General features: G+C 35.5%; 1 pseudogene across 1 annotated transcript; it reads right to left on the bottom strand.

The window, feature by feature from the left end:
* Nucleotides 1-48,066: 48,066 nt before the first annotated feature.
* On the bottom strand, nt 48,067-59,903 carry LOC149783798 (uncharacterized; annotated as a pseudogene). The gene is made up of 5 exons (XR_016413670.1): nt 59,802-59,903; nt 55,127-55,364; nt 54,005-54,131; nt 53,132-53,324; nt 48,067-51,230 (listed from the first exon to the last, which is right to left on the bottom strand). The product of XR_016413670.1 is annotated as an uncharacterized LOC149783798 (transcript).
* Nucleotides 59,904-66,643: the final 6,740 nt, after the last annotated feature.

Genomic DNA, 66,643 nt, shown 5'->3' on the forward strand with positions numbered 1-66,643 from the left:
GTCTTTCATTAACGTGTAATCATGGTTTCATTATATGATAAAAAGTCAGATGACATTTCTTTATATCATCAAAGGTTAGTATTAAACATTCGATAATTATGGATGGCCTTCAGCCTATATTATTTTAAGCAAATGCACTTTACCCATGCAGTTTTACTATAGTGTCATCATAAGAAAATCAACCAATCAAAACAGCTACCTGAAATCACTGGTTTTGCCATTATGCTATAACAGACAATCAACCAATCAAAGACACTGCCTCAGATTATGTCTTACATTATACCATCACGAGCAATCAGCTAATCAGAACCACTGTCTGATATCACTTGTTTTTCCATTATCCCATCCTGTGAAATCAACCAATCAAACCTGTTGTCTGAAATCTTGTTTTTCTATTATGTTATCATAAGCAATCAAACAATCAGACCCACTGTCTGGAACCACTACAAACTATTATGACACATACATAACTAAATCAAGGACAGAATCTCTTGTGTGGTGATATGTAATATAGACTAATCTTTCTCAGATGAGAGATATAAGTTACATGCTTCAATAAAACAACTACTTCTTACTTCATTCGAATTCAACATGGCACACACATATGAACTACATAATATATCAAAATGTGGCATGAAGTTGCAGCACAAATTAATTTTAACAACACAAAGTATCCACCGAGTACTTGAACCAACATTTTCAAACTCCTTTACGTATTCTGTATAAAGACAGGGCCCTGAGTGGCCAGGTGGTCTAAATAGCTCACCGTTATGGATCACTGACATCTCACCTCTGCCTGTGTGGAACTGAATCTCAGGATCGGCCAGTGTGATATATGTGAGAAAGGTTGCCATAAGCATCATGTGGATCGGTGGTTCTTTTTGGTGGTTTTCCTGGTTCCTCCTCCACCATTTATACTGACCGCCATGTGTAGCCTATATTGTGCTAAATATGGCATTAAACTCTGTACCAACAGCAACTGACTAAAGGCAAAGTTCAACGGTTCACATGATTCATGTCAAAATCTATACCTGTCCACAAGCTTCATGTCAAATGCAGACACATTATCATCATTAAACATATCGTGCACAATAATTGAGCATATATCTCCAAAGATTAGCCTGTTTTTTGAGCCTCAAATTTAACATGTTTAACAAAGTTTAATAAATCATTATGTCATAACTGTACTGTTCTATGATAAGCCCACACAAACTTTTAAAAATCATGTATGTGACTTACCCCTGGGATTTTCTTGGGGGAAATGTTGTCATAAAGTTGTCCTCCAGCTCCCATATAGTCAACATAAATCACACCATACATATTAGTTTATGTAACACACACACAGCATGAATATAGCAAACGTTTATTAACTATCAGAGTATACCCAGGATTAATCAATGGTAATTATATAACCATACAGCAAATCTGTTAATTCATTATGTACTGTCCTTCATCATTGAGCATGGGGCAATATGATTCTTAGTTTCCTGAGAAATGCCGACTTTGAATCAACTGCAAGTAATTGAAATTCAACATGAGTTATTCCAAACATTTTGCTTTGAAGCAAATTTTACCTTACATGATACAATTTCTTGCATGCCTGTTAATATTAATATTTCACTGAATGGGATTGACAAATTTCTTCGACTTCATCTGACTTTCGATTTTTTCCTAACTTTTCGTAAAATTCTATGACATTCCAGTAAAGTTAAAATTCCCTGACTCGCCATAAAAGTGAAAACTGCATGACTCGGCAGACCAAAACTTCATTATATTTTAACAGGTAATTACCACAATCAATTCCACAATATGGAGACTGTCTTTAATTGTGATTGACCTCTTACAGTTTGGAACTTTTACAGAGTCAAAAGCAAAACTGATTGTAATGGTATGTGAGGTATCCATGGGCATATAACAAGTTTAGTAAGAAGCACTTACTTATTTTATCCTGTGCAATAAGACCAGTATTATGTTCATGTCACATGCACATAAATAAGAAAAACGAGAAAGAAAGTCGACTATCAGTCTGCAACGGATGCAAAATATCTAACTAGTCATATAAAATATATGACATACATTGATTTTGTCCTCTAAATAATGTATAGACAGGTACGTATTTATCATTTTAAGTAGTCTGGTGTAATGTTAACCACAAGCAATTATCCGCATGACGTGGTATTCACAGCTACATGCTATTAAATCTTGGTTAGCAATTTAAATTTTTTAAAATTCAATTTTTTCATGTTAAAATCAATGGTAGGGTATTTTCAACAGAAAGATGTTTGTTTTGATACTGATTTCAGTATTTGTTGTCAGGTGTAACATAAGGTAGAATCTACTTTATTTTTTATTCAATACATCTTATGTTAGTCTTGGTGCTTTTTGATCTCCCCAAAGCAAAACCAAAATCTATCAGAATCAGAGTAATGATAATACCTGACAAAGAATAAGCTGTAAGATGACCAATCAAATGTACCACCACTTCTCATGCCAGTAGCTAAGAAACCATCTGAACAATATTGTTGAAAACAGAGAGCGAGTGTTGTATGCACCTCTCTGATTAAGGTCAGTAGAAGTCAAAAGTCTCAAATGGACATGAGATTGGTAATCGCCATCTGAATCTGTCTCATGACTTCAGTACTTCCAGCTGATCATATTCCAGATATGCTGTTAAAAGGCTTCATTTATTCATCAGGGCAGATATGGAGGCTACACGGTTTATCTGAAATTGTAACTTTGAAATGATCATTCATTATTTTTAGTTAGTGTGTAGGAGCTGGCAAAATATCATCATGATTGTGGCATGAGTCAAGAGTGTTTAAAAAGCCATAAGAAAGTAGGACACATCAATACCAGTTTTGGTGTGAGATATAGTTTAATTTTAAGCTTCGCCTTCGATGCAAATTGGTTGCATTAAGTTAAGATCTTTCAATATCAGAACACAGATAACATTTTGAAGCATTGTTAAAAAGAAACCTGGAAAAGAAAAAAAGTAAATTATGAGAATACTTATCCAATCACATAAATATTAAGAAACAACCACCGCTTCATTGGAGCCATCCTTGAATGTTACAAAAAGGTGATACTATCTATACATTGCATATCAGGGGACATAACTCTTACAGGTTATTTCCCCTAATCTACATAAGGTCACCCAAAACACCAAATATTACCCGTTTAAGCTTCAGTGAAACTTAAATAGGATATGAAAATAGATGTGAGAAACTGATGGCAACATGAATCTATGAGAAAAATAATTTAATATCAAATTTCCTTTCTTTTTTGAGTAAATTATCTGATCACAACACCATTACCAGAACTAGCAGAATGAGAAAATGGATCATCCAAACTCATGTCACCATATTGGAGTATAATAACTTTGATTTGGTCAAGATCATGAAACTAAGACAGTGGAAGTCTATTAACTACTTTGAGCAGACAGAGGAGTTGAATAATGTGATCAGATAATGTACACACAGAAGAAAGCAAATATGTTAGTAAATCGTGTTTCTTCGAGAATACTCACCTGATCACATTAATGTTAGAAGTAAATAATCCACTACTTTCCTAAATTTAGCCCTCCTGAAAAGATGAAAATGTTGTCTTTCCCATCTATATATAGACCATTGGAAGAAACTCCTACCCATAACATTGGTCCTGTAACCGTGTGGTCCAAGGCACTCACCTTTATAGATAATTAAAATTTCAACTATGTCTGTATGTGTTTGGATCACAGACTCAGACAATGTGGGCAAATGAGATAGCTTGCCAGCTCTTCATTTGAGTCAGTGGTTTATCCCGAGTTTTTAGGGGTTCTCCATCCATCACACACACTGGCCGCTTTGTATAGCCAACAAGAGCTGGACAAATGCCATTATACCCAAAGTAACAACAACAAAAATATACCAATGTTTCATACAAACATCTTGGTCAGTCATGAAGATAAAAGCTACAAAAAAGTGTGACAGATGGACATATTCCGAAATGATAATCCGACAGACTCCACTTATACACAAGGCACTGTGTTCAGTCCTGAATGCATAAGTGTAACGAAGATATAGCAAACATGCCTCTGGAAATATTAAATAGATAAGAGTGCAACAGATGGATGGGGAGAATCAATTTGTAATGAAACTGGAAATAAAAACTGATCAGACCTATTCCATTTTTTTCAAGACACCATATTTATTCACGATACTGAAGCATGCAAATCTTTTTTATGAAAATAGTGACAGACTGACGAGCTAAATCTGGTCTATGTTCATTTCTTACCAGCCTACAAACTACTTCTCAATTATTGGAAGAAGACTATGTCACTCACATTAAGGGAACTAACAGAACTCTAGAATAGTTTACAATGTAAATTAACCAGAATGTAATCAATAATTACCTTGTGTGCATTACAAATCTGTTCATAGCCTAGTAAGCATGATTACCCATACGAAATTTTCCACATGGAATGGATATGGAATCCATACGTACTTTTACAGAAATATCCATATGGACATTTCTATTCTATAGTTAAAGCACTCTTATGGATTTCAGTGTATCCATATGGAAATGTTATGGACTCCGTATGTACTCCGTATGGAAAATCTTATGGAATATGCTAATTAGTCCATGAGATCTGTAGGTTGTCCGTATGGAATAAAATTAAAATTCCATATGGAATTTGGCAATAATCCATATGGAATTTGGCAATACTCCATATGGAATTTGTGAATAGTCCATATGGAGTTGGCAAATATACCATATGGAATTTGTAAATGTTCCATATGGAATTTGTAAATAGTTCATATGGAATTTGGTAATAGTTCTTCCCGTACAAAAATTTCCAGGCATACTTAAGGCAGATTTCAGACAGGTTTTTTTAAGTACTTTATGTCTAAACCATAAAAAAAATTGGCTTCAGATTTCTATTAGACTGCCTAATGATTCTTAGACATTATTGGGAATCAATGATGAATATTTCACCATAATTTTTAAAATGGATATACATTTTATTTTGACAGACATTATCAAATAAGATTTAGGTTTTTCTTGTCCTCATTTTCTTTCTCGCACACAAAGCCTAATCCATGATGGCATCACTTAAGTCTTTTTGATTTCACTGAAAAGTCTGGTGAGATTTCACAAATATTTAACTAAAACGTTTGTGATATTTCACTACAATTTTGATCATTGTATAGTATTTTACTGAAGTTTCAGAAGTTTTTCATACATGTCAGAAGGTTTCATATTAATAATGAATATGACTTAAACAGGACTTTATTAACCAAGGTGATATTAAGTTTGCATGATTTCTTTTACAGATGTTGCAATTATATGACATCCAAGGCAAGATATATGGGAGTTAATAATAATAATAAAATTAATAATAATAATGACTTTATTTAGAGAAGGTAACTTAACTGCAGAACTAATCTACCTTGAGGCCTATCTGTTATGTACAATATTTATAGTATATACAACATGATGTGAAGAATCGGGCTTGACACTAAATAATTAAGTGATTTTAAAAATCAAAGTATCAAGCCTAGAATATAAGCACAGGCATCTGTGAACACATAAACATACATAAAATATTAATCTGCATTGAAAAATTCAACTGTGAAAATAATGCAAAATAATACAGAAAAGCATCCATTTGAGACATGAAAAGAAATGCTAAAAGCCTGCTATGTCACTTGTACTGCAACTTGATTTTTGATTAATGTACAAACTATGATGCTGTTGTGGTCTCTTGAATTAGTCCTTGTTCAATAAGCAGCGTGACAAACGTTTATCATGATAGAAGTACTCTTATTTTACATTGAATTCCAACACACCTTGAATATTTAGATAATATACACAATAATGCCTCACGATATTGAACGATGATTCTACGTGGGCCAAGAAAATTCTGCAAAGATATGACCATCTTTACATAGACATGGGTATTTTGCAAGAATTCCACCAGTGATCTATACTTTGTCCTCCTTAAATTCATCCTGGAAGTTAATCAGTTTTGAGTTATATAACTTCGAAATCATCTTGGTTCAATTCCTTGTCCGATTTAGCACGTTAGCCGCTACTGTAGATCTGTTATGGCACAGAAAGCGAAATGCTAATCCTGGCGTTCAGTTTTCATACACACTGACCAATTACACTCCCATTGACTTTGATTCAAGCTATTCTCTTTGCCGCACATTTTTCAAATGGTTATTCAAACTCGTAACCCGCTCGAATCGCCATGTTTAGCATTCCCGTCAGTTTCCGTTACGCAACGACTTATTGGGCAAATACAAAATTTTGACCAATCAGAAAGCTCTTTACATTGATCATCCTTTAAATAATAAACGGAACAAATACTTGTTAGAAAGCCCGTTGTGGAATGGGACAGGATAGAGCATTATTTAAAAAAAAGTTTCGGAGACTATATTAAAAAAAGGGTCCATATCTAGGAAAATCAGATTCAGGTCAGGAGAAAAGCGAAATTCTGATTCAAAACAGAAAACAAGAAAACTTGTTTGAGGGCAGTTAAATCCAGTTTAAGTTTAAAAAAATACAACAACAACAATAACAAAATTTGATAAAGAAATATAATACAGAAAGATGTGGAAAGAAGTTATTGTTCCCAAAATAAACAATACAATTACAGCTATTAGAAACAGGGAATATAAATGCTGCTGAAAATCAACCAACTTGTACAAGAAACAAAAATACATTTTATTATATCTTATTTATATTTTTCTAAACTAAAATTTCAGTGATTTTGCAATCACAAAATATCACTATATTTTTTAGAATTTTTGACAAACTCTCAGTGAAATTTCAATATAAAATTCCCACTAATATTTTCAGAAATGTTGGCAGAATCAGTGAAATTTCAATCACAAAATTGCAATGATATTTTCTTAAATTTTGGTAAAATTTCCTAAAATACCATGATTTTAGTGAAAACGGACATTTGAGTGAATGTCAAGAAATGTTCATTGATTTTGCTGAAATTTAAGTCACATTTTCACTGGGGCATGATTTTTGGAAAGCATATTTTAATAGGAAGCCCAAAAAATTACTTTTCAGAATAAACATTAGATCAAGCCCAAAATCCACCTTGCACCAAAGATTCATCTATGCTTGTATTTTAATATAAATTTCGATCATGTTTACATTTTCCCTACTTTTTTGGTCATGTCTTTGTTTTTAAACATCTGTGGAAATAAATTAAAGAAAACTGACATACATGTGTTTCTTAAAATTTATGAGTATATATTCATCCTTCCACATCAGCTACACTGACATATACAGGTACACAAACTCCCACCAACATTTCTATTTTAATCAGATAGTTTAGTTATTAAGTCTTCAGAGAGTATTTTCCATGATGCTATAACACACGAGCCTGAATTCCAATATGGAAAAAAGAGCTTATGGATTAAAGTTGCAACTTTATTCCATATGGAATTTTCACTTGCTGTGAAGTACTTATGCAATTGTATGGAATAAATTGTCTGATTCCATAAGTTTTTCAGTCCATATCTATTCCATACGGATTCCATAAGTATTCCATACAGAATCCATAAGATATTTCTGTACGGGTTGTAAACATTATCCTTCAGAAAATGAATTCAGACTATAGACCTGCCAACTCTAATAAGATCTTCTCAGTAGGTCAGTAAGGCAGTCTATGTATTGCATAAGTTAGGCCTGTTTTCAGAAACGTATAATTAAGTGCCATGTTGGAAAACACATATAAAAAGTGCATAAGTTATATCTGAGACTAATGCAGTGACATTAAACATTGCCTTCAACTGTACAATTTGTAAAGTACATTTATACCATATTTACATCCAGTCCAAACCCTTATGGCTTCTTGCTATCTCTCAACTTGACACGATTATTTGTTGTGTTTTTAAATTTCACATGAAGATAGCAATCATATCTTCCATCCTGAGGTGTACTCAAATCAACACATATCCAATAAACTGAGCTCCTCTTGCTTTTTTCACCAAGACTCTGAGTATTCCTCTTTATTGTTTTGTACTCGCTATTAACACTTTCTAATAGGAATATTGCCCCATTTTATTTTGAAAGTATATCGATTGTTGTAATCCATTTTTACAAAATTCAATAAAATTTTGCTCACAATTATTTATTCTATATGGCATCTACATTACTGAAACTTTCCACTGTGTCCAAATGAAAATACGTCATATCTTAATCTGAAATATGTTAAAAGATCTTGTCGTTGGTCATTAGGCATACAGGGTGGACTGTAAACAAAACAATGTGCATTAGGTCACATATTTGTCTTCTGTATCTGCTTCAATGCCTTATTATTCACCATGCACTGCTACCAAACTAACAAACACAGACAATCACAGCATAATGCTTATATTCTATATAATATGTTGGCTCTCCACACTTTTCTATTCTTTTAATTTTTTAAAGAAACGGAATTTCACCAGTTTTCCTCCATGTTAGTACTGGCTATTTAAAAAGCCCTTGTATGTCATAGGTATTGAAATAAAATATTGAATTCCATTTATTATGGAGTATGTTTGATGACTGATGTTCCAGTAAAACATATATAAAATAGATTGATGAGTATAGCATGGGTTATACAATATTAATTTTACTTTCGATGTGCACCTATCAAAAAACTGCAACCTCTGCTTGATCATTTTCACTTCCTGAAATTCAGCAGTAATATTAAAAATAAGCTGACACCATTTAATAAACTTTATATATTTTGTAATTTATTCATTGCACTTTCAGAACCTCGTATTGTCTAGTCTGGCAAAATTGTTTTTCCCTATTTTAATAACTGCTAAATATAGTGCACCTTCGACTAATTTAGGCCAAGTTTTCGAGCACCTGGAATCAGTCATATTGGTTAGATGTGTATTTAGAACATGTATAATTTCCCCAAAAAACAAGTACAATACCCAAAGAAATTTCAGCTGCAAGGAATTAAAGTAACAAAGAGGTATACCAACATTCTCTCCATTGTGCATCTTGTAAATGCAAACAACTTCACCTTGCACCTGTCACTTTCTCTTAAGTTCATAATATCTGTATAACACCCCCCAGAAAATTAACTTTAAACGAATACCAAGAATACCTAAATGTAACTCCTATACAAGTAATTAAACGTGGAACTGTCATTAATAGGTAGCATATGAAATCTGGCAGCATCTGATGAACACACTAATAAGGGGGAGTAACTAAGGCAGGATTCACCAAGAAGGAAACTTTTTTATACCTGGAAATATTCCACTTAACAAATAAGCCAGATTTCTGACTAACAATACTCTACCAAGTTCCAGTACTGCATCTGTTCAAGTAACCAAAAGAATAGATACAGAATAGTTCTCTCTCATGGCAGTAATGAATCAGACAAATGTGGGGCTCCAGTCAGTTGTGGCTCCAGACTGTAATGGAGCACCCTTGTCTGCAATAAGTCTAAATCAATCATCCAATGCAAGACTGACACTGAAAGAGAAAGAAGTGAATCAGCACAATGGAATACATGTGATCTTTATGACAAAAAAAGTTGAAATATGGAATGATATCCATTGCAAAGGTAATCCAATCAAGGTATGTGAGAGACTGACTTCCAAATTGCTAATGAAAAAGAAATGGGGACATGCTTGGAAGCATACAATTATCGATAAAAGCTGCAGCGTTAAGTTACCAGAGTATATGTCGTATGAGGAGATAAAAGGGAATAATCCTGGACGAAATCCTGCAGCTGTAAATATAATGTTTCAAGCTGCATTATAGGATATAATGAGGGCAACAACTGGGCATGATATCTGCTTGCAGCAACTGAGATTCCTCCACCTATTTTAACATCTTTGGAAGGGACTTTGAACATTGTAAGTAAAGCTACTGTACAGCTAAATAAAATGGATATGGAAGACATGCTGAAACTAGTCAGAGAAGTCAATGTTATGCATGGTGTGCAGGATCAGGAGTAAATATATTTAAAAATTATGCCTACAATGCTATCATCTTTGGAAATTAAAAGATAGCTGATTAAACCTCACCTCAAACTGTTGTAAGTACTGTTAAACTGTTATTTAGAAAGCAATTATTTTGGTAAATTGTGTTGCTTATATAATTATTAACAGATCACATTACATAACATTTTTGTCTGCCTCAAAAAATACAGCCCTCCTTGAAAGACAGAACACAACTTATTTCTATTTCTTATTTGTGTGTGTGTGTGATTAGGATTTTTAATGTAGCTTTACCAATGTTTCAGTCATATCACTATGATGTCTGTTTTGTGGCAGTTTACAGTGATGTCTAGCACTGGGCCATCATGCTGCAGACATGGAGCATAATGTCACACCTAGTCACAGTATCCTAACACCACACTAACCAACAGTCCTAACATTAATCTCTTAATACTGAGTACTGAGTGTGGCAGCTGCTAGTATAATTTGTATAAGTCTTTGGTATCACTCAGCCGGGGTTCAAACCTGTGACCTCCCACATTTGAGGTGGATGCTCTAACCACAAAGCCACTGGAACAGTCTCATAATGGTGGAAAACTGCATCATTGTTATGACCAAGAAGCTGAAACAAAAGCGTAAATATATGTTAAAGAGAACAAAATATTGATCCTTATTAAGACTAATTATTGTTATATTTGCCATTCTTGCCATTTCCTGTAATCTGATACTTCTTTTCTCATATCAATAATGGCTGCAAGTGGCACTTTGATCAATCGTTCCAAAACAGATATCGTTACAAAGAAAAAATCAAAGGGTGGCACTCATAAATAAACTGTCATGGAATAAATATATGCAGCTATGTATAGTGTTAAGTTTTGAATTTCAGTGCATGTATACTGATGATTCAAGATGCAAATGAACTTTTAACAAAACTTATAATGTTTATGAATTATTACACAATTTCATCTTAAGGGCTGCCGAAACCAATACCAAGAGGATATTTTACTCCAGAGTCTAGTTATGGCAGTGCACAAAGAAAAGGTAACTCTTGTTTATTATTTGTCCATGAATCAGCAATTTACAGTTATTCCACAATGTCATTATAAATACTTGCTTTTTAATAGTAAATTTGGGACAAATCTAAAAGTAAGTTCTGAAATATGCTTCCTATAACATTTATCTTTCAAAATATTTATTCATTTGTTTAAGCAACATTATCTGAAATATATGCCTAATTAGTAAAACTATAATCAAACATTATTTTAGTCATGATCTTGTGAGGTCATATCATGTGCTTCTTAAAGACCTTATGAAAAAAATTAATACCTATTAGTGTTCAATATATATATTACTGTTCAAGACATACAGAAAATCGAAAGGCCCTGAGTGGCTGAAAGCGCTCTACGTTATGGATCACTGTCATCGCACCTCTGTGTGGGTTTGAGTCTCGGATTCGGCTAATGTGGGTACGTGAGAAAGCTTGCCAGTAGTTTTCTGTGGGTCGGTGGTTCTTTCCGAGGTTTTTCCAGGTTCTTTCTCCACCATTAATACTAGTCGCCATGTATAGCCTATCGTGTGCTGAGAAATGACGTTAAACTCTACAACAACAACAACAAATAGAAAATCAAATAATAATAATAACAATAATAATAATAATAATAATAATGATAATAATAATAATGAAAAATAGGAGCAAGTTGGAGTAAGAAACCACTAATAGTTTTTCAAGACTTTTTTGCAAGTCATTTGTTGTTTGATTCTCAAAAATATTGTAAAAGCTATGTGTTTTTCAAGGCTTTATACATAAGTTGTTAGTTAGTTATTAATATTAGAGTCACTGAGTTTTTCTCAAAGCTCTGTTTGAAGTTAACCCATAAGTATATAATTAAATGTTAGCAAATGTGTCTAAATATATTGCTAATAAATATAAATCTGAACAATAACAATGATGTGTTTAAGTGTTTATGCAAACTTATATTATAATAAATTTTTAGTTATTTAACCATGTTTCTTCCAATGCCACAGTACCAATATGATATTAAATAAATCCGTTATTAATCAGAAGTTACACACTTGATATTCGAGTTTTGAATTTTATTGCTGCCGTATGATTTTGTGACTGTTAATAAACCACATGAATCATAAATTTAAGTCTGTTTAATAACTAGTCCCATTCTGATAGTAAGGTTTTGCCCACTTTATCTGCGAATCGCATATACCTATTGGAATTTAGGACTAAGTTTAACTTGGCCAGTGTTCTAGGGGGAGTGTATCAACCAAAAAGAGCACAGTGAGCCATTAAATGATCATAGTGAATGGTATATAGACAAAGGGAAGCTGCTTGCACAGGTTCACTCCTCTTTATTCCAGCAAGATAGTTACTTGTATATCCATTTTAAATCTTTTTTTTTTTGCTTGAACAAGACCATATAGGATGCTCGGATTGTAGGGACTGGTGAGATGGAATATCTGTAATTTGACCAGGTAAGAAACAATTTACTAAATTTTTTATTTCTACTGCAAATGCACTATCTGATCACATTACATCAGGAGAATAATATGAGGAAGAAATTCTGAGCATCATACCTGTTTGACCCAGGAGGAGTACTCACAATCTATCAATGAATGAAATTATCCTAATGTTAGTTTAGCACAACCGGAGACCCAAGTTATATACATATGAGCCGAACCCTGTGTGATTCTGCATTCAATTGGTCACACCTTTAACATTTATCCCAAGTTGCCAATCCTTCCTGGGCACAAAGTTGTGCTTACAAAAGTGTGGATTGGTTACTGTTTGTGAAGCTAACACTGGCCCAATGAGGTTCTGTTCTGTCTTCTATGAGGCCATGTTTCAGTACAGATAAAAGTTGGAGAAAGTTGTCTGGTCATGCCATCCAACTAAGTCTAGAACATAAACATTACATTCAAACACAATGTTTATGGAAATTTAAGCATATGAAAAACACATATTAAAACAACTTATAATTTGAGTAAATGCATAAAGAAAGTGTACATGAATTTCCACCAGCGAGATTCTCATGAGATTGACCTGTTTCTGAGAAGCTCGTGTCATGTACGAAATAATTAGGTGGATTCCACCTGGAACTTAAGAAGATTCCAGACGGAATCTGCCTAAAATGTTAAAAGTCTGGTTAATACAAACGCGGGCATGGAAAATTTGAGAAGTCAAAGATGAATCCATCTAGAGTCCGTCTAACTCTAAGATGGACTTTTGTCAAATTCCTGCTATATAATAAATCTTTAGGCATAATTTTGTATTTTGATTTTCCACCCACCATCTAGTTGGAATTAGGAACTTAGTCACTGGCATCTAATATATGAAAGGAGGAATCTGGACTTAGTTTATTTTCTAACCAACATCTAGGTGGAATGAAGAACTTAGTCATTTACATCAGTTAAATAGGGCATAATTAGGACTTGGCTTCTGTGTGTCTGTAAAGTTAAATGACTGAAAATATAGTGATATTTTGTGATTATAATATCACTGACATTTCAATAAAAATATCAATAAGATATAATAACATTTATTTTTTCTTGTACAATTCAAATGATTTTCAGCAGCATTTATATTACCTGTTTCTGATAGCTGTAATTTTACTGTTTATTTTGGGCAAAATTTATAACTTCTTTCCACATCTTTCCTTGTTAAATTTCTTTTTCAAATTTGATGAATACAATGTTGAGGTGGAATAAGGTCCAACATTTCAATGAGTGTTATCTGCCCTAGATTGTGCAAGAGGGTAAGAATGAGTTTCATATCTTGGACGTTATTTCCTTCTGTAGTAAGTTTATATTCACGGGACCACTTTGAGTTTATTTCATGAAGGAGGATATTGAAGGAACTAAAATTATGTCAAGGCCCAATACATGAGATTCTTAGGCATTCCGACAGAACATGGCCACAGCTAGTCTGTCATCCTTGGGAATTGCCTTTACTGTAGCCCTGTTGATGACTGTCCTTTCTTTGGAAGGATCATTGAGAAGGACATTCAGACAAGGGTGTGTGTACTGACAGATGTAGTGGCAACACGTGTTGCATACTTTCTGACCTTCTCAATTCAATCACTGAAAAGAAAGAGCTGAATGGGAGGGTGTGCGAGGCTGCAACATGGTGTGACTGCAGAAGGATGATTACAACAGTGTTTCACATCTAAGTCCATGTTGCAGGAGGCCATCAAAACATTAGTGTCATGATGTAGTGAGAAGCCCTACTTACGATCTTGGCGATACAGCTCAATGAATCCCAGATGTGATCGCATTCAGCCTTCTCATCAAGGGAAAAATCAACAAGGAGACTAAGTTAAGGGGAGGGGTACGTGTTATAATACTCCATGCAGCCCTGAAGACTTGCTGATCCACTTTATAACAAAGTGGTGTAGCAGAGATGCTCCCAGCATTATATCATAAAGGGTGATTTCCACATCCTCACCAAAATAATGGACAGAGTTGACAAAAGGGGTTGGATGGAGAGAAACAAAAATTTTCCTAACAATAAAATATCTGTCTCTTCCTTCCTGTTCCACTCTGTTAGGGCTTTATCAAAGTCAAAATCTTCAAACAATGTCCCCTCCAGTTGTATAAGCATCAATGTATGTATTGCTTCTGAGCTTGATATGTTCCTAAACTGTATGCGTAACCCCCTTTCACAGTCCGCTGTCTGAAGGGGCATATGTATAGCAAGCTTAGCCAGTTTCAACAAGTTGGGAAATTGTTGTACACGATTGTTATTTACTATTTTCCACATCTCAATATTATTATTTCTTTGATACATCATCAAAGAGCTTGACAATATAGCTTATTTATTAGAGTGACCATACATGATTCTGAAACGTGATTACAATTGTCAGCCATTCTAACCGCATTAAGATCTGGCATTGTCTTTTGATTCGTCATGAAGAGATGATACTTCATGTGGAGAGGAGAATTCTCCCAGGACAGTTTAGAGATTCTGAAGTGGATGATGGCACAGTGTAACATGCTGACATGAAATATATGTTGCTCTCTTTTTCTCTTCAGAGCTATTTTCTAACATTTGACCATGTCTGTTCACAATGTGTACACTCTACTAGTGTTTAATTAAGAGCAAATTGTACAGAGCAGAGCAATATCCTCTGCAGCTTGGAATTTTTTGTATTGGTTACATTATGTTGTCATTTTTGTAATGAATATAATAAACAAGCAAGTGCATATAATAACTATATATATATATGTTGCAGTTTCAAGTTCAATGTAATAAAAATGAACTGCATGATAATTTAAAACAAAAATAATTTCACCAGTTTTTATAAAGGTGTTTTATATGACATATACGAAAAATGATTTTTACATACTTGAAGACCTAACACTATCTGAATTGTCTGGAAGATATTCCAAACAATATCTAGTAGTTTGAGTGAAAGTGAAAAATCTGTTTAAAATGGACATACTGGTAGTCACTTATCATGCAGATAGGGGAGCTAACTTGTAAGAGTTGCTTCCCCTTGTTGACATTTTGTTTTTCTTCCTCACATTCATATATATATATATATATATATATATATATATATATATATATATATATATATATATATATATATATATATATATATATATATATATATATATATATATATATATATATCTGTAATCACCTTGTAACCTACTATTCAAACCAGAGTGTAGTACTCGTCAAGATGCAGCCCCATACCAAGATTTATGATCTGAAATAGGACAGGATTATTTATGTTATTAGTATTGTATTGGGAAAATGGGAAAATATTCAGAACCTGCCAACCAGTGCAATAAAAAAATGATGGATTGTGTTTATATGCATAAAAACAACAATTAAGCATATGGAGATTAAATGATTGCCTGCTGCAGTAATATTTGATTTAAGGTAATGTCACACATTCTTGGTGTCTACTTTATGTAAACCCTGCAAGGACACATCCTGACTAAAACACTAACTCATGGGGCACGAAATCAATTCACTTAAGAAAAGCCGGAGAAGTATAATTAGTAGCAGTTTTACTGAATAAAGGTTTTTATTAAATTGTGAAATGTTTGACAGAAATGGCTTATTAAGGAGGGATGACTATGAAATGCATAAAACAAAATCACCATTCCATTCCACTCTATCACCTCATAAAACCATCGTAACAAAATTCTGGTGGCTGTTCACATTCTTTGCATCAGCCTAGGTAATGAAAAAAATAAAAATGAGATCTAATAAAAGCATTTCTTTTTTCAATTTCACTGGCATCATTTATTATTACCATTCATCTTCTTAAACACTTACAATGAATTACGTTAATCCACTTTCAAAAGTCCACAAAATGCTCTCAGACCGCTTCAGTGGCCAAGTGGTTAGAGTGTCTGCCCCAGATGGGTGAGGTCCACAAGCTTGACGTTAACAAATTTCTTGTAGGACTATAAGTTTCACTATTTTAAAATTAATAAAGTAAGTAAAGTTTCAGTTGTCTCCATGCAGCAATTTTGTGGGAACAAGTGAAGATTTTGTAACACTAATACATTATTAAATCTAATAGTCCTTTACTAAAAGGTTAATTATAATGTAATGCTGCTCCTAATGAAAATGGCAGCAAATCATGCATACAGTTTGATGGATATGACAGCCATCTAGTTATAGATATGTCTCCTAAATAGATACAATAGTTGCAGTGACATGGAGTTCATTGTAAAATCAGATTCTAGGGTGAAGTGACTTTTCTGTTCTGCCTACCAAGGGTACCATGGTAGAAAAATAGGTATATGTGAATATTGGTTATTAGATTGGTCATAATTTAGATTTTTGTATTACAGTCACTCCTAACTGCATATAGCGGGTTGTAAATAACAACATTGTCTCCACCACATCCACCTACTGGCAGGCCTGATATTCACAGGAGTGGAGGCAAAATGCCATGATAACACTAGTCTGTTGAATGTAATAAATGAAATAACCAATTAAATCTGAACTACAATACACTACACTCAACAATACCACCAATTTTGCATTTTATCTGTTTTGCAAGATAAATACAGTACGTAGTAACTTACGGTATGTAGTAACTGGTCACATGCAGTGGAATATGCAAAAACATTTCACTTTGTAAGGTAAAATATCAACAAAGATTAATGCAAATTTATTTTTTTTAAAGCACAATTATGTAATAATACTGGAGTTGTAGTCAAACTTGTTCCATGTAGATATGGTAGTTGATCCTTGATTAGTTTAAACAGATTTGCATTATACAGCAGATAACTTCTCTGATTATCTGTCATTTTAGCTCATTATTTGATTAAATTGTGGATGTGTCAATTTCTTGAATATATTGCTGCATGATCCATGAATATTTTTGGATAGTTTTTCAATCAGGGCATTTTCAAGTGCAAAAATGCTTATGGTTGAGTTGTAAATGGAACATGCTTCTGAACTGCTCACTTTCAATACTGCCTTAGCAGTAATTAAAACCCTGCTGAAACTTTTTCTCACCCTTCTGAACAAATTCTATCTATTTTTCTTAAAGAAAAATGTTCGATACCACTTAAATATATATATTTTTTAAAAGAAATTAATTATAACAGTGGTTTAACTTGCACCGTGGTTGTTGAATTAGGAAGGCTACTTTCTGGGCAAGATTGTGTGCTATCAGAACATTATCAAGGCATATTTATGGACCACATCTGACATTTTGTTTTCCCATATCATTATCAAAACAACTTTGAGGACAAGATTTTGTGTTATCAGAGCATCATATTAAATTCTAAGAACACCAGGATAAAAACTGATATTTTCTTTTTACAACAGAACTCTGGTAAATTGACCCAAATTACAAGCAAGATTATATTGATATAAGTTCCAATGGTCACAAATGTACCTAATGGTGCAAGTGATACTAATTTTCATCCGATTAGATGGAAGAACACACATTTAGAAATATTACTCTTTGCTTTTCTTATTACGATGATGTACATACTGCTTTAAATAATCTTCATATTTTCCAAAGTTTATTTTCTTTATATGTTTGAAAAAACACATATAATGGTTTTGTGGTAACCATTTAAAATCATTTTTACTATTACTTCAATTATAATCATCAGTGAAACAAGCATGCAGGGGAGATACATATTGCCAGATCTAGTGATTTTACTACATTTGAGCAGTATCACTTGACACACAAAACTAACATTTAAGGCCAGTAAATTTCTTATATAGATGGAAATCAAAGTCCTTCAAAATCAAGTCATTGGGTATTTAGTAACGTGAATCATATTATAACTTGTTCTTATTAGCCAGGAACTGATATCAACTGACATAATTCAAGACAAGTAGTAATGACAAAATACAATTCAATCAATTAGGGTTCCTAATGCAGCCTTTACAAAATTTAATTCTACGACTTTTCCAAAACCTTTTTACCAATTATAAGATTACCTTAGACCATAAATATACAACTATTAATGCTTACTTACAATGTAAATTTAACACAAAAACTTTTAAACATTTTACTTCGCAAAACCAGTTTCATCATCTGTTGTCATACTTCTATTTTTAGTAAATGCAATGATTTTGAATGGCAGTTTGATACCTGGACATGATTCAATTGAAAAGTTTCAAGGGGACCTACTCTAAGAAATCAATTACGGTATCAAAGTTAGGTAGATTAGTATAATGTTTGTGTCACAAAATGCAACCGGATAACGCACAATAAACAAATTCCATGACTTTTTCCAAAACTTTAAAAGACATATACAAATTTCAAACTTTCCAAGGCCCTTTAAATGAATTCCTGTAATTTACAACTTTTCCAGGATAGCTTGGACCAGGGGAACCCTTAACAATGAGTGAGATTCAGTACCATTCCTATGTTTTAAAAGAAATTTAAGTTTGTAAACCAGAACAAAATGTAAAAAAAGGCATGTCCTACAATTTTTACTGACTTAAAACACAGCTAACAACCAAATATTCCCAATACTTGCAAAGAAGCTGCAATTGTGCAATATGACAAAGGTATCAATAGTCATACACCCCCATTATTGGCACAGTAGAAATGATTGTGTCCTGACAAATATATTCATACAACAAAATATACCAATTACCGGTATAGCAGCAGTGATTATGTCTTATGTGATGACTGAAAATACAACTTTCCACCTTATATCACCATTACCAGAAGTAGTAATTATATATTAAGACAATGGCAATTAGACTGTGTCAGAACTCTAGTGCAGAATTTAACAAACTGGATAGTTTTTACCTTGTAGCAAAACACAACACTTACGCTATGGTACAGAATCATACACATCAAGATGTTAATCTTGCCTTTTTAAATACATCAAACGCCTTAATGACCAAGATTAGTTCAAGGTGCATTTGATTATATGGCTCTATTTAAGTGAGTAATCTCACATTAATAAGGCAATTTAATTTAACACAAGCTATGTACATTTGGAACTTGATGTGATGTGATTTGGATTTTTAACGTAGCTTTAACAATTTTTCAGTCATATCGCTACGATGTCTGCAATGTGGCAGTTTATAGTGATGTCTAGCACTGGGGCATCATGCCACAGACATGTAGCATGATGTCACACCCAGTCACATTATCCTGACACCGCGCCGACCAGTCCTAACATTAACCTCTTAATGCTGAGCGCCAAGCGAGGCAGCTGTTAGTACCATTTTTGTAAGTCTTTGGTATGACTCGGCCGGGGATCGAACCCATGACCTCCCACATCCGAGGTGGATGCTCTAACCACTAGGCCACCGGAGCGGTTCATTTGGAACTTGAAGCAGTAGCATAGCTTATGATGACTGAATGTACCATTATGCTACATGGACATGCCTAAGTCTGCACCATCTTAGCACGCCTTTCTCTAATCAAAGCCATCAGGAGTTTTTCCTCCTGCCAGGAGAGTTGACAGGTATGTTATGAAGCGACTAATACATTTGTGATACCTGAAAATATTTGAGGTATAATGATTTATCTGTGATAAGTATTAGTCATCTATATTAAAGAACAGATACCTACTAGGGAGGCTAGTGATATATTGAAGGGAGTAGGTACCCGTTAGTGAGGTTTGTCATCCATTTTAGCAAACAGCGACCTAATATCGCAATTATTCATCTATGGTAAGGAACAAGTACTTGTTTGTAGTTTTTACGGTAATTGTTGAAAGTTCAGGAAACACTATATTCAACGACATATAAGATCACCAGAATTACTAAACGACACAACTGGTTCTTGTTTTTCAGCAGGTACATTTTCCAAATAGAAAGAAAATTAGTTACTTTTAAAATTATAATGGTTGCTGGAACTTCCGTCTGATTACGGTACATTCAATTTATACATGCAAGTCTGACATACTAACGTTTTGAATGATGCTATTGCAAATTTGACATGATAAGGAGACATTTGAAAGATTGGGAGCGATTGCGGAGATCGTATTTGATGATGGGAGATGATACTTAATAAATGTCATCGAGCCTTATAGAAGATATCTGACTTCTTTTTTACCATCACAGAGTGTAACCTCCGAAGATCGCTGTCATTGCTGTCGATAGCTCACTGAGCATGCGCGAGATAGGTCGAGTATAGTATGCCCGTACCGAGGGCGGTATAAGTCACCAAAATTGCGGTTTAGCAATGGTTTTTGGATAAATTATCAATAAATTATTTTTCCTGGTGATAATTTCAATCAATATATATTTTAGTTGGAAATAATAATTATATTTTGCTCAGATTTAAATCCTCAAGACTGGTTAGGATTTTCCAACCATTTTTCCAACTTCTCCAACAGCCAACACGTTTCCAACTTTCAAGTTTTCCAGTAAATTTCCAACTATATGGTATCTGAGGCCCTGGAAATTTCGAATCGTTAGCCAGAACGCAGGTGCACCAGCAAGGAGGCAAGAGACCATCCGACGAATCCCAAATTCGTTGGTTATGTACAGCAGCACGTAATAGCCAGGTTTGTGAGTCAATATAGCAAGACATGGGTGTATATTTGAATTTATTTTAGTTACTTTTGTAATTTATTTAGTAATTATTTTGCAGTTATTTTTATCACATTAACAATTTCTCTAGTTAAATGATTTTAAGATAAACACTGCTGATGCTGTAATTTCAGTATTTAAAGTAGAACTTCAATATCTCGTATATTTCTAAAATAACGATTTCTTCACTTCTGATATTTAATCCAGGATCCATTTCAGTGAGTTTGAGTTATTTTGTATGTGCCATATAGTTCCTGTTCTTTAAGATTTGTTTGCACGTTCCAGCTGTACAAATGTAAAAGAGTTCGCCTTTATGTGGGGATACGTTGCAGCTATAAAACTGTTTGGGTGATCATAGGTGACCTTTTCTCTATACATATCGTCCATTCCTTATTAATCGTGTATAGCCATTAAATTAGTCCGATTTCTCTTCACCTACCACACTTTTACTAAGATCAATTGTTCATGGTCATTGAATGAGCGTAGTTTCTCTTCACATAACACGCGTTTACTAGTAAAGATTGTGTGATCATTGGATGAACATAACTATCTCCTCATATCACACCTATTCAGTTATATAAATTGACTCATCATAACACCTATTCAAATATATAAACATGTGTGTCACGTTTGCTAAGCCCCAGCTATAAAGTCATGTATAAGCTATAATTTACTGTCTTGGAAAAATGAATGTGGATATGTGTTTGATGTCTTAAGATTGTCGCAGGCTAGTAATAAACTATTATGCAATGTTACCGTGACACGCCAGAGACTGTAAACTTGAGTTGGGAAAGGCGATCGCTCGCATCATTTGACAAAGGCTTACTATATCACACCTATATGTTACAGTTTAATCCTAATATCAGAGGGAAGCCCGTGGGGTGAATGAGGCATGTTCTTATCCGTACCCATGTTGACAGCGAGAGGGACATTGTCTAAGTTTGATTGGATCAGTTCACAGCGATTTCCAATCGGAATGGATATATAAGGTGTGATTACATATCCAGTCCGAATAATAACTTTCAGAACTTGTAAACGAAATGCTAGTATTCGCCTGGGAAGATTGCTGAGCGATAGGGTTACTCTGAGACAGCCACTCGTAATTTGGCGGAAAATTCTAGAGGTCAATTCTAAGGAAAGAAAAAACTTCTAAAAATTCAATAGCTTTTCAGAGAACACAGAACTTCGGGTTCGATTGAGTCCCGAGTCTTTATGAGTTGGATCGAGACGGAAGTGAGAGCAGCTGAAACAATCGAAGTCGACGAAAGTCTAGTCGGTGGAGAGAAGGTGGATGAGGAGGAAAAGTTGTCTGGAGGTGAGAGTGGAGGACGAGGAGGAGTATAGCGAAGTCCAGGAGGATGAGAAGGAATTTGGACAAAGTCGGTGAGGAAGAGGAGACGGAATTGGGAGAAATAGGAGAGAGAAGAATAACACCGATGAGTGGAATACAAGGACAGGTGGAAATCGATCTCACACTGCTAATCAACTGACTCAATATGCTATTAAAGGGTCGATCTGAAGAAATGTAATCGTGAATTTCAATCATTTGATTAGTGAATTGTTATTAAATTGCTATTCATTGAACTTCAACCTTTTTGTATATTTAACCATTTAACCTTCGGCTTTGCTGACTGGGTGATCAGATCTTTACATCTATCTTTCAATAATTTAACTTCCAACCAAAATCGAGCCTGGGTGGGACTTCTATAAAATACTGGGAGCACCCCACCCCAACCATAACAATCCTCACAGTGGCGGCAGCGTCGGGGTTCTGAATTAGACATCAATATTATCTTTACGACCTAAAGTATTAATTATCAGAAAGTATTAGTGAACACTTGTGATATATGTTCCATCTTGTGTATTTTGAATTTTATAATTGTCCAACTTGTCTTTGTTAAGTTTTGATATTTGCATGCTTAGTAGATTAAAGTAATAGTGAAGCAAATATCGGGCAAAATATCTTACCTGAGCGAACTTAGTTATTGTCAATATGTAAGTATTGGTTTAGAAGCTTGTAACATCTGTCAATTGCTTAGTAAGTCGAGACAACGTATCACATACTGTTAGTATTTTCGTAAAATGGCTACAGAAAGACAATTGATCAAAGAGTTTCACGCCATGGGCACTTAAGATCTAGGTTCAATGGATATCGCTTAGTAGCGTTCATAGAGAAGAGAATCAAGGAATCATAGGGCGGAAAAGCAGCCGAAAGAGAGCTAGAACTGGCCGGATATCAGGGTACAGAGAGACACAGAAGGCGAAAGAGAGCTAAAGCTGGCCAGAATAGCAGCGTCCGCGAAAGAGAGCTCGCCCACACTCTCGAAATGGAGAATGTAAGGGTAGAACCTAGGACCGCTAATAGAGACGACTCCAGTACGAGTTCTGGAGGGAACGTACGACCGATTATCGACCACCGAATGGTATAGATAAGTATGCCGCGATTCAACGACAAAAAGACGAGTCCAATGACGATATCCTAGTGCACTTTGACAAACTCGCGTGCGGTCATAAACTTCCCGAGCAACATTGGGCGATTAATGTCTCAGCAGTTTTGCTATGTGCAGTTTGCCATAACTTATCTGCAGAAGAAGCTACAACTACAACGCGATCGAGAAGTCCCTTCTTAGCCATTTTCGGCTGACCTTCGAAACGTACCGCAAATTTTTTCGGGACTCGATGAAAAGACAACAGAAACCCACTCTCAATTTCTACACCCGAGATCGAGGGGATTTTGAGAAGTGGTTAAAGATGGCAGAAGTGAACGATCACATGACGGGTTACGCGAGGTTATACTCAAGGAGCATGTCCTGAGTACTTACCGTACGGAAGTTGACAGTATTCCATTCGGAGACAGAGCATATGACTCTCGAAGAGATCGCTAGCATGGCTGAGAGATACGAGCAGGCACACTCAAAGGGTGGAGTTTCCGGGGGTACAGACCGACCCCGTCTCATTGAGTCGCACCGTGTGGTCGAGAGAGAGCCGGGTGTCCGTTACTGTCAGAAGGGGATACACAGGTGAGAATGCTACCCATAGATCCGGACAGGCCTCACCCACGAAAACAGGCCTTGCAGGACGGCGCGGGATTTCGACGCGCTATAACTGCAAGCACCCGAGGAATTTTGCAAGGGATTGTCCCAAGAGCAGGCAGACCCAGGTGAGTGACGTCTCTAAGACGGAGGAAGCATGTAGACCAGCAAACCTCGCGTCCACAACTGTCAATGGAGAAGGTGCCATCTTCTTGTAAGACACGAATTTAGCGTTCCCGCTTTCGTCGACAAGACATATGTGAAGCATGAGGACTATGCAGAGGAGACAATTGAGGTCCAGTACCGGAACAGCGCTCGTGACTCGTTGCCAGTGGTTGTCATTGACCTCGATTCCCCAACCATAACTATCCTCACAGTGTGTGTGGTCACTGAATGTATGTGCTATGCAAGTGACTGAAACAGATATACCCTTGATCAGCGGCAGTACTCTTCAATCCAATACAGCATGCATCAAATTAAATACGAATTTGATGATTCGATGTGGGAAGTGGAAGTTTTTGATTACGTTTAGTTCGCACTTTCAGACATGCCTTCAAAGCTAGTTATTTCAACCACCTATAAGGGTGATTCCATTGAACAGACAACCGGGGAGAGAAGCAATTAATAAACCAAACTACACTGTCATATATGTTTTCAAAACCTGGCTTACCATGACTGTTTTAAGAGAACAGACTTAAGAAGAATTTCCTGTCCCTTTCTTTTGGCTTATTTGAAAATAAATTATGATCATTTTCTATGGGTTTGTATATTTAGTCATTTTTACTGGGTTAATTTAAGTAGAGTTTACAGTCCGATTATACTAACTTAAATAAGTAGATGAATTATTCTCATTGTAAAACATTGCTTTTATGGTCGAACATACTAGTTTGCTCCATTTGGACCAGAAACCATATTTTGAGACTCAGCATCCATGCAACGCTGTACTGAAGGTTACCTGGTAGAAAGAATCTGGCATGTAAATCATGACAATATAACCAGTCAATATATAACTCAGATGTAAAATAAATATTTTCCTTGTGAGATTTAATTATTTCAATTATTGGAAACAATATTGTAGTATTTGTAAATGATGAATGAGCATTTACTTAAGCAAATACATATACCAACATTACCCGCAGTAGGTTTACTGTGAGATATTTATCTGGTTAAATTGGTGTATTCCTAGATGCTTTCGTCAGTGTCATTGCAGAAATAAACAAAATAGTCACCAAGTATATCTAAATTGCAGGTTTCTTAAGACTATGTGTTCTCCAGATTAAATTATTTTTCATGGGCAGGGCTAACTGAGGCATAACAGGTACATGTACTTGGTTTATCAACTTACTGGATGTTTGTTCTTTAATGATAATTCAAGACATTATTGACTCAAAGATATGGGGGTTGAATTCTTATCTAAAGAACATGCTAAAGCAACCAACCCACAGGTCCCTATAAAACGTAAGGGATTTTTTTATTTCAAACGAGAAACAAGTTTCTCTTTCTCAAGGCATTAACAATAAGGATACAATTCCCACAAGCCAGTGTTATCTTTAATACAGATACATGTGGTTTTGAGTATATAATTTGTTATGGAAGTTAAAATTAGTTTCTTTGCGATAAGTATATTTTTGTGGAGAAAACTTTGGTTCAGTAAGGATTGGAAAAACTTGCGGGTTCAGAAATATATTTAGTTCTTTGGAGTCTGCTCGGTAAAGTAAACATAGCCATGCAGTAGTCAGGCTGTCTATCTGTTATTAGCGTGGATATATTTGTTCTTGCATGTCTTGTGAGATGTGGTAACTATGAAATTGTAATCCAGTTTTCACATGTTTGATTCACACCTGGACAAGTTTGGTTTGGCTTCCTCTATGTGTATTGGTAAACATGATATAACCAATAAATATGCTGATATTGCTATTTTTTTTTTAAATCAACCATTTTTCTATCAACAGTTTAAATTTCCACAAAATAACTTAACCTTGAATAACTGGATCTAGAAAATAACTGGTTGCAATTTTGCAGTTTTATATTTCTAAGATCTCAAGTGAATTGAATTTTAACATATTGGGTCATTGTTTAGAGTAGTTCTGACATAAAGCTGACAGGATTCCTAACTTTGGTTTATTCTGCAAGATAAGTATGCACAGGTTTTTACCAGATTTAGGATTCAGTTTGTATTGCTTAGACCTGGAATGATCTTGAATTCTAACGATTAATTACATTATTTATAGGAGTTATCCACCCAATATCCCGTCTTTCTAACGCAATGACATATGCAACATATCATTATTACTATGCATTGTTGGATTTCAAGTAATGTGTCATGCAGCAGTTTATTAAATTAGAACATTACTGAGTTTGATTTCCAATATTACTTACCAACATTTACAGGAGTTATGGCCCATATACTTTGTTTTCCATGGCAGTACTTTGGCATGTTTTGTCAATTGTCATCCAGGCTTATATTATTAAAGTATTAGAGGAGTTTCATTTTTAAATTCTATTTTCCATGACATCACAAAATCATTAACTAGTAGAGTGGATGCATGGTTACACAAACCTTAAGTAGAGTGGATGCATGGTTACACAATCATTAATTAGTAAACTTATTGAATAGTTAAAGAAACAGTTATTAGTTAAGCGATCGCAAAGTTACATATTTATTTAGTAGCGTAATTGCAAATTTGGAAATACATGAAGCATCATTTCAAGCAAATGCTGTGTGTAGGATAAATAGTTGACATTTTACATGAGTTTCATCACTGACATCTACATCAAGGTGCATCATGGCTAATTGTAAAATCGCAAACAAAAATAACTGCTGCATAACCTTGTTAAGAGATTAAGATGGTGTCCTCTTATAATAGGTCACTGTTCCCTAAATCGATGACTAATCCCAATAAGATATAATTGTTTTGACCAATAGGTACATTATTTCTCTTTCACTATTTGACACAACAATCCCATACACTACTGACACTTTATTTGATAAAGACTCCTTACGCAATAAACTGGATTAAACGTATGACCTAGTCAAACTTCTGTATGCATACTGTACACATTTATCCACGATTCAAATAAATTATACAGAAATAGGCAGAATATTCAGCAATCACCTATACTCACTGAAATAAATCACGGTGGTGGAGATGAAGACTTGATACCAAGTCTGACATTGGGGTATTCTTCTTGTACGATTGACATGTATGCTTGCTTGCAGTCACCAATGTGTAGAGGACAATGTCGCCAACTTCCTAAATCTGTAAAACCTGACACCCAATTAATTTAGTATTGCTTATTGACTATGGTGGGGGTACAATTCAGAAGATTATCCTTTTTCTATAATATAAACTCTTGGGCTGGAAACAACTGTTTTACTTTGATTTCTCGTAGTTAATTTTGACTGGAGTTAATAGGACTGCATAGATCAAGGATGACAACTTGTCATGTGGAAACAGTGGTGTCCCTTAGACGGCGTCCTGAATGACAACTTCTTGAAGTTGGATGCGGGGGATGATTATGTTCGCCCGACGAAGGCATATAAATGAGAAGTCACTTCTACCTAAAATTCAAGTATAGCTTGACCCCTGAATGTGCTGAATGGATGACTGCCCTCTCATTAGCCAACACTGCACCTATGTATAATTTATTTCATTGATGATTTTGGCAACACATTGAAAGATGTGCAACTCAATCGGTTCTTTGTTTTTGGCTAAGACAAATAGGCTTTATTGTAGCTATAATAAAGTTTGATATTAGGCGTATATGTACTACATGGTCTTATTCCCTCCCTCACCCACGCACGCATATGTAAACTTCACACCCCTTCCCCCTTCCTTGTGTACACACAGTACTAAATGGACAGACCCTAACAATGCAAAGTTTAATCCAAAGCTAGCATAAAATTCACACAGAAGCTAACACATATCATCTCACAAAGGGTCTAGTGCACTCGTTATGTATATTAGTTAAGTGAATAAAACTTGCATGTACAGCAGCAGTTATGCAATAGGCCATCTTTATTTTGGAGATTATGAACATGACAAAACAGTGGTGTACTGTCTACAAGTTTAGAACATGACATCTATATAGTCAAAATCTAAACATATCAAGTCAACAATGTTTAATTCAACTTGATTCTGTACTATGGGACTGTTGTGCTTAAATTTTATAGAGAAAATAAGATGGCAGGATACTAAGCAGAAAGCTGTAAAAAGAATCAGCTAGTATAGAAGCTATAACTGACCACCATATTGTTAATAACTTACCTTTTAAGAATGTGAAACTTCAATGAAAAAACACATTTTCACTTAGATCACCTTAAAAGTTACTTTTATTTAGGTATGGATAGCTTTATTGCTATGTATAAATAACTATAAGATTGAGTGAATAATGATCTATCACCCACCTACTCACTGGCTTCAATATAAGTTTCTCATATATATATATATATATATATATATATATATATATATATATATATATATATATATATATATATATATATATATATGTGTGTGTGTGTGTGTGTGTGTGTGTGTGTGTGTGTGTTTTCATTCTCTTATTTGAATTATGCTCTCTGTGTATCGTTATGCATATCTGCATTTCGTTTCGGTTATGAGCAATATTTTATTTTCAAGTAGAAACTTTCCGAATTGTATGTATATTATAAACACATTTTGTACTCGTATAAAAATGAACATATTTATATATGCAGTGTATTTTGGCCACATGACTTATGAGCACTGTAGAAAATATACCTTTTAGTGAATTGTAACTTTTAGGAGTAACTAGATTACAGCATTCTAGTTGCAAGTTAGCAAAAATATTTTACCATCTACCCTTTAATCATATTTTGTTTACTTCATGAAAGTTCACTATAAAATGGCAGTTGAAAATAACTTGTAAACTTGTTTGTAAAAACCCTGTAACATGTACATGAGCAAATGCACAGTTGTCTTCGTACCATTTTGTTCGTCGCAATTTTCTTGTTGCATACAAAACATTACCTTAACTATTCATTGATAATACAATCAAGCATTAAAATCGCTATATGAATGAAGTGAAAACCTTCTTTCCAACCGAAATGAAACAGCCAAACATCGGAGTGCATTTGTTTTTAGAAACGGGATTTCTTGATGTTACCAGTAACACTCTACATTTGTTGCAACAGTCCATTGATAGGATTGCAAATTTATAGTTTTATTATTTCTCTGCTACTTGTAGTGACAACATGCATTGGATAACAGTGTTTGCTTAGCTGGTTTTTTTCCCCTTAATTTAATAAAAAATGAGTGAAAACAGTTTTGACCTTACGCTGCTTCTCGAATTCTAAAACATGGCTTCGTTAATATCACGGGTCCTAATGCTAAACTTGAATAGCCTCTGCTTTTTGAGTTCAGTATTTTCCTTAATAAATTTGCCCAAATGTTTATGAATACAATCTAACAAAGTGGTTATTCCCGGGCACAGCGATGTGATACAATACTCCCCCCCCCCACACACACACTCTGTTGATATTGATGGACGATACTATCACCACGAGGGAGTGGCTGCTTTATCTGCCTAAGCGATGTATACCGTTAAACCCAACTGCCATATTCATTTATGGTTTCAATCTGATTTTATGAAGAAAATGAAGGACACACTGCAATTAAAATCTGCAGGTCAACAATTCTGTTCTTACAACACAAATTGCTATTTGCATGTTTAAGTTTCGAAACAAAACATTGTATGTTTTTATCATCAAAACATAACTTTGCGGAAATCGGTAAGTGATAGTTGCGATACACAGAGACATGAAGAACACATCTCTGCTATAACTTACTTTTGTAGAGGTTAATGGTGAATCAACTATCCAAAACTGCATGCCTGTGAATGTGCAAGAGTTTGTCGGTGCAGCTGAAGTCAACACAAGCTATGTGATGTTTGACGCCTACATACAACATCGGAATTAACTAGCTATGGCGAGGGAGCATCTCAAAACGAACAGTCACTTAATGCACATCTAAAAAATGTCAGGGCGAAGGTATTTTTGTTTTCCCTACAGGACAAGGCGAATATTTCATTTTTTAGGTGATTTAATCGCCCACTTCGCTTGGCAGCATGTCCCCGACATTATCATTCCTCATTCAGTGGGCGCGGTCATGACCATACAAGTTTTTGTAAGAATGGAGAGAGTTGTCCTCCCTTGTATTTTTGTTATAGTACATACATGATAGGTATATTGTAAGCAATGAGAAGACCCCATGTGCCCTTTTTGGGTTTCCTAGATGATGTTTTACAGTCCAAACTGTTGTCTGCACTATTTGCAATGTACAGTTTAATATTTCTAAAAAAGTTGAAGAAATGAAAAGGAGGAATTATTGTATGTATTTGATCAAAGAGATGTAATTCCAATGTACGGAATTAGATCATCAAATACAGTGCAGTGAAAGATCACATCGGTTACATTAAAACAGAGACTCACTCATGCAAATATGTATTAAGGAAACTCACATTTCATATGAAATGCAAAAACAAATTGACAGTGTTTGAAAGGGAAGGGGATTAATCAAAGGCATACATACACACCTGGGACGGGCAAAAAAAGTAAACTATGCAACAGATGGGAGGTGGTCAAAAAGGACTGCATATATACCAAATAGATAGCCTGGAATAATACCATTTATTAGAATAGTAATAATAAATATACAAAATAGTTTCAGCGTCTTTTGGTTTTCTTGTTTAATGAAAATATCGGAATATCTGGATGAAATTCTATTTCTACAACTTATTTTGTTTTAGATAGTAAAACATTGTATTGTCTGAAACTGAATAGGACTTTTGCCCAGTGTTAACAATATAAACTTGATAATGGATAATCTCTTGCAGTTGCTCAATATAAATTAGTTGATTTTCAAGGCGGTCAGAAAGTACGTAATTGCAACTGAGATATTTAGTCAATGGTTGTCTTCACGCTAAGCTGTTATATCCCCTGCATCATATTTAATTGTTACCAGTCTATGATCTTAAAATTGTTGTTGTTGTTGTGGGGTTTAACGCCATTTTTCAGCACGATAGGCTATACATGGCGGCCAGTATTAATGGTGGAGGAAGAACCCGGAAAACCCCGGAAAGAACCACCGACCCACGAGAAGCTACTGGCAAGCTTTCTCACATGCCCACATTGGCTGAATCTTAGACTCGAACCGCCGCAGACAGAGGTGAGATGGCAGTGATCCGTAACGAAGAGCGCTTTAGACCACTCGGCCACTCGGGGCCCCGATCTTAAAATAAGGAACATTAAAGAGTGAAAGAGTGAAAGACAACATGCCTTGCAAATTCAAAAATATTTTTATTTGCAAGAAAACAAAGTGAAAATGAGAAAAAATAACTACGTTATTACGATTTTAAATCCCCAAATAATAATCAAGTCCTAGTAATTTAAGCCCTGTGAGTAGTTAAGTGGGGCACTAGAGCCTCAATGGGAATTAGCATTACAGAGACCCCTGGGCAAATATAGCCTCAATGGAAATTTAACATGGAGAAAAATCGTGGGCAAATATAGCCTCAAGGGGAATTTAACATGGGAAATAGTCTTGGGCCACTATAGCCTCAAGGGGAATTGAATATGGGAAAAAAGTCTTGGGCCACTATAGCCTCAAGGGAATTGAACATGGGATTTTTTTTTTTTTAAATTTTTTTAAATTTAAATTTAAATTTAAAAAAGGGGTAGGCAATTGAAAGGCTATCTCTTTTCGAGAAATATGGCTGGCCCTGAAACGGGCCTTTGGGTTTCTTCTTCTTCTTCTAACTCCTTAACTTCTTCCACCAAGTCCTCACTTTTTCCATTATTCCTTTCTTCTTCTTTTTCTCCTCTGGCATCCAGTCTGGATGGCCCAAGGCTCTAAACTTTTCCTGGACTTTGATCCAATTCTCATTCATCCTCTAAAACTCTATCTGTTTCTTTTTGCTTTCCACATCTTTTCTTTCTTCCCTCCATTTCACTTTAATCTTCTCTACTTCTTCCTCCATTACTTTTCTCATCAGATCTTCCCCTTTCTTCACCTTTTCCAATCCCCATTTTACATTTCTCCACTCTGTCCAGTACAATATTTTTTCTAGGAAGCACCGGACTTGGATGACATAATCCAGTGCTTCCTTCAAACTTCCCACTCTGAAGTAAGGTGGGTTAATGAAGCCTCTTGACTTACTGACTTCTTCTTCAATCATCCCTGCTATGATATCTCTTGCTGTCTTTAGGCCTTGAACTTGACTCGTTACAAAGTCTTTCATATCTCCATGCCTCCATTCCTCTTCTATTCTTCCTAAAACATATTCTACATCCATTATCCAGAAATAGATGTCTCTCAATAAATTGAATAGAACTGATACTTGAGTCATTTTTGTCTCAGTTATTCCTTAGAATGGTTCCAACATCAAACTTTGTGGGTTCTTATAGTGAAAGCGCAGACGTGATGGAAAACATCCCCTAAAAAACATAAAATTGATCTTACCTAGATCATGACCAAACAATGCGCGGACGTGAAGGAAAACATCCCCCTACTTTCTCATTTCATATAATAAAACCAAAACTATACTCTCCACATACGCTAAGAAACAATAAACAAACCCATAATCTACTATTTACACAAACTTACGTGAGCAGTTACAAACACAAACACAAACACACAAAATAAACAATAAAGAAACCCATAATCTACTATTCACACAACCATACCTTAGCTCTTACAAACACCATCACACAAACACATGCCCTCACATTTTTTTCAAAAAGAGTTAGTGTTTATAATCACACTACTCTACCTACACACATTGGCAAATCGATCGTTATTTCTTTTCTAGAGTATTGGGTAGCCCTGAAAAGGGCTGTTTTTTTGGGAACTTCATGGACACCTGGTTAATGGTGGCACCTTCCAGGCCTGGCGCCACATACACATCTTGTCCCCCAGTTACTTTTTACCTTTTTGGGGGAGAGAGCAGAGGCAGGATATGTGGCTTCAGAATCCCAATTTTCGGTTTCTGGGATTCTGAAATTTTTTCTTCTTCTCTCCTTTTCCTCCTCCTCTTCTTTGTATCTTCTCTCCTCCTCTTTGTATCTTCTTTCCTCTTCTTCTTTATATCTTCTCTCCTCTTCTTTATTTCTTCTTTCCTCCTCCTCTCTCATCCTTCCGTCTTCCACAATGGCTTCCGCGGCCAGTTCATTCAACAGGCGCCTGGCATATTCCAGATGCACATGAAATTCCAACAGTTTAGACAGTCTCGTGTTCATTTTTGGTGTTGATCAATCAACAAGGGTAGCTAGACTGCCCAGCGAGTTTCAATTTATAGTGAAAGCGCGGACGTGAAGGAAAACATCCCCCTAAGAAACATAAAATTGATCTTACCTAGATCATGACCAAAAGAAACAACGCGCGGACCTAAAAGAAACACTCACTCACTTTTTTATGCTACCCATCACTATTTTAAAATTTTTTATAAATCACTTCAATAGACTATCCACATACGCAAAGCAATCCAATCTAACCCCAAATTTACACCTCAAACACCAAAAAAAAAGACATCATTTTAATCTACTATCCATACCAACTTACTTAACCACTTACAAACACAAACGCACAAACACATACCCTCACATTTTTTAAAAAAAAAGAGTTAGTGTTTATTTTCACACTACTACTACCTACACACATTGGCAAATGGATTGTTATTTCTTTTGTGGAGTATTGGGTAGCCCTGAAAAGGGCTGTTTTTTTGTTTGCTATGGCATTCCTTTTTAGTTTCTAAGAATGCGATGTCCTCTGAGGATAGACTTTCTGGCGATAGGTCTGCTTCTTCGAAAAGAGAAGAAGAACTCTTTGGTGTCGATACGACAATCGACAAAGCCTCTGTCAGCTTCAGGTTGCTGCTGCTGTTGTTGTTGTTGCTGCTGTTGCTGCTGTCTCTGAAGTCTGTACTTCTCTGTCCATTCTTCTTTTTCCCTGTTCATTTCTTCTCTGAAGAGCTCTTCTATCAGGTCTTCAGTGATTTTTAACATTCTCACATTCTCTATTTTCATCTTTTTAATCCATCCAATTCTGGAGGTAGGTGGTGTTGTTAACTTGCGTACTTTTTCTGGTGGAGTTTGAAACCCTTCTTCTTCTTCTTTTCCTTTTTCTGTCTTGGTCACTGGTACTGGTGGTACTGGTACTGATACTGGTGATGGCGCTGGACGTTTCATCAAGGTCTTAAAATCTTTCAGAGTGGGTAGAGCTGTTTCGTCTAAAGCTTTCTGGTGAAAGAGTTGCAGTCGTTGCAAGAGTTGACCGTACTTTTGCGATTTTTCTGTTTCGGACAAATCTTGGTGATCCATCAAGGACTGCAATTCGTGTTGTAACTGGGACATTTCGCTCAAATGGGGATTGGGAGGTAAATGCGGGGTGCGTTGTTCTTGCCACCGATGGTATTCCATCCATCGTTTGTAAGGCACTAAAGCTAGTTTTCGTCCTTCCATGGGGTTGTCAGGGGTCGATTCTGAGATCTTGGAACTTCCGAGGCCTTTTTATCTTGCTCCCACCAGTCCTCCCAACATGGTTCCCAAGACTCCTTTCAGTATGGGGCCTAACAAGAGAGGTAAAATACCTCCACGTTGCACTAACATCTTCTTTTTTTGACGAATGGGAATTTTCTTTTGAACCATTTGGCGAAGAACGTGACGATGTTTGCCTAAGCATTGTTTCTGGTGTTTGGACAAAGGGATCGTGCCTTTCAAAACGTTCAAACAACATTCGCACACGGTATCGATGACCTCTTTGGAGGCCGTTTGAATGAGTTTTTTTCGTAGGGGTGGAGAAGCTTTGGACAGGACAGATAACATGTCCCCATGTTTGGCTAAACGTGGTGGCAGTCCTTTCCTTTTCTTTCCTTGGGGTTTTCTGGAGGGTGACATCTTTGAGTCTTCAGGAGCACCAAAAAACACTGATACCCGACTTGGTCACATGCCTTTTATATACTGGAACGCGTCGCCACTGATTGTCTTGACGTCGTATTAGTTTGAGGACAGGCATGACACGTCGTGCAGGGGTACGTAACGGACTAAATCGAGCCAGTTCTTGCTTGGACAATTCCAGTAAACTTTGTAACATGCCCGATCTTTCTTGAGCTTTGATTTTGGGAGAAGGTACTTTGTGAGCAGCAGTCACTGCCACTAAATTGGAAGGTCCTGCCACTGGGGAAGTTCTTTTGGGGGTCATCAACGGAGAAGTTCTTGGTGTGATCAACGTCTCCAAGTACTCTTCAGTTCTGGGTGTCATTAACGGAGAAGTGGACAAACGTGAGGCTGCCGGAGACGCAGTCACCGCCGTGGAAGGTCGTGGTTTGCGAGTGTAAGGTTGCGTCCTGGCCGAAGTGCCTCTCTTGCGACTAGTTTTCTGTGGACTTTTCTTTTTCTGGGGACTTTTTCTCTGTTTCTTTTTCTGGGGGCTTCTTTTTTTTCCCGGGGTGGTGGTGTCTGGTCAGAGGAGGGTCCTGCCACTGGAGAAGTTCTCCTTGGGTACCTGGTCTTTTTCTTCTTGGGGCTTCGTTGGACTTTTGTCTTGGGGATAACTTTGGGGGCATTAGGATCCCATCTTAAGAGTGAGCGAATGATGACCCCTCCTAGAGTACCGCTCCCTCCAGGTTTCAAAATGATTTGTTTTTTGGTTTGAGTGTCGATGCGGGGATCGGCCAGTTGGACCAAAGCGACTTTGTTTCGATCAAAAAAGCGTTTGGTTTGATGAGGAATCTGAATGATTCCTTGGAGTAATTGACGTGCCGTCACCGTGAACCATCGTAAGACTTCTTTGAGACTAGCTTCTAAGACACGAGCTCGTGTTTGTGGATCTTTTTCTCGACTGATGCCATACAAGGCACGAAACAATTTGACGGGAAGATGCGACTGAAGGGACGTCATGTTCGCACTGAGAGTGAGACAGACGAAAAAGGGTCTGAGGTTTTTATAGATTTTTTTATGTGGAGTGAAATGAAGTCGAGGACGGAGACGTGTACAGGACAGGCCCTCCGTCTTGGCACCAGTTGTGAAACAAGTGGGTAAGAAATCGCAAATCCTCGGGAGTCGTAGGTTTCAAATCGACGAGTAAATAGGCGTGTGGCGTTTGAGTGGCATCGTCGTACGCCTGAGTCAGCCAAGGCGTTCCTAACTGTTTGGCTAAGACTTGCACTTGCGATTTATCTCGAGGGCTTTTAAACAAGACCACGTAATGCGCATTGAGACTGATGGTGCGATGGGCTTTACTTTGTTGAAACAAATTTTGGGTGATGTAAACGACACTGCCATTACGGTGATGCCCTTTGCGCGTGAACCACAGTTTAATTTCTTCTTCGTCTTCTCCTAACATGTCGTCGAAAATGACCAAATGGGTTTGACGGGAGTCAGAGACGATACCGTCGTCTTCTTTAGGAATGCCTTCCACAAACACGATGGAATCGCCTTGACTTTCTCGCAAGAGGCTGTACGCCGATTGCCACTCTTTGTAACACCACACGATTCGTTGAGGGGGTCGATCGATCAAATGATGTTTATGTTCGATCAAACGTTTGACGAATTCGGTTTTGCCTGAACCGCTAGGTCCAGCAATGAGCATGTTAAAGGGATGGCGAAGATACAAAGCCTCCCAACTGGCACGATCTAAGTGTTCGTCGATGACTTTGACAGTGGAGGAAGAGGGAGCAGAGACAGCAGAGGTAGCCATAGTGTGAGAAATGTCACTTGTGACACGAAAACAAACAAGACAAGAGTTTATATACTGTTTTTCAGAACACGTTTATTGAATGTTTTTTTTCAAACATGAATACGAAAGACAAAAATACATAAAAGCCAAAGGCTTAAGTACAAGAATAAAAGGCACATGATAACCATGAACGTGGAATAAACACAAGTGTCTGTACAACATGTTTTGGGTAAAGTTCTAACCAGTTCTATAGTAGGGGTAAGGTCACACAAGTGTCCTCCCGAAAGGGTCTTTCAGGCCTGTCCACGACAGTCCCGTCCTGGGTGACGGGTTCTTCTGGCACCGTTACTAACACGGGTTGAAAAGTAAATTTTTTCCTTGAATAACTCTCGTGCATACTGGGCCACCTCTTGGGTCCAAGCCCAACCAATCTGGTTTCTTCTTCGTCAACGACATGGTAAGTTACTTCAATGAACAATGAACTATCGATCTTGCTTAGGGTTCCTTTTTATATACAGACCAATACCGACGTGACCGTACGGCAACGTAAAGTGATTGGGAAGTCGCACTCGCTTCTGGTATACAATTTGATAGACTTTTTCGAAGGGTCGACTGACGATGTGGTGAGTGGGTAAACGTACAATCTTGTTCGGTTGATAGGTGGTCACTTTAAAGTTTCCATCCTCTCCCGATTGCAAGGCTTCTTTCAATACCCCAAAGTTGACCACTCGACTGGTACGATGATTCAGAGTCAGTCCTTTCACTTTGCACGTCGTGTGCACTTCTCCTTGTTTGTCACGGTATTCGTAGCCGTAATTTTTGGGACCGCCACTGACGAAACTTAGAATCTTGTCGTCGGGATGCTCGTCTGTCCAGGCTCCTAAACGGTCTCCTTCGATGTCAGGGTGATGTTGACTCGGGTGATGGATGTAAATGCAACTGTCCGTGTCAAAGTACAGGACGCATTCTTCTAACAGTTCTAAAGTTTCGTACAATTTTAAGCGAGCATGAGCTGTCACGTAAGCCGCAATGATGACATTTCCAAAAGGGTCGCCTTGTACAAAGTCCAGATCTTCTTCGTAATTGACCAAGATCAAATCCTCTCGAACGACGTCCACGTGTTTCATGTATTTGGTTTTGTCGTGAATCATCTGGAAGTAGCGGGAAGGTTCTGTCAAATATTCCGTCTTGGGTAAACACGGTCGTTGTGCCATTTTACCCCACAAGCAATTTAACATCACTTTGGCAAACGATCGCCTGCCTTCGTTTTTTTCGATTTGGTCTAAAGAGATGCCTTCTTGTTCGTTGTATTTCTCTTTGAATTGTATTTGGTCTTCGGGAGTGTGACACCAGGAAGGATAGCCGCTGGCTTCTTGTTTCAGTTTCAAAAAGGCATCCACGTAGTCGGCGAAAATGCCTTTCTGAGTAGGGTCACCCTTGTTGTACTGTTGTGTCTTGGGAAAGTGGCAAATTTCGTACACTTCTAACAGTTGGTATCCCATGTCCAGAGCTTTGAACAATTCCACGCTGACCCAGGTTCCCGTCAAGGCACGTTCTTCCTGGCTGTGATGGCAAGGTTGGTCCTGGTTGCACGTTTCGGCACAAGTACGGCACAAGGGAAACATCAGTTTGCCTTGACAATGGTGAGGTAAGACGGGATGGTATAGGTTCGTGGGAGGCAAAACTTTGCACTTGATCAAGCCTTCGTATTGTCGAATGTTTTTCAGGTCGATGTGTTCCGTCAGCAATTGCGGGTGCCCTACGGGAAAGCGACAATATTTGCACACGTAGGGATACAGCGAACACACGTCCAAGTATTTGATTTCTTCTCCGTTCTCTTCGTCGGCTTGGTACAGCAAACAGGTGGCATTGGTCCTTCCTCCGTACAAACTATCCCTAGGGTTCAACGGGTCCATGAACTGGTAACTTTCCACGAGGCGTTTAAACTCGGGATCGGTTTGCATACTGTGATCGTACTCGTGTTCCCACATTTCCACCACTTGGTATCCTTGCTGTTCTAACTTTAGGCGCTGCTGACAAGTGTCCTGGTACAAGTCTTCCATGGTCCGTTGTAAAAACTGATTTTTAGTGTCACGGTCAGGGTAACAGACGGGACATCCGTGAAATAAGCAACCGTTAAACTCGTACACGATCATGGGGTTTTCTAAGTCCCAGCCATCGACCGAATACGTTCCGATGGTCTTTTCGCCTCCTCCGTTGCGGGCATGCTGAATCCATTTGTCTTCCTTGTCGCACAAGTAATGTAACCAACGTAGGGCTTTGACCGAGTATTGACGTTTGACAAAGTTGGTCGTTTGAGGACTGATGACAGCCACGGTCTTTTCAGGCATGAATCGTTGTCGATACACTAAGGAACACACTTTGGCAATGGTGCAAGCTTCTTTCAAAGGATCGACCCCTCCGTGTTCCATGAACAGTTCTCGAAATTTTCCACAGCAACGCCGTAAAATGTCCACAATACTTTAGCATTTCTTCCTGAAAGTCGAAAGGGTCCGAGGCGTGAGCCTGGTACCAAGCGTAGAAAGCTTCTGGTTGTTCGGTACGCATGTTGTCGGGGTCGTAATAGTGAGCCTCAGGCAAATGGGGTAGAACGGCGTGTTGATTGGCTTCCGTATTGAAAAAGTGTAGAAAGTACCCTTTAGCCATTTCTGTCATTCCAAACGTTTTAGGCATTCGACTCAAAGGCATGGCCAAGTAACTCATCGAATCTTTAAACTGCACTTGTCCCACTTGCATGAAAATGATTTTGGCTCCGTTCAAAATCACTTTAGGACGTTCGGTGCCATGTTCCGTATAGTACCTCAAAAGAAACTGTCCATCGTACCCGGAGAAATTGTGAGCCATCACCGTGGCATGACGATGACAATCTCCGTAACGTTCGATGTCCTCTTGGTTCCACGTCTAGTCGATGGGATCTAAGACCCATTGGGCAAAATCGGCTGTCTGGTCCCCGAAAGATTTTTTCACGCCCTCCGGGAATCTTGCTGCAGTGAGGGCAATGACTGAAGATAGGTTCTTGAATGCACTTCTCGCACGCTCGATGAGCCACGCAGAAATTAGGAATGTGAATGCCGGTCTCTTGCATGCATTCGAAATCGAAAAAGATGAAATTGCCTTTCTTCTTGTGACCGTCCTCTTTCTCTGGTGGGGGTTGGTATTTTTGCACGTAGCATTGGTGTTCCAAGTCCACGATGCGGTGACAAATGTGACATTTTTTCTTTCCTCGACATATGTGTGCCTTGGCATTATTGGTAAATATGCCTTGTCCACAGGTAGGGCACAATCTCAGCAGTTGACAAGCACATTTCTTCTGTGAACCTTGTGTTTTCAAATGTTGTTGGTAACAGGTAGGGCTGACAAACGTGCGCAGACAAGTCGAACAAGGCACTGGTCCTTCGCTCAGACAGGGTGGAGAGGCTAAACATCCTGGGCATTTCCATCCACAATGCTTGTGTTGCTCTCGATTATTATGGCCTTAGTCACATTTCTCACAGTAATAACTGTATCCCAGGAATCCGGTGATACTGGTAATGGTATCGAAATGTCCATCGTGATAATAGACATGAATGTATTTTCCGTCCTTAAAGTCTTGGCCTCGAAACAACAGAGGTCCGCGCACTTCTTGAGGGTGCACTTTCACGGTGTAGCGTGGAGCTAGGGCATCTTGCAATTTTTGCATCTCAGGAATGCCACAGGGTGTGTCTTTGGACAGTCCGGCTTGTTGCAACAGGAGTTCTGCTTCGTTTCGTTGTTTGGCTCGGTCCGATTGTCGAATAGTTTTCCAGGCTCTTTTTTATTCTGCCGTGTCGTTCTTGTTGGCATAGGTTCGTCCCACCACGATGGCTCGAGCTAAACACATCTGGTCTTGAGGATTGTGAATTTGGACAAGGCTACGCTTAATGCTGCGAAGTTCGTTCACCAATAACATCTTTTTGCGTCCAGTCCCTTGAGGAAGAGAGACGTGAGCCATTTTCAGTGTGGCGTTACCATCGGTGATGTCAAACTGGTCATTAGATTGTTGTACGTGTTGAATCTTGTCCATGATTTTGGAAGGGGTTAGTTCTGCGGGTCTGCTAAACTCGATCCAAACAAGGGATTTCAAACCGTCGTGATCTATGGATAGTGTCAAGCGATCGTCTTCTTTGGGTTGACATTGTCGCTTGAGTGAGGTGAGCAAAGAATCCCACATCTCGGTGATAAACCGTTCTGCTTTCTCCAAGGGTACGTCGGCCTTGAAATCTTTAAACTTCACCGTGTAGGTGTAAGCCGTGGTTCTAAATTTTCTAGAGGAGCGCTTTTCCGTCTCTCGAATGGAATAGTATTTTTCAGGGTTGACTAAAGGTGACGAACTTGGTTTAGAGGTTTCAAATTCTGGTTCACTCATGTCCTCTTCAAAATCACTGGCATGAATTTGTGCCAAGATTTCAGCTCTGGTACGAGGCGATAGATCACGTTTCTGCCTCTTACTTTCTTCTTCTTCTTTCTTCTCGAATGAATGGGATCGTTTCATCTTGGGTGCAAAACGTCAAATGACTCAAGTGTAAACACCATAGACTAATTTATAGTCATAGCAGACCAGCGTATATAAAAGGGTGTGTGTCTTGTTCTTTCACTATTCATTTCACTCTCAAGCCGAGCACAACGATGGAAGAGACTACCCAGATGGAACGTTTCGTCAGAGCTTTGCGAGGGGTGATTAGAAAATTCTCTTCAGACCAGCCGACGGACTACTCTCCTTCCTTTCGAGATAAAAGTCAAGATACTTGCTATATCTGTCAGAAGAAAGGGCATTGGTCTTCAGAGTGTCCAGACCGTCAAAAAAAAAACAGGGGCTAAAAAAGACAAAAGTCAAGATACCTGTTATTATTGTAAAGAAAAAGGACATTGGTCTCCAGATTGCCCAAAAAAGAAACAAGAGGAGTCAGAAGAAAAGAAGGATTCTTCAGAAGAAGAGAGGGATTCTTCGGAAGAAGAGAGGGATTCTTCGAAAGAAGAGAGGGATTCTTCAGAGGAAGAAGAGGAACAAAGAATACAATTCTATTTAAAAGAAGCAAAGAAACAGGAGAAGAAAAGAAGAATGGAAGAAAATGAGGAAAAAACGGTGAAGAAATTCAAAAAACAGAGAGACTAAACAAGGAGAAAGAAGAAGTCAATGAACTTTTAATTAAAGTGTTCTGTGGTGAATTGTGAATTGGATTGTAAAAGATGGATAAAAGAATACATGAATGATATAAGGTAAGTGTCTTTGAGTTTTGATTTTAAAATAAGAAGCTACACTCACGCACTCATACACAGACATGTACTTTAAGGGTAAAATGGTTTGTTTTGTTTTTGTTGATTTTTGAGTTATTGGCAAATTGAAAGGCTATCTCTTTTCGAGAGAAGTGGGTGGCCCTGAAAAGGGCCTTTTTATTTTGGTGTAGGGGTGAGTTTAACCAATCAACTTTAACTGCCTTAAGCTTTTGCCACGGCCGAGGCCTACTTCTGATGATTGGGTTGAAATCACTAAGGGTGGTACGATAGGCTTAGTCACAGGGTTGGCGTGTTTAGCTCGGGAAGGTCGTATTCTCTTCGGTCGTGATAAAGAAGTCTGATACATTTGTTTCAGACTTCTTAACTCCGCTAAAATGTCCAACAGTACCGTAGCCGTTTGATTTTCACCCTCTTGTTTCTTTGCTGCTACTTCTTCTTGCTGTTTTTGCTGTTGTTTTTTTCTTACCTCTTCTTGTTGCTGTTGCTGTTGCTGTAGAAGAAAAGCTTGTTCCGCTTCCTTTTGTCGTTGCATAAATTTCTCCAATTCTTCTTTCTGTCTCTGTCTAAAATTCTCCACTTGCGGTAATGAATAAGGTAACGAAGGTTCCGGAACAAATTCTAGCGAGGTCAGAAAATCCACAAAATCCCAATGTACCTCTTTTGAAAGTAAGTCCTTGTTCCCTTGGGCAGTCTCCCCTGCTGGTGCACCCCAATGGGTCGTTTTCTGAGTTTCCGTCATGTTGAATCACTGTCGCATAGATTGACTGCACACAAGCGCTAACGAATCTATATAGACCACGTGAAGTCACAGACTGCTCTCTTCGGATTGGATGCGAGCTGGCTGAATTTTGTAACGCGTGTTCGGATTGGTGAATGAATTCAATCCGTTTCAATCCTTCCTGTACCTATAAATAAGCGCAGTTCACTGCATTGATTCACCTATTCTCGTCGCTTCAAGATGTGGACCACAGTTGAGTCATCCACCCTTGTGTCTTCCATGATGTTTAGGACGGACATGCTCATGTATGTCAGGTCCAAGTGGACTGTTGTTGATAGGACAGATACTAGTCAATGGATGAGGAGAGTTTACATAGAAAGACAAGGATGTCTCAAGAGGGTACTTGTGTATGGACCGGCAGTTAGAAGGAGTTTAAGAAGAAGAAGAAGAAGATGTGACAGATGCCATCTATGTTAATATTAATATTAACATAAACCCCAAAGGCCCTTTTCAGGGCCAGCCATATTTCTCGAAAAGAGATAGCCTTTCAATTGCCTACCCCTTTTATAAATTTAAATTTAAATTTAAAAAAATTTAAAAAAAAAAAAAAAAATCCCATGTTCAATTCCCTTGAGGCTATAGTGGCCCAAGACTTTTTTCCCATATTCAATTCCCTTGAGGCTATAGTGGCCCAAGACTATTTCCCATGTTAAATTCCCCTTGAGGCTATATTTGCCCACGATTTTTCTCCATGTTAAAGTTCCATTGAGGCTATATTTGCCCAGGGGTCTCTGTAATGCTAATTCCCATTGAGGCTCTAGTGCCCCACTTAACTACTCCTGTGGTAGCATATAAAGTGTTCATGTGTCAACAGTCTGCCACTGAATCACAGAAATATAATTCTTGGTCTGCATACACTATAAATTATAGTGAATGTATCTATTCAACAATTTTATCAGAGCATATTTGTATTTCCAAGGAAAACAATCACTTGAATTCAGTAATTTGAACAAAATAGATTCCTGTCTAAAACTGAAGTTATGGACACAACATTACTACAATATGAAAGTGTTAGATGTTAATCACGGATGGAAAAGATTATATAGTTCTCTATTTGACCTTTGGTCACAATTAGCATTTTCTATAACAAAAAATAAAACACATTACCAAATGGAAATTAACCTTCTAGAATGATCCTGATGTCTACAAAATAAAAACCTGGTTGATGTATAATTCACTTAGGAAATTCCAACACCTAGACCCAAATAAACATATATACTTCTTCTATTAATAATAATACTGATGTTAAACCTATACACATAGATAATAATTTAGCTATGTATTTGTTGCTTACACAGAATTAAAAAAAGTAAATTTGGGTCAAGCAGAAATAAACTCAATTTTGGACAAGGTCAACATATATATATATATATATATATATATATATATATATATATATATATATATATATATATATATATATATATATATATATATATATATATATACATATATATATATATATACATATATATATATATATATATATATATATATATATATATATATATATATATATATATATATATATATATATATATATATATATATATATATATATATATATATATATATATATATATATATACATGCACACAACACGAGCTGAAATTAAAAAAATTTCCTCCACCACAAATTTCCAATCAATGGCAACATGGGAAAAGCATTATATTTAAATGCCATGGTGCTAAATTACTAAATAATATGTGCAATAAAACACCAAAATACACCACTTAACACTTGTGCATTATATGGCTACAGTGGCCATCTTGATAATCATAATATTCTAGTATATCATAAATTGTTTCAGCATTCAGCAGAGAAATATAATAAATGGTTTTATCTTAGATTCTTGGAAATTCTTATTGGTCGGTAGAGGTAAAAGACTTTATTATAAAAGTTTCAAAATACAGCTTCTCTTTCTGTTATTAGCCTAGACGACATTTTTTTTTAAATTTTTTTTTTCAGAGAGACATCCATGTGTCAGTACAATTGCATCGAACACAATTGTGGTGGACCACTTCGTGCATTCAGTACAAACATCAACTTGATTTCAGCCAATAAGATACAAAGCTGAGTAACTTACTGAGGAAGAAACTGCCATCAGTGATGCAAGTGCTGCCCTTGAAAAAGGCTGCCAAATAGAGTTCAATACTTAATGCAGATTGGAGCAATCCATAAAGTAGCACAGGGTACAAAGTCGAACAGTTGTTTTTTGTAGGTGATGATACTAATATGTACAAAAGATTATTACGTTATCTTCTGAATGATTTCATGTTAAAAATTATACAATAAAACCTTGTTATGTGTGTGTATAAGTGTGTATGATGTTACTCTGATTGCAGTACCAACCTAGCTGGTGAGGTGATTCATATTTATACATGTAATACAAGCGTGTTGACAGATTCATTCACGAGCAGGTAGTCCTAAAGGCCATGCAACTTGCAAATTCGCATGTTTTGTCACATGCAGATAATTTAGAATTAAAATGGGTTATATGACATATATATTTTTAGTATCTAGTTCAACTGGGATTTCAGTTTGGTATCATGACATTAATTACATCACTGGCAACCATTATAGAACGCTGTCTGATTTTGTTCAAGATTTAAGTAAGTGTATATTAGGGGTTTGCTTATATAGTTTCAATCTGTAATACTAATTATCAGATCTTTTCTTATTTTTGTACAGGCATCTACCGTTTAGAGTTCAAGGCATTAATATGTGCGAATAGGATTTCCTGAGAAAAAGCTGCCAGTTTTAAAAAGCTATTACTCTGAATTTAGAAATGAAGAATCCATTAATATTTTCAAGATGTAAAATGTTGCAAAAATATTGTACAGTTTATTATGTTAACTTTGTTTTAGCAGTAAAAAATACCAGAGTACATTTTCAGAATTGAAAGTTTGCCATTCATAAAAATTTAAATACATAATTTCAGTGACAAAGTACTTATTCTCTCTCTCTCTCTCTCTCTTAAAAGTGACCGAGGTTTTAATATATCTTGTTTTAGTAGGCGGGGACGTGTATACGGAATGGCCCTCTGTCTTTGCACCAGTGGTGAAACAAATGGGTACGAAAAAATCGTGGGTCGTGGGTTTTAAATCCACTAGTAAATAGGCGTGAGGAGCTTGAATAGCATTGTTGTATGCATGAGTCAGCCAAGGAGTTCCGAACTCCTGTCTAACACTTGCACTGCGATTTATCTTTAGGACTCTTAAACAAGACTACGTCATGAGCATTGAGATTGATGGTGCGATGGGCTTTACACGCCATCTTCGCCAGGAATACCTTCCAGAAACATATGTAATCTCCTTTACTTTCTCGTAGGAGACCGTACGTCGTTTGCCACTCTTTGTAATACAACACGTCACTTTGAGGTGGACGATTGACCAAATGATTTTATATTCGATCAAACGTTTGACAAATTCAGTTTTGCCTGAACCGCTCGGTCCAGCAATTGACATGATAAAGGGATGACGAAGATACAAGGCTTCCCAGCTAGCACAATTTAAGTTTTCGTCGATGACTTTGATAGTGGAGGAAGTGGGAGCAGAGACATCAGAGGTAGCAATAGGGAAGGGATGACACTTTTTTATACATTTGCAGGAGACGTTTATTTCAAACTTTTTAAATTGGAACACGAGAGACAAAAATATATGAGACAACTGTTTAAGTACATGGATACAATATACATCAAAAATATCAGAGAGGAATATAAACAAGTCACTGTACAAAATTGTTTCTGACGTAGGTGTGGTGTCCTAGGGACAATTTGTAATGTTCTTAAAACCTCTACACCACTTGACACAGTCACCCAGGGGTTCTACGTGAATGGTCTTTCGGTAATGTCCGTGTCAATGACAGTCCTGTTCTCAATCAAGTGGTTTTCCTCGGTTTCTGATTCTTCTTCTAGCACTGTGACGAATACAGGTTTAAAGGTTACTCTTTTCACTGAACGTTTGACTTCATGATCATAAATCTTTGACATAGTTTGCCACTTACTTTTTCCAAGCATCGAAACCAAGACATTCCCAGTCACGTACATCTCACAAATGAGGTTATAAGTCACAAGCTGCATATGCATATGCATCTTCGTAAAAATCTTCAGTGACTAAAGTTTCAGAATCTTTATTCAAATGGAAATCGCAAGGCTTTTAACAGAATGAGTATCTTGTGTACATTTAACTGTACCACCGTTATGAGTTTGATACTGTTCGCAAACATTCGTAAACATTCAACAAGAAATCGGCTGGTAGACGAAATCCCAGAAAGGAATTGGCTATGACACACACCAAACTACGACCCCAATTCAATGGACACAGTTCTCGAAATAAGTGTTGGTAAACATCCACATGATCATTATTCATGTTAATGCTTTGAATGTAGGTCGTACCTTTCTGTCGCAATTTGTGGTGAATATCCAGTATAGGATAAAGTTGTCTTTTAAACAAAAAAGTCTTATCTATGTCACTGCTTCCAAATAAAAACATGTCTCTCAATATTAAATCGTTATTCTAATTGTTTCAAAATATATGTAGATTGAATCCAAGTTAAACACAGATAAAGATTCACAATTAATTTATATCAAAACTCTGTAAACATGAAAGGCCAGCACGTAGATCGAAAATTGATTGACCTTCATAGCAGCGAAATGATATATTGCCCTCAATATTGTCTTTCTTTTGTAAAGCATAAACACGTCACGTTCTTGCGTGGCCTAGTGGTTAGAGCGTCCGCCTTGGATGCGGGAGGTCGTGGGTTCGATCCCCGGCCGAGTCATACCAAAGACTTACAAAAATGGTACTAACAGCTGCCTCGCTTGGCGCTCAGCATTAAGAAGTTAGTGTTAGGACTGGTCAGCCTGGTGTCAGGATAATGTGACTGGGTGGGACATTAAGCTACTTGTCTGCGGCATGATGCCCCGGTACTAGATATCACTATAAACTGCCACATTGCAGATATCGTAGCGATATGACTGAGAAATTGTTAAAGCTACTTTAAAAATCAAAATCACATCACATCACGGTTCTGAAGATCCGTGTATGTAAATCCCCAAATATCCCTGACCCTGGTACTTCTTGATAATATAGTGAATTGGAGGATACTCGTTCAAAATTCTACTTGGTGACAAGAGTCTTAAAAGTATAGTGAAAACCATTCCCTTCATAAGCATCTTTATGAAGCTACAGTAGCAGCAACATCCAAGTGAACAGTTACAGCATTAACTAATTAATGCTTATTTAAACGTTTTTGTGAATAAATAGAAAGTGTTCGTCAAATTTTACTAGCTTTAGCTTATATGAAACAAATTAAAGACAACTTATATTGATTCGTAAAACCTCTGCATATTTTGTTATATTTATTTACTGTTGTATAATCTGCAAGATGAATATAATTAAGCAATTATACCCGTTACTCTATACATGCAGGTACTTGTCCGGTAATAAAGTGTTGTATCTCGTGGTGTTCACAGGCAGAATATATTGATGCCAACATAACATAATGCATATTAATGAAACTAAAATGAAATATATGAATATTGGGAAAAGGCAGAGAACAGCGACTAACATGGATTTACTTCTAACTCAGAATAGGTTAATGGTGTCGACTGTCAAATTTCCTGTTGTCTTCGTTAATCAGCAAATCAGCTGGAATGCACAAATCGATCACGTACGTGCATTCTTAGTACAAATAATATCTCTCTGAAAATTGCTAACAATTGTTTTTTCTTCTTGTTCTTGTTATTATTATTATTATTTGTTTAATCTTACAAAACATGTTTTCGATCTTTTATGTGAGCTAGATTTTGACCAGTGTTATATATATATATATATATATATATATATATATATATATATATATATATATATATATATATATATATATATATATATATATATATATATATATATATATATATATATATGTAGTACTTTAGGATCTACATATAAATATGCAGCACTTTAAGATGTATTTATAAATATGTAGTACTTTAGGATGTATTTATAAATATGTAGTACTTTAGGATGTACATATAAATATGTAGTACTTTAGGATGTACTTATAAATATGTAGTACTTTAGGATGTACTTATAAATATGTAGTAAATCAGCTGACGCATATCGATCTAGATTCAGTCGATACAGTATATGTCCATTACAACGTGCTAACAACACTAAAAACCACACGATTTGTCCAGATCATTAAATTTTACAGGCACAGGTTCAACTAAAAACATAATGAAACGAAAAATGCATATACAGGCAAGATTCCAACATATGAAGTCCATGTTTTTATACAAATATACATGTATGCGAGAAGGTAATTATCACCAGATTATGTGCACTTCAAAAGCAAACTATATGGCCTTTGACGTCAGTTAGAAGCATATAAATTAATGTTGCCACCTGGAGAAATAAAAACGTAACTCCATGAATAATGCAGTCTTTTGTACTAAACAGGTAAATGTTTAACATGTTGATCTCAACGTTGCACGAGGTACATATTGGGAGAATTCACTTTTAAACAGGTGAAATCCCCTCCTCTTCCTTCTCAAAGATATACGCATGCATCCTAAATTGAAATTCATTTAAAGGCCAGATAAATATAAGATATTCTTCCAGCAAAAACGAGTAAATTAATAAATCTTATCGGTATGACACATTGTACAAACGAACAATAATAATGAGTACAGGATACATATAAATTGAAAATGTCATTGAACTTTCTATTCCAGAAGTCAGTGAATGTGCGTGAACAGTTCCTTTAATATTGATAAGATAACAGGTATACGAACAACTGCGCATGTACATTATTTTAATGATTGTTATCATATCAAGATTTTAACCGATCAATTTCATTTCTTTGATGATGTAATAAAGATGCCAGATTCTTTCCTCTGTTTACAAATAAAAAACTTAGGTTTATTTTAGTACAGGATATACATGTTAGTCAATGTCCGGGATCTCATGTACGTGCAGGATGGTAAAAATAAACTGTTGACAAATCTTATTGAAGTTGCATGACGCATGTGGCAATTATCTGTAGTATCGATGGTGACTTTATGTATACATAGTCTCCAAGCAATATTGAGAGCAAGTATTTGATAATGTAAATAAGCTGCAATTCAATGATAATTAAACTTATTAGTAAATGTATATGAGCCAAATAGTGTTCTTCGGTTGCATTTTTACAAACAAGTAAATGAAAAGTACAACACTTCGAAAATTAATATTATCAGCAGAAATTTTGAACTGCTTTTCGATCGTAAAAAAATTGCAAAATTGTATTAAATTTAAGAATTATATTACAATAAACCTTCTTTTGCATGAATTTAAAACAACTAATTTCAAATCCGTTTGTGAACATTTTAAAATAAAAATTAAGTATAATTTCAATATATAACGTTACAGTATAGTGGAATGGGCTACTTGAAATATTGGTACAATAATAATAACTAATACTGCCGTAGTTTGCTATAATGGTTCACAAAAAGCAGGTACTTGTAGCACAATTGCCGTTCTTAACATTCTTGACCAATTTAATGCACTGACCATCTGCCGAACACTTTAGGTGTACCTGAATCTGTTCTTGAGTACGAAGCACTACAACATTTATAATGAATGAACACATCTCTTGACATCTAGTAAGAAGTAATATCACTAATAAAACTATGTGTCATTTGGCGGGATTATTAAACATCATCTTTGCTAATTTTATACTCTAATTAAGTACAATCTAAAATCTAAAACATTATACATTTCACATCTGAACGGAGAAGAAATATGGCAACAATTGCGAAATAGGAAACAGCAATGTATTTACATTAGTAAAACAGACATAATATATATATATATATATATATATATATATATATATATATATATATATATATATATATATATATATATATATATATTATCGAGGGTTTTCTCGGTATTGCCATAATTCTAAAATATATAAACATATCTTTACATTTGAAGACAAACTTGAAACCAAACTCTTAGGACTACGGTCGTCATTCAACGTTTTCAGTCGCAATTTATTATTTGTTCTTTTCAGAAGGGGAGATGCGATGAGTTACTATATTAATTATTTCGGTATTGCCATGATGAACTGAATATAATTATATGCATGTAATATGTTAGATTGCGGTCATGATAAGTATATACCTTTATTTTTTAATTTGAAATGTGTTTGTTTTGTATCGTATCAGTTGTTTGTTACACGTCAGTTTTGGTTCAAATGATTTCTAAAATATTACAATAACAGGTACCGTTCAAAGCAAAAAGGTTTTTATAATTAGACAGAGCTGAAAAAATTCGCCTCTCCAGTCATGCACCCTTTGTAGACCCAGAGTGCTTTCTCTTTATCAATGGCTCCTATCAGAAATGCATCATCTATAATTTTGTCCAGCTTCTTGTAACCGTCGTAGCTGGGATCAAGATTGGACTGAACCCAGCTTTCATATACACCAAAATTGTGCTGAAAAAGTAAAACTAATAACAGTATGTTGGATAGGTGATATTATACGTATAAACATTTACACACACAAACACACACCTAACTTCATTTCTTCTGTTTGTAACTGTACATGTCATATAACGTATGGAGATATTGGGGTATGGCTGGTAATGATGAGGGATTAAAGCATCGGGAGATTTCCAAGATGGAGGTAAATGTACATATATTTAAACAAACACCAAACCCTAATTGATATGTATTTGTATACAAATTATGTTAATCCCATTGGATAAAGTACAAGGCCAAATACACGATTAAAGCTTTGTTTTGCCTCTAATAAATGATCGTTTGTTACTGAGATTTTTGTTTATGGTTTTCCGTAAAATAAATAAAAAACGTCTTACTATCATTAAGTAAATAAAAACAAATTGCCAATGGATATACTTTCCTTTCCATTAGAGGAAATTTCTCTCCAGTCGATAGATGAGATATTAATTTTAATACCGAGAACTCGACATTTTTGACCTCGAACTTGTCTGATACAAAACAATATCAGATCAAATCATCAATATCATATCCTTGTAACTTGTCCTATCATGCAACGAGTCCAATAGATGGTTGACATGAGTACAGTTAAATGGACATAGGTCCATTGCAGGTATATTGTATATTTCGTGTAATATAATGCACATTGCATGACCCTGAATACCTAACTTCAGTTTATGGACCAATCAGTCATCCCCAAAATAGCATGACCAAGTCTGTTTTGCATCGGTGCATATATGTTCTGTAAGTTCATAGAGTGCTCTATTAACTTCTGTAATGATCTAAACACAATCTGTCTTTATTAATATCATTCTCTCAACTATCCTTTCTGTCTCTGATGTTTCAACATGGGTATTTGTTTGATGTATTTAGTGCATATCAATGGAGGCGTTGATGATCTAAGATTTTTTGCGAGATCCCATGCTGTTGACTATTATAATATATAGCTTGCATATTCATCTGCTCAACTGAAATAAACACTATAGAAGTAGGGTGTCTTGTATTCGAGGATTTTGTTTTCATACTTTGCATATGCTTCGATCTGACATGTATCATAAAAATGTGCAATGCTTGATTATATTTCAGTTGTTTTCCCTTATATTGCCAGTTTCGTTTAAAGTTAGGAGAATTCAGAAAACAAATATACAGTCCAAATTAAAATCACAGTAATCCAAATCTTAGATATGTTCAGTGTGCATTTTCAATCCAAACTACCATAGTTTTTATCAATTGTATCAAGTTTTACAATTAAGTAAGTACAATAACAAAACTGATTGTTCCAACCAGCTTAAATATATATATATATAAAGATGTCCTCCACATGATGTTCTATAATTTCCAAATCAGAATGTGTAAAATGGTATCCAAAGTTGTAATTGGATTCCTCCCTTACATCTTACATCACGTGACTCCACATAGGAAACACTTTACAATTATAGTCCACCTTGTAACAAGATAATTGTTGCCAGCTGACCCATATTGAAGTCAACTTTGGTTTGCTGATACTTTTACTACTAATACTCCTATAACTACTAGTCTTTTAATGTTGCATATACTTCAGTTTTATTGCGCAAGACTGGGCACAGGCATAATTGGAGGCAATACATACAATCTAAGTGGCACACCATTACTATCAAAACCATTTCGATTCACCATCATCATCGATGTTAATATGTACCCTAATATTCATTACCGATATGTCCAATAACACAACTGATATTTCTTCTTACAAAGTTTTATCCCAAGCTCAGCATCAAAAAATAAGATCATATTATTTATATAAGTGGAGAGAAATTGCAGTTATAGTCGACATTTGGTACTGAGAGTATTACTATTCCTCTGTAATATCAGCTAACGATGTTACAGAAAATGCTTACCGGTGGATCTGATATTTGCTTTCCAAGCCATGGCCAAAGTTTGGAACATGGTATTAAAGCTACTACTAGATACAGAGAGTCCATCGTCTCGGCAACTTCTTTTTCCAGAGCAGCATAATCCGCGCATGCTTTATTCAGGTCAATACCTTTAGGATCTCTTATATGCCAGGTTGTGAACAGCTCTTCATAATACCTAGAAAAAATCAGTCATATGTTTGAATACATATGTCATGGAATAATTCACTATTCTTCTGTCACCTTCAGCCATACACACACATACACTCAAACACATAGTCCTTGTTCCTAAGATGCAATATATTCTTGTTTGCAGTTGGAATAACTCTTGACTATTTTGATAAACAGTGATCATGTGTATCTTTATGTGTGTCACTGTGTGTTTGTGTATGCACCAAACTGATGAATGAGAAAAAGGGGCGTCCTCTAAAGTCTTTGATAAGTAAAGTTTTTCATTAGATTATATACAGTTAAGAAGGCATTTCTAAACCAAGAAACCAGGGTATACATTCTTGTTCGTTTTCTTTTTCTTTCACAAAAATAGAAACAATAGGACTGCTTGAGGTTTCTTACCATTAAAGTATTTCTTACCATTCAAATGCGTTTTCAAATAAGTATTTATATTAATAACATAGTTAGCCGAAAGTTATCTAGTGTTATAATTTGGTATTTTATAAGATAAGACAATCTATCCTTATCCATCCTGGCTATAATTTTTTAAAAGTAAACAAATATAGTCTCATTGAGAATTCGTTTTTAAAATTTGGTGTTCGAATTCCATTTTTTGTTAAATATTCTTTTGTTCTTCTTCCGTTGACATTGATTTAATCCCTTTTCTGGTTCTTAATTATTCTTTACTTCTTGTATGAGTCTGATCGTTTCTCCAGAAAATCTTTCAAGTTCGGATCGGTTGCTTTATCCGCTGCTGTGTCAATGGATTCCTTACTGTAGTAGCAATAAACAGAATCCTGCACCATGTAACCGCCTAAAACAGAAAGGATCGAATGAATGCATATAACTGAAAAGTAATTACGAGAAAAATGCAATTGTGTGTTCTCTGTATCCTAGGAGAATCAACTGTCGCAAAGATACTCATTCACCGTTGTTTGTGCACCAGTTCTAAAGTTTGTCATATGTACAACACACAATTTGAAAACATGGAGAGACAATGTACAATATTTGATAACTCGTTACACTATATGGCGTGTGCTTATTTGCTTTCATAAAAATACAATTTTCTATTGTAGATACTCATTGGTCTAAAATATGCATTCAAACCTTGATGTGACTAATTGATTTTATATCCACAAACTTCTGTAACCTGAAAACAAAAGTGAAACATAAGTGTCCCCTTAAATGCAGGCGTACATGTTGAAATATCTGAAAGTCAAAACCTTGTTTTAATCGAACCGAATGACCCAATTACGTGTAAATTACACAAACATTCTGACTCATCTGTCATTGACCGTTTTTCTTATAATAAATCAAGTTGCTCTCAAATGTTATGAACTGTTCAATGAAAGACATTTTTCAAAACTGAACTATTCTTAAAAAAAGTAATTGACGTATCTTTTGTTAAATGGTAAAGTTACACAGGAAAACACACACACACACACACACACACACACACACACACACACACACACACATATATATATATATATATATATATATATATATATATATATATATATATATATATATATATATATATATATATATATATATATATATATATATATATATATATATATATATATATATCATTATACATTTCCGAAACGCAAAATGTATTAAGTTTTACCGGACGTAAATATGTAGACACGTTCAGTTTTAAAAAGTCGACTAGAACGAAACGTTTCCAAAGTTAGATAAAAGAAGAATATCTTATTCAACGCGAATCAGTACACCTATCGTACGTTCAGCGCTTTCAAAAGTGAATACGCATTGTAAAGGACGAGATATTACTATGTTACTTACCGAAATCCGCTGGATCAAGTTTACCGTATTGAAGTCCCTAGATAAATTTGGACTTAAGCGCATCTTCTTGCTCGGATTTTGTTGACTGCCAAAGACATTCTGAAAGAGGCTCAACTTCAGCCTTCAGCCTAAGTTGAGACGCTCGATCAGCGAGGTCCCGGAACAGGGCACTCTCAGCAAGCTTGTGGGCCAATAGTCCGGCATGTCTTGGGCTTTTTCGGGCAGACATTTTTCAAGGCTATGAAATATATATATATATATATATATATATATATATATATATATATATATATATATATATATATATACGTGTTAGTGTGTGTGTAAGAACCTTAAGCACGGATGTACGCACAGCTCATCGCTCCAATGTGTGATTATTAAAGATTGAAGATAAATACAGAAAGTGGAGTAATAAAAAATGATGAACGAAGAACAGAAGCGGTGGATGCAAATGTTAAGATAGGAAAGGGAGAGACATAGACGTAGCGAGAACAGAAGAAAGCTAACTATAAAAGAAAAAGAAGACAACACGAGAGCAAGAATGAGGAAAGGACAATTTAATATACATTTAAATAATAAGCAGCAAGTCCTCTTGAAAAAAGTTCAGATTTTGATGGTAGAGGAATTATATGGTTTGTACCCTTTTTCTATGATAAAGAATTAGATAAATACTTTTCTTCTTTTGAAAAAAATGCTAAAATATTCACATATAGCATTGAATTGTATTGTTACAAGGGGAGCTATTGGCGATCAGTTGGTGATTATACTGTTTTGAAGGAAGATATATTAAACTCTATGAGTTGGTGTCTGAATTATAATGATTAAGATTTTTGACCTGCAGAAAAGAAACTGGTAGGACCCATGTAGAATGAGGAGTAAAGAAAAGAACAACTGTTTGAAAGGTGGCGCTTAGCAATAAAGGTTGAACAAGATTATGATAGCTCCAGAAAGCTCACATTATTTGATGAGTTTAAGTAATGCATGCATAGTGATATGAGACCTCTCACAGGTGACCAGTCTTTCTTGATTGAACAAGTTTCATTGATCAATATGACTTCCTCTCGTCAGTTTTGTTTGGTAGAAAAACGTTATCTCAGTCTCTTATGTCTTTTCAAAATATCAACCTGGCACAAATTTCAGAAATATCATATCTGATGAGACTCATTAGAAATCGTTATTCTTTATATGTTCACTTAACGTAAATGGAAAGCGCATCACATTCCTGACTGATAGAGGTTACAATTTAAGTAATGTTCTTTTTTTCACAGAAGTTACGACTCTAAGGCAAATGAACAGAAATATACAAAAACCAAAACGCTGTGTAAAACGTAACAAGTAATATAATTGTCTAAGTCATTAATTGAATATTTAAGAGGAATTTGGAGTATGATGCATTATATCCAAAATACTTGTAGATAATGCTAGCACAAGTCTAAAATAATAGAGTATTCTGAACGAATTCCAGCTCCGCAAATGTGTGGATGTACCAATATCATTATGTGTGTTGAGATAAGGAAAATATTGGGATAATGGTATTCATTTACTGCTGGTTGCGGTTAGTGCATCACGAGAAACATAACTGTGTTTTGGCCATTTTCAATTCCTTTGCAGACATAATGTCCGTGAACCATTGAACGTATTGAAATATAAACTTTTTAAATGGAAATTTCACGATTAATTTGGAAAAAGAAATTCACTATTTGATGGAGGATTATTTTATATAATGGAGTAAAAGCAATTCGTGTTCACCGCGTATGTTTCTGCCTAAAGCTAATATTATCATTCCGCAAGTGTACGGATTATCGAAACGTCGACAGTATCACCAAAATGGATTATATTCCATTGCCAAAAATCAATAACTTTATCGACACAATTTAAAAAGCAGATTACCAAGTTTAACTTTTTCAACGTATCCTGCCTAATTCCAATTAAAGACGAAAAGGAGAGTTTTCGGCATTTGTGACTCCAGACTGTATTAGTATAATGTGATGCCATTTATCCGTTATCGTTTAAGCATTTACTGACCAAGATAATATCTTGTCTAGATAAGTGTGACAAATTATTCATCGAAGATGTCATCATCAATATCCATAGCTATACATATCTGAACATATGAATCTGAACCATTTCATCTTTATTTAATCGTGTCAATGATGTAGATCTGACCGTTAGTATAAATAGATGTACACTTCTACCTACTTCTGTCAAATTTATAGGACATTGTGTCGGACAAGATCATAATTTCACTGTCGGACTCTATTCCTACATACCTATCTGACCTATCCCATGTGTACACGCCAGCAAGATACTTACGCTCCTCTTCTGACAATCGTATACTCATTATTTCCACTATGAAAACAAAGTCATATGGACAGCGTTCTTTTGCATACCAGGGCCCAGTAACGTGGAATGAATTGCCCACTGAACGTAGACACAAAGACACAGTGATCACATTCAAGAGGGCTCTCAAAACTAAAGTATTTTGACCGCAAGAACAAGCTTAAAGACCTAATAATATTTCCTACCTTTTTTAATATTTTTATAATTTCATGTTGTTTGTTTTTGTAAAAATATTAGTATGTTTATTATCTTAAAGATGTTGTCTAATGTTGTAAAGCGCTTATAGCTTCTAAAGATTAGGCTATATACAAAGTCCTAATTATTATTAATTAGCCGTATAATTTAAGGACAAGACTTTCTCTGAATTATCAGTACCTATTTTTGAGGGGAAATGGATGTATGGCCGGATCATATCGCACATTTTGTACAAACTGCCCCATAATTGATGAGTATATTTTGTGTGGTATGTTATTAGTCTGCCATGTATTTGGAATATGTTTTACAAATCAGAGGTCATATTTAAAGGTACCTCGATTTTATTAGCTGCAGATTTCAGTAAATCGTTTCAAGTGCGTGTTGAAGCAAGTGATGTATGCATAGGTCGAGTATTGATTCAAAAAGAAAAAAATGGTGTTGATCATCCATAGTGTTATTAAACAAAATAGTGACAAGCACCAGATAAACAATAGAGTAGAAAAATGTTTTTGGCTGTCAACTTAGCTTTACATCATTCTGATGGCTATGCTAGTTTATATCCTTATTGAGATATTATAACACATCTTGATGTGTAACCCTAATTAGTATCGGATCTTATGTATGCTTGTCTGATATGTAAAATATATGTAAATTGTATAATATTTTTTTTCTTCTTCATGAATTGACATTTGTCATGATTTTTGTAAACAAGATAATTAAGTAGGAAGGTGGTCAAGGTCAGTCCTGTGTACAAAAAGAGAAGGCCCGCACAATTTATTTTTGATTGGTTCGTTTTCCAGAGCTGATTTGCATCGTATATCAAGTGGGGTTTTGAATATCAAGGTGTCATTGTAATCAATTGTTTATATTTGTTTGTTTTAATATCAGTCTGTGATATAATTTACCAATTTATTCCTATACAATATGAAATGAACTGTTTGTTTTTTAATTATTCGTTAGAATTATAAAAGGCATATTGACATTTGCACCAACATATTTTTGGGGATACTTGTGAACACATTCCATATTTTTAGCATATCGAGATAGTCAAAACTATTGGTACATCATGAACATTCAAGAATTATAATTTATTCGGAATATTATGTACGTTTCGACTTATGATAGAATATTTAGGATTATTTCTAATTATTCCACGATATTGTAAGTGTTTCTTAAATCGATAACTTAGTCATAAATAACTTGTTAATTGTATTAAACTTGTTGGTTTAACAATTGGTGTTGCATATTTTAAGACCGTGGGTTGTAACAATAGCAAATGATGTCATACATTTGATAACATCCATAACATGGTATATGCTAGACAAACACTTCATCATGTTTCTACAACAATTAATAATCACCGTTTTAAAGTACACTTTGTATGGATCCTATGTTCTCCGCCGAAAATGTTTAAAAATTGTTTCCGGAGAACATAGGATACATGCAAAATGTTTAAAATTGTTTTGAAAGCTCCGGTGGCCAAGTGGTGAGAACGACTGCCTCAGATGCTAAAGGTCGTGCGTTCAAACTCCGGCCGAGTCACACCAAAGACTTATAAAAATGGTACAAACAGCTGCCTCACTAGGCGCTCAGCATGAAGAAGTTTGTGTTCGGACTGGTCGGCTTGGTATCATCATAATGTGTTTGGGTGGAACATGATGCTACATGTCTGTTATACATCACTAACAACTGCAACACCGCGGACGTCGTAACCATATGACTCAAAAATTGTTTAAGTACAATAACAATTCTTTAAACACAATCTAATATAAATATTCACTTTTTATGACGTTTATTGTTTCACGTATGTCCATTTCGTGAATGGGAGACGAGTTGGCTGATCAAGGAAATGCATCAGTTAAATGTCGTGTATCCAAATGACCTGTTTGTGTTAAGGCATTAATTAATAATCTATAAAATCTTTATCAATTATATTGTGATTTCATTAGTATAGAATCTAATATTAATTTGTGCAAATAAAATGTGTATAGCTATAACGTTAATGACTGTTCCCTATAATACGAACATACATGACAATTCCTTTTGTAAAATTATTAGCATGCAAAATCACTCGTATTTGACCGAATATTTTGTACTGCATTATTATTTCGTCGGATAATACTTTAAAGTGTACTCTTACCTTTCTGACTTCAGTAAAATATAGTTTATCCCTCAAGGCAAAAGGACCAACTGACAGTAGCGTATAGTACTTCTTCTCATAAACACATGTAATATTAACTACATCCTGTTCGACACATTTCACCTAGCCGAGGGAGTGCAATATTTTTAAAGTGAGTTGTGGATCATGTGTAAGTACAAAAATGTATGCGAATTATGTCAAGTGTAATTAAGTCATACTAATTTGAAGTCAAGCATAAGAGTGCAACTGTTAAAATTATTTTAATAAATCCAAACAGACAACTGTCTGACAAGGGTTTTCTTTTCCTCGTGTTCCCACGATAGAAGACAGATGTAAACATATTCGCAATGAACTCCTCGTCAAGCTGCCGCCAACTATCTCGGTTTCAGTAATGAATATATATCTTTCTTCCAGTACGTCCTTTAGTTTGTCCGTGAGTTTATTATTCAAAATATTTGAATTTTTTTTAAACGAAACTAAACACTAAGATGATGGGTACACTTTGTCAAAAATAATTAGGGATATGATTCTCATGCTTTTTGTGACTTTAACATGCATCACGCTTTAGAAGATTTAAGTCAACTGAAACATGATAGAACATTTGAATTAAGCAATGTTACATATCAATAGCGTTTGCAGAAAATGAGAACAAAGCGAAAAATATACCCAAAACTGAAACAAAAACAAAAACGAAGATGCATGATGACTATTAAATTGTATGCTCAGAAATTCTAAAGGAAGAGATAGATTAGCGAGAGAGAGAGAGAGAGAGAGAGAGAGAGAGAAGCTAAATATTTGCCAAAAATGTTACATGGTTTCATTGACATCACCGGAGCATATTTTTATTTATAAAACAGGTGTTTAAGCCAACATGATCATTATTGCTGTTATACATTTGAAAGGCAACTGTATCGTATATATTGAATTTATCGTAATAGCGTAAATGACCATTTTTTAAAAGCAAAGATATATTGCCATCACGTGATGGGTGTGGCATATATTTCAGGAGTGCTATTCAGTGCAATACTCGTTTTCCTAAATCAACAGTATCTTGTATTTTTTGTTGCGTTAGGAGCGACACACACACTCCTGTAGATGAAATATAATCGAGAGGCCATGTTGACACGCCACATCCTTGATCCATATCTAGACCACTAGAGTGGATCACGTTTATGTGTTTTACATTCCGGATCTCGTTTTATAAATTTATTTGGAGGGTTTAATTTCCTTTGAGACATTTTATATTTCTCTTAGCGTTAAATATGATTTATAACATCCGGGCTATTGAAAATACCTGACATGATACAATTGTGATACATGCTAGATTTTATGCAGTCTGTTATAAGTACATTTTTCTGATTAATTTATTCGCTCTGTGTTTGTAAGTTAGTATATTTTAATTACAATTCGCCTTTTAAGTGTACATGGACCTCTCATTATGTACATGTACACAATAATTGTCTCAAACCGCAAAGGAAACCATATCACATAAAGGACTGTGTCACTTACTGACTCCATATCCAATTACCGCAATTCACAAAGAAAATCAGATTACCAGTCACCGCAATGCACACACAAAAACATAAGTAACATTGAACAAGTATAAAAGTTAAAGAACATATATATGGGTAGTCGATAAGTTGTTAGAATCGGTTGCATGGACTGATTCAGTATTTCCTGACTTTAAAATTATTTTTAGTGACATCACATGAGTCAAATATTGATTTGTTCTGGTCACGAGTTGACCAGACTGTTATTTGAATACATTCATTTTCATTTCAAGACATTAATATTCATATCTACCATAGAAATAACTTAACCTCTAGTTTATATTGGTTATATACATCGCGATATATTGCGATGCATCTAAATAAGGTAATTGAGCAGGCAGCATAATTGCCTAATACAATCCTTAGGATTCGGTATCAATAATTACAGTGAAACCAGCGAAAAGATTTATTCACTGCCAATATATGGTTTCTTTAATTCACATAAGCTAGAACTGTTATAATGTATCAACTAATTCTTTATAAAGGTATTCCATAATACATTAAAATATTGTAACTTGTTTAGTGCTGAAATGATTTACATTTTTATTATCATAATTACAGCCTCATAAAACACGTTTATGATGGGAACATTTTCTCTACATTTTCTCAGCTCTTCTAGCCTTATCAGTTATTGTACGACAATCGTCCATTGTGGACTTTATTATAGATGCTATTAAAATCTACGACAGTTAGGTTGTCGAAATCAAAATGTGACCAGTTTAAGTAGACGCTACGAAAACAAATGACAGTTAGTTAGACGCTACGAAAATGTAGGTAGGTTAGGTATTCATTATCAAAACGGTTTGGGCCAACACGGAATATTTGTGACAACTCTTACCGATTAACCGTCTACTATTCAATGAACTTATGTGCTTGTAAAATAATACCTCTAGAGATTCATTCTGTTTCATTATATTTGTTCAGTACGGGTGAGCAGTGCTTATTGGTGATTGGAAAACAAATACGTTACGACAACACACATATACCAGATTTTTAATTGTGAAAATCACAAAGAGGATCAGGTATGAAGTCTTTAGTCCTCCTTTCTCCAAAGCGACACAAGATAACAACAGAGGCTTTCTATTTAAGTCAGTAAATATTAGGTCAGCAAGTAAAAGAATTATCGTCATATATTCAGAAAGTATTTTGAAAGTGCAGATATAAATTAAAGTAAATTTATATTTGAATTGTTGCGACCGTTTGGCCTTAAACTAAGTAACATAATAGATCGAAACCCTTCAAGTGTAGGAAAATTTAAACGAGAAGAATTGTTTTTCCTACAATACATCGTGGAAGTTTAACAATATTATCAATTAGATTCCAAATACTATTGAAAGCTATGTCACATGTCCTAACATATAAAGTATTCTCAATTAATTTGTATGGTGTTCCGAAAGAATTCGATATTTAAATGGGTTGATGTACTAACATCATGGAATGGTTTTGATTTGCGAAAATTGCGATGTATCACAATGATATAATCCAGAATGTCCTTGAATGAATTCACCATAATTACAAATATTCATTTAATCCGAAATGATATGATAGCAATACAGAATTTATATTTAACTATCCTTTATATTAAACTTAAGCCACATGGTGAGGAACAGGATGACTGTACAAAGTTAAATCTTGGAACATTCTAAGTTTTCATCAATATATGTTCTATTACAAAAGGTTTGGTAAAGAACATGGAACATATCAGGCACGCCATAATTTACCGAGGGTACAATCTATGTCCTGATCGCAAATTCAAAGTGACAGGCGATAGCGGAAACCGATATAATTTAGTACCATTCAACATATAATGGTTGTCAGTATAAACCATGGAATTACTTGATTGTCCATTTTAAAGGAATTTTACTAGTAACACTACTACATGGATAGTTCAAAACCCAAATAGTAACATTACTATATTTCCAAGCACAGAAGTTTTGTGATTTCCAAAAACCTGATGAAGCAACAATACTACATAGCATCCCCTGAAGCCATGTAGTAATATTACCCTATCTCTAGTCACTGAGTTTTTAATCTTGAAAACCTGATGTAGTAATAATATTACAACTGATGTACTAACAATACTACACAGCTCTAATGATATCCCCCAAATCCATGTAGTAACATGACCCTATTTCAAGACACTGATTTGTGAACTCCAAAACTTGATGTAGTAACAGTACTACATAATTATCCCATGTAGTAACATTACCTTATTTCCAAACACTGAATTTGTAATGTTCACAACATAATGTAGTAACAATACTACATAGCTATTCCCCAAACCCATGTAATAACATTGCTCTTTTTCCAAGCGCTGATTTGTGATCATTGCAACTGATGTAGTAACAATACTCTAAACCATCCTCCAAAATCCATGAAGTAACATTACCCTATTTCCAGGCACTAGTTTTGTGGTCTCTAAACTATGATATAGTAACAATACTACATTGTCTATCACCAAACCAATGTACCAGTAGTAACATTGCTCTTTTCCAAAATAGTGGCTATTTTATGATCTTCAAAACCTGTTGTAGTAGTAATGTTAAATTGATCCCTAAACTCATCTAGTAATAATACCCTATTTCCAGATGACAGTGTAAAATTGATTTTGTAATCACTACAACCTGATGCAGTAACAATACTATATAGCTATTCTCCAAACAATTATAGTAACATCACCCAATTTCCAGATGACATTGCAAAACTGATTTTATGACCACTAAAACCTGAATACTACATAGCTATTCCCGTGTTATTTCCAAGTGACAGTGAAAATATCATTTGCGATCACCCAAATCTGCTCAAGTAAAACTACTATGTTGCTATCTCCAAACCCCATGTAGTAATATTACTATATTTCCAGGTGACAGTGTTAAACTGCTTTTCTGATCACCAAAACCTGACTTAGTAACAATACTATATTGCTAATTACGAAACCCATGCAAAAAGGGTATATATTCCCAGGGAATAGTGCTACATTGATTTTGTGACATCCAAACCCGGCTGTAGTAAGAATCCTACATTGGCAAACAAGAAAATCATGCAGTAATAGTTCTTTTTTTCTATGTGGACGTGTATCACTCATTGTGTGGGCTCAAAACCCGGATGTAGTAACATCACTACATTGGTAATCACATAACCCATGTAGTAAGATTACCCTGTTTCCATGCTAACAGTGTATCACTGAGTATGTGATCTTCAAAACTAGATATACTATTAATATTTCATTGCCTCAATTACAATTACATCAGTGTAGTAGCATTGCCCTAAACTTTTCGAGGCGAGAGCAGAACAAAGATTTTGTCTTTTTATAAACCTGATGGAATAATTTTGCTACAAGGATAAGTTTAATGATATACATTAAATATTCTGGTAAATATAGTAGCATGATGACATTATTACTCCTGAAACCCATTTTGTAGTGATATTTCATGTTGATGATGCTTTACATCTTTGTTAATATCAAACACTTGCATTAATATTTCCATATTTCCAACGTAATAGCTCAGTACCATTGTTTTGATCTTCATAATCATTAGTTGGTACTGCATGTATTACTACAAGTCCAAAATGTACTGCTTTGTCATAATAGTATTTGTTAATATAGCATTTCTACATTGCTAATCAACAAATGCTTTTGTAATAATGCTGTTTGCAAGGAAAAATACAAGAAACTTAGAATTTGTTTTCGTTTTTTACCTTGTATCACAAACCGAAATTACAAGGTCTTCATGCAATCTTGTCACATGCTTGCATAAACTATATCGTGCAAGTTAGTATTTGGAACATTGCAGCAAGCTTGTGGAAGTTTGTACTGAAAGAAACATCAGGCATGCAAAATCCACATGAAAGAGATATTGTAAGCTTTCGCAAGCTTGCAAAATATTGCTGCAAGCTTGCACAATCCTAAATATACACAAGTGAGTGCAAGCTTGCATGATTGACAGCAAGCTAGTGCAATCGTGTGTGGACAAAACACAAACGTGTGCAAGCTTGCTTGAAAAAACAACAAGCTTGCGTAGACAAAAATGTTTGCGGAAGCTTATACAAAGTTCATTGGTGTAAAATGTTGCATGTAACAATGACATTACAGACATTCAAAATACTGTTCATGATAAAATTGTTAGTTATATTAGAAAAGAGATTATATATAAAATAAATCTGAAATAAATGGAAAAAGTTCAACTATTTCTGATGTAGATTTATTTACAAAAATATAGTCATGTTTTAAAACAGCCTTATTTCAAGTAGTAAGTTTTAAAATGTTGTTAAGAATACATGAACTTCTTATAAAATTGTTTTGCTAATTCTCTGTACTATATGATGAAAAGTACATGTCAGCAAATTTTCATCAGATACTGCATTTACCAGACACATTAAAACAGCATGGGTGTGTTCATGTTTTGTATTTGAATGCATAAATGATACAATTATAATACTTTATGAAATGCAAAATCCTGGTGTACAGATTGCAAATGTGGTATCAGCATGGTTTAAATTACTAGTTTATAAAGATCATATTAAACAAGAAATTACTCTCGGGTACTTTTATTGTTAGATACAATTACAGCTACACCAAATGGGCTACCTGTTTTGCACATGATTCTCAAATGTCAGTCGTGTGTGCATTTTAACACGCAAATTAGGTAGAACTCGTAAGAGCAAGAATATCTAACAAAATCTGAAAATTACATGAGCAGGATCATATCAAATGTATTACGGGAACATTCCAGAAATTATGACTGATACACAGATAGGCAAGCTCTTCAGTCTGAGGAATCACTCACGGCCGTTTTCTAATCTCTGCATTGCTTCAGGAACGTTTTTACTTCATATCTATATAGAAATTCATTTGGGGAAGGATGTTGTCAGATGGTTACATTCCCCTGCCTTCTGTTAAAAATGTACGATATTAGGTGAAACACGAAAATGTTAGCCATTTGAATACACTGAACCAATTATTCTATATAAATACTCTCGGAAGAGTCAGGTGCCATCCACTGAAATAGATTCAGGCAACATGTCCTAAGTAACCTGATCAAAATATTTGACTATTTAACTGTTTGGCGAAGGAATGACGTTTACGTTCAAGATTAGAAAATTAAATCACAGGGTATAGAAACTTCTATAAGTGTTATACAAAAATTGGCCATCCTTTCAATTATCCATAAATATTAGTTGTTTTACTATCCATTTTAAAAGGGATATGACATCTGCCATATGATTGGTACCTGACATCTTTAAACATAGAAAATCAATGAAATTTTTCAGTTGATACTTTGAGATCTTTGA

The sequence above is a fragment of the Sinohyriopsis cumingii genome, chromosome 14 (genome assembly GCF_028554795.1).
Source record: "Sinohyriopsis cumingii isolate HCF-2022 chromosome 14, ASM2855479v2, whole genome shotgun sequence".
Classification (NCBI taxonomy): domain Eukaryota; kingdom Metazoa; phylum Mollusca; class Bivalvia; order Unionida; family Unionidae; genus Sinohyriopsis; species Sinohyriopsis cumingii.